This window comes from Silene latifolia, chromosome Y (assembly GCF_048544455.1).
Source record: "Silene latifolia isolate original U9 population chromosome Y, ASM4854445v1, whole genome shotgun sequence".
Taxonomy (NCBI): Eukaryota; Viridiplantae; Streptophyta; class Magnoliopsida; order Caryophyllales; family Caryophyllaceae; genus Silene; species Silene latifolia.
In genome coordinates this window covers 304125743-304197831 of record NC_133538.1, presented here as the reverse complement: position 1 = coordinate 304197831, position 72089 = coordinate 304125743, and the positions used below count along the sequence as shown (strand labels likewise).

Sequence of the window (72089 nt, the reverse complement as noted above, 5' to 3'; positions counted from 1 at the left end):
CATTATAAAAGCTTATAATGGAAATGAACCATACATAACTCATAATGATATAAGCGTGAACGATATTTTTATTCGACTCTATAGGCATTTCAATAATAAACACGGACTCACAGTATGGTTCTCTATAAAATTGAGTCATCACAAGCAAGTTATTCTTTTTCCCACTTTCAACATAAGTGTCATCCAAATCCCAAAAGACACCACCCGAATCACCACCCAAAGTGTCATCATCAAATTGCACGGGTAAGGTAAAATCTAATTCGTGTTCAATATAGTAAAAGGGGAAAATATCAAAGTTATGACTCGCTTCATCATAAATTGGAGCACTCACATCAAGGGTAAGAGAAGTAGAATAATCAAAAGGTTGTCCACATCATGATTTGAACTCGATTCAATGTTTGGTGAGGTATCAAAACAAGAAGCAAGATTTAAAGTTGAATTAGTCATTTCTAATTGTCGGGAGTTCTCAACAAAAAGATCAAGTACATTCCATTTGTTTTCATGTTTTAACTCAAAAAATTCACCCTCACTTTCGACTTGAACATCTATTTGAGTAACTCGGTTGAAACTATGGTAAATTCCATAGATATGCGTGATCTACCAAGTATATCTCTAGCCTTTCAAAATAATGATGAAGTAATTCATGCTCTAGTTCGGGGAAATAAAAACATATTTTCTGATTAAAAGACACAAGACCCTTATTAAAACAATATTTACAAGAATTATTCACAAGCACACAAAAAACCGATTGCTTTCCCCGGCAACGGCGCCAAAATTTGGCTAAACTTGTCGTTAGTGATGTGGCTCATATTTGAGCACATTTAGTCCCCTAACTAGCCTCGTTTTCATGCTTTCTAGTACTTATTAGGGTCGTTTCTATCTTATGTTCCCTATTTTGCACATTCTATAAGGTTTTAGTGCCCTTTGTCGGGGAGGATGCTAAGCCTTGCGCATACGGAAGCAAAAGCGGAGCTAAATTGATTGCACCTAACGACCAAGCAACAAAGAGGATGCTAATACTAAAGGCCTATGTTAACAAACCAAATAAAATGGGCAATGATGAAGACCCCCACGGCTCCTCAATGATCCCCGCGGATCTTGGGGCAGTCAAGAAGAAGAGAAGCTAAGCTGTGCAACAATTCGGACGTCCCGACCTCAAGTCGGGCGACCCAAGGCTAAATTCGGGCGTCCCGAGCCTGGGACGGGCGAATCCTCAAGCAGCACGAGCGTCCAATATAGGCAGGTCGTGGGACTCCTCATGGGACTTGTAAGGCGTTAATCTTCTTCATAGGGACTTAATTGTCATTTAAAGCCTTAGTTACCCTAATAGTTGTACTTAGTATAAATACTACATTATATTAGGAAATGAGAGGAGGTCATTAGATTAGATTAGAAATTAATTAGTTTAATTACATATAAATCCTTTCCTAATTATTTTTCACGAACTCTATATCTAGTTGGGTAATTTGAAGATTATATTGGGAATTATTGAAGAATTGACAACTCTTCATTATCAATCAAGTTTTATTCTATTATCCTTTGCATTCTATTTTGATCATCCAAAGTTGGTATCATTTCTTTACTCTTTGTTTAATCTTTGTTTAATATCTTACTTTTCTATCATATTCATGTTTGTTAATATGGATGACATTATTATTTGCATGCTTTCAATGATCATTAGTGAGTAGTCCCTTAGCTAGGTTAATGGGGGATTAAGGGAACTAAAACATGGGGGTAGATCCTTACTTAATCTAATATGTTTTCATAAAGAATGCTTGCTTGTTGTAGTTTCAACTTATGCACATGCTATGCTTGATGAATTGCTTGATTGACAACCTTGCATGAATCTCTTATCCATTCAACAAGACTTGTAAGTTATAAACTAACTCAAGGCTTATTAGACCATGCATATAGTTGAATAGGAAGAAACTAAGTCGACTTGTAGGTGTTGTACAGTCTTGACCGACTCGGCTCTGGGACCCAAATCTCCCTAGGAATTGTAAGATATAAACTAACTCGATTCCACTACAACAATAACTTGCTTGCATCTACATAAACATGTTTTTATGATCACCAACATGAATCCCTTATGAACCCATGACACCCTAGTGCCTTTCATCAATTGTTTACATTCCTTTTTACTTTAGCTTGCTTGCTTGTTTCCTTTCACTTTAGTAGTTTAGATAACCATCTCAACCCAAACTAAATTGTGACACCCCAAGACTTAGCTACTTGCAAATCGATAACTTAACTCAATACCCGTCCTTTGGGATCCGACCTTTACTTGCCACTCTACTAAGAGTACTTACTTGATTTTATAAATATTGTTTTGATCGGTTAGCTTAGATGACAAAGTTCCAAACCGCATCAAAAATGGCGCCGTTGCCGGGGACGGTGTTCAATTGAGTTGTTATTTGTTTCTTTTAGTTGAGTCTTTCTTTGCCCTGAGGAAGAAAATTTCCTCAAGGTATTTCTCACCTTTTTCTCTTAGTTTACTTTGGAAGATGAATCTTATAGATTGTTGTGTAGAGGACCATACGAGTACTACTCTCATCAAAGACCCTTTGCAAGCATTGGAGGCTTTGGAAGAAGTGAGGCCAAAAATAAACATTGCTCACTCTTGAGCAATCTATGCAGATAAATGAGATTCTCAAAGAAGCATCACAATCCACTAAGGAAGAACAAACAACCAAGGTAGAACATGTAATGAGGGTAGAAGATGTTTCTAATGATCCATCAAAGGTAGAAAGTGAGGGACAAACCCAAACTCTAAAACTCCTTCCCCCTAATTTGAAGTATGCATATTAATGAGTCTACACTACTACAAAAACACGGGATGACAACGGCTAATAACCGTTGTTAAAAAAAACACGGGCGTTGTCAAAGCTTGCGTTGTTAAAGGTTTTCACAACGTATGTCTCTTTTATTAAACCGTTGTAGAATTTTTAACGATGGGTACAAAACCGTTGTCATTAATTGTTATCTGTTGTGAATGTATCTACCTGGCGTGAGTAATTTTTTGGTGCGAAACTTATAACAATGGAAATTTGTCTGTAAATCGTTGTTAAAGATAATTTTAACAACGGTTATAACCGTTGTTATATACTGTTTATCCGTTGTAGAATCTTTAATAACGGGTATAAAACCGTTGTCAATAATTGTTATCCGTTGTTAATGTATCTACCTGGCGCGAGTAATTTTTTGGTGCGAAACTTATAACAACGATTATTTGTCTGAAAACCGTTGTTAAAGATATTTTTAACAACGGTTGTAACCCGTTGTTATATATTGTTTATCCGTTATGATAATGTGTATATGGCGCGATTAATTTTTTGGTGGGAAACTTATGACAACGGGTTATATATAAATAGCCGTTGTTATTGCTCTCAATTTTTTTTTAATAAATACTGCATTACACAATCCTGCAGTACAATATACTGCATTACAAAATCCTGCAACAGCAGAAGCAGCACCAGCAACATACATTCATTTTATATATCATATTGAAACATCCTAAACTAATCAAATGCATATCTTGAACAAACATTCCTATTGCTCCAAGTCTTGATTGCAATGTTCAAGGATGTATTTGCCCCACAAGTCTCTCACCTCGTCGATTTGTTGCTTTGTGTACTCAGGGACACTTGGCTGTTTGATTATATACTACAAGTAAAACCATTAAACTCAACAAAAATAAAACAAGAAGTAAACATCAATCTAATGAAGCACATTATTACTAATCCGTTCTGGAATAAGTATATATCTTCGCGTAATAATCTCCAACATGAAACGGCAGATCTAGTATCCACATTATATGCTATCCGGCTGGCGATGGACCTATATTACATAAAATAGACTACTCAGAAACTTGATGAATGCAGGCTACTCAGAAACTTGATGAATGCAGGTCACCCTTCTTTCAGATATAATTGGGGTACTCAGAAGCTTTGAACAACAGGTAATTTTAAATAATAATATAGAAGTTGCTAACTCTGAAACGTACCCCTGTAATCGTGATAAATGTGGGGCTAGTGTCGATATTGGCTTGCTCTTCATTTGAAGCTTCTTTTTTCTGAAATGCTCTTTTTATGGACAAACCAAGGCAGATATATATATATATATATATATATATATATATATATATATATATATATTAGTCCAAACATTGAAACTTTATTAGGATAAAGCAATATATATTATAACCTTACTTGGTAATCAACTCTTTAAAAGTCATGGTAGGTTCTCTCTTTAATGAGTCCAACCAAAAAACGTTTTTCGTGGACGGCATAATTGCTCCTAGCACCCAATGCCTCCTGGAGACGACATTTTGAACAAAAAATGCTCATGCTATAAGAACACTCAATTAATAAATCAATCGTCATCTGAAATTTAAATATAAATTATAGTTTACGTACCCGTTTTCATTATAAGGGGCAAAAACAAGCTTTTTGTTCTTAGCTAATTCTCGAGCAAGGTAGTCTATACGATCTTCTTACGGAATCAATGTGATATGCATAGATAAGATATAGGGGCACATGAATCCGTATTGGTCATTTGGAGTCTTGTTCTCAGTCATCACTCTCGTCTTCAAGTACCTAATTAAATAATAACAGTTTTTAAAAAAAATAAAACCAAAAAACTAAATGATATGTAGTAGTTAATTAGTTGTTTTATTATTTAAGTAAATAATTTAAGAAATTTACTTCAGCCAAGCATAAAAGTGTTGGATATCAATCTCAAGAAGGCCAACCCATATGGTTAGGATCTCCCATGACACAACTGCTTCACTTTCTTGACCAATGATATCCTCCTCGAGCGGAATAAGAATCAATTGTTCACTCGCTACCCGACGATCAGCCTCCATATACAAGGCCCTCATCGTCAATGTCCTCACTTTTTGCATGTATTCATTCCCTGTATAAGCAGGTTTACTTGATAGACTTCTAACATCTTTTAGTTTGGGGAATATATGGGAGTTCGTTTGAATGCTTGCTCCAACATCCTGTATATATATGTTAAGAACACCAGGGGAGCATATCATTAGCAAATTAAATTCCCCATTTTTTTAAATTATAGAAAACAACCGCGTCAATAAAAAAATTAAGAAATTGCTTAAATACCTCAACATGATTTTTAAAAGAAGTAGTAGATGAGGTAGTAGACATGTCTTTTGAGTCAGGCTTACCCGCCTTTTCTCTACCCTACAAAAAATATTTACGTTTGGTAATTCTTAGTTTTACTAATTATATAAGTGAAAAAAGACCCGCGTCAATAAAAAAAGTAAGAAATTACTTAATTACCTCAACATGGTTTTTCAAAGAAGTAGTAGATGAGGTAGTAGGCATGTCTTTTGAGTCAGGCTTACCGCTTTTTCTCTGCCTTACAAAAAATATTTACGTTTGGAAATTCTTAGCTTTATTACTAATTATATAGGCGAAAAAATGACAAAGGGAAATGTATTTTCCTAACCCGAACGAGCCAAGAAAATGTGTTTAGAAGGCCATTGGACATAACTTTGAACTGCATCTTTCAAAATGTTGAGCTCGTCACCTACTGGGACTGGTAGTTTAACATTTTCATAACCCTTGAAGATTTGGCTTATAACCATTTTTCTATGATTCATCATAAGCGGTACACCATGAACCGTGTTTTTTTCTACTGAATTGTGGTCGTTCATGTATACGAAAGCCCGGGCAACACGCACAATTTTATCGCTTAAAGGGTCAGTTAGAATGACACCCTTCTTTTGAACCTAATCGTCACTAAAATTATTAATAGCTGCTGGCAACCATATATATACACACAAAGACACACACACAAAACACACACATATATATATATGCATAATTAAACGCTCTAGCTAGCTACTACCGTGCTGAAAACCGAGAACTGGTTTGCAGGCGATGTGTAAAACTCGGTATCAGTCGCCTCCTCCATATTTGGAACCTCCTCCATATGTGGCACCTCCTCATTAAGTTCCAAAACAGAACCTGATGCAACAGCAGCAGCTACAACGACCTCTTTCTCACTTACCCCTTTCTCATTGACTACTCCCTCCTCCTCGTGTTCTGCCATGTCCTTCTTTGCCTCTCCATCAGCACGTACCATGATTTTCCCTTGCTCCTTACATTGTTTAATGATATCCTCCATCATCTTTAATTCCTCTTCATTAGGCTGGCCTCCCGCATTCATTTTTAGTATCACTGATATCAATAACTGAACCTGCATGCGTACAATACATAGGTTTAAAACATCGTTGAGCAGGAATGTCAAAATATAATATTGTAAAAATTATACTATATATTTTCACCATCTGATCCGTATATTTGCCACCCTTTTTTTGCTTCTTCTTCTTCTTCTTCTTTTTCTTCTTCTTCTTCTTCTTCTTCTTCTGTGCTGTCTGATCATAATATTTTGTGACTCCAACATGTAATGGGACGCCCCTCAATCGACCTGGATGTTCTTGGCGGCCAATCGCTCTAGCTAGAACGTCATCACATCCATTAGGAACAAATTTGCCTTCTTCAACCTCCTTCAATACATTCTCCTATATAAAATATGTACAACATATATATATGCACACAATAATTATACTTCAATAAATAAAGAATATATATAAACCAATAGACTTATTTTATTGAAACACTTACAATGTTGGCCATGACATTCTGATCAAATTTGCTAATCACACGGGCTCCTTTAGGTGTGTGGCCTGCTTTATAAGTTATGTGCCGATCCAAGTCTGTCACTCCCTGTTTCGCCTATACATTCACCAGAAATTGATAAGCTGTTAAAAAAAAAAGTTGTGTATATATATATATATATATATATATATATATATATATATATATATATATATATATATATATATATATATATATATATATATATATATATATATATATATATAGAGAGAGAGAGAGAGAGAGAGAGAGAGATTGGATTTGGTGATTTTGGTGATTTTGGTTCTTATGGTGAGTTGTGAGTTGGGGGAATCTCAGCCACTAGATTATATTAGAAATGAGTGGCCAAGATCAAATCTTACATATCATATAAAATCATTGTCATTTACTTATTTTCTCTTTTTTCTAATGTAACTTTTTTTTTACTTTAATTTTTTTTTCTCTTTTTTTAACTCGTGTTATTATGCTTTTTTTTACCACTTTGATTTTTGTTTTCTCTTATGTTTTTCTTTAATTTACTCATTATGTTACCTTTTTTTCTTTTTCTTTTTGTACCGGATTTTTTTTTTACTTGAAATTTTTTTACTCTTATTTTTTTACCTCGTGTTATTATGCTATTATTGTGCTTTTTTTTTACGTGGATTTTTTTTACGACTTTGATTTTTTTTTTTACCACATGTTATTGTGTTGTTATTGTTATTCCGCTGTTATTGTGATGTTATTCTGCTGTTACTTTGATTTTTTTTTACGATTTTGATTTTTTTTTCTCTTTTTTTTCTCTTTTTTTTTTACCATATGTTATTGTGCTGTTATTGTTATTCCGCTGTTATTGTGATGTTATTCTGCTGTTACTGTGAATTTTTTTACGACTTTGATTTTTTTTTCTTTTCTTTTTTACCACGTGTTATTGTGCTGTTATTCTACTGTTATTCTGCTGTTATTGTGATGTTATTCCGGTGTCACTTTTTTTTTTACTACTTTGATGTTATTGTGATGTTATTCCGGCGCCGCTTTGATTTTTTTTACGTCTTTGATTTTTTTTTTCTTTTTTTTTTACCACGTATTATTGTGCCGTTATTCTACTATTATTCTGCTGTTATTGTGATGTTAATCCGGTGTCACTTTGATTTTTTTTACTACTTTGATTTTTTTACTTTTTTTTTTAAACTGCATGTTATTGTGCTGTTATTCTGGTGTTATTGTGATGTTATTCCGGTGCCACTTTGAGTATTTTTTACGACTTTGATTTTTTTACTCTTTTTTACCACGTGTTATTGTACTGTTATTCTGGTGGTATTGTGATGTTATTCCGGTGCCGAATAGTTACCGATCCAAACTGGCGACCCGAACTTGAAATCCGGAAACATATCAAGTTTACTCCAACTAGTGAACTTGTACGTACTTATAGTAGCATCCGAATTAATACCCGCTAGCTTCTGCTTGAATGCACGGACAACTTCGGCTCCTTCGTCTCCTTGAAACTTGCTTAAAAACTCTGGATCCTTTGCTTCGGATAAGCTCTTCCGAATTTGGACTATCAATTCCGGTAGCTCAAGTTTGATTTGGTTCTCTCAGCTCTTAGGATTAGACCGTTGGAGTGTGCAATTGCGTGGGTGATTAAATTACCCATGGCGGCGGAAGGTAGTGGCCTGGTGGGTTGGTGCGAGGGCGCATGTTAACTGAATGTATCAATACCGATTCACCTGTCGATCATTCCATATAAAAGCTTATAATTAATTACATTCAAAATTATATGAATAAATGGATGGCATAAATTACATTCTTATTTCTCGACTTCGTGTCCTTTCTAGTTTCTACCATCATAAAACAGTGCAATTCGTTTTCTCTCTGGCTGGCATTTCATATCCGAGATGTTTTCTGAATGAAGAAACTAATGCTTACCGACCACCAGTCCTATAAAATAAGCTATAAATCCCACGTATGACGTCGGTAAATTTTTGCCTCTACACAAAGGTAGAAGAACAAGTATGATAATGCATATGTCACTTACTGGCGGCAAGTAAATTTCTTTTCGAATAGGGCGTGGCTCAGTCGTATCATCGAGTTTCCAAACAGGACTCAAATTTCGAAAATAATTTATCAAATCTCGGGAAAATGGGTTTGCTTCAAGACCCATTGACAATTTCCAGTACTTGGATCCAAACCATTGTAGTAAAACACTAAAACATCAGAAGTTACTGTCATACTGTAATTTCCTTCCGACGGGTTAGTTTCTAAAACTGAGTTTATTAATGAAACTCCAACAGGTAACTTTTGTTTAATTACTAATGTATCAGTAGGATGATCAAAACTATCCCAAATCGAAACATTGTTTCGATCAAGCAACACATACAATATTACCAATCTCATTCAAACTATCCCAAATCAATTCACCAACCATTCTTCAACCTCCATTCATCACCACGGCTGCCCGGAATCGAACTCCCATTTCCATTCACAAAACCAAACCACGCGTCACCGTTAAACTTTTACCACCGAAGCAGCAGCTCCGTTCTGCTCAGCCGTACCACCACTCGACGGCAATCAGTCCCAGCAAACCAAGTTCGCTCCCCTGCACCACAGACACCCAGCTGCAACAAGAAGCAATCATCCAATGCTCAATTCGTAACGAACAAAAATTGATGGAGCAGATCGAAAGCTGATTAAAAAAAAGATAAATCTAATCAAATATTAGCAGAGAGTTAGAGATGGCGCCGACTTCGTTGTTATCGGATGTCGGTGGTGATTATAGCGACTAGGGTAGCGATTATACCGATTATAGCTATGCTAATGAAGATTATGGCACCATTCACGCTGATAAGGTACAATTCGACTATTTCCGTCTCAATTATTTGCTCATCTTTTATTTTAAATTTTTTTATGTTGCAGCCTAAGGTACACGACTTACCCAAGTATGAATTGGAGAGGTGGTCGTCTGTTGACGATGATGACGATGATGATTATGACGACGACGATGACGATGACCACACAATAGAAAAGCTTAGTTTAGAAGATAAATTAGCGGCTTATCTGTTGCATGATGTGTTTTTTTTATTTTATTACTATTAGATATTTAGATGCAATCTCAGCGGTCTATTTGTTCAGATTCAATGGCTGAGATTTTTCAAACTCACAACTCACCGTAAGAACCAAACTCACGAGATCCCGCCTCTCTCTATATATATATATATATATATATATATATATATATATATATATATATATATATATATATATATATATATATATATATATATATATATATATATATATATATATGTATGTGTGATCGATCCGAGTATGATAAAAAATAAATAAAAAGATATATATGTAGACAATGCTTCTTACCAGAAGGTCTTCTATCAATATGTAACTGCCTCGAGAGCCATAATATATCGACTCCCTCTTTGCAATGTTTTCACGGTTTCTAGTGCTAAGAGTCTTCCAATAAATACAGGAGTAGATCGATCAGAGAAATAAAGATAATCAACCAAATAATTAACATAGGTAATTAAGGGTTGTTAATTCCAGCTGGACTGGTGGGTTCATCACATATATAGGAAACAATCTGACTGGTGGTCTTATCACCCTTCTGTTAATTCCAGCTGGACCTGGCGCCAGATCTGTAAAGCAGGAGATGCTCTGTGCTCTTGTGTCAGTCTCAATGGCTGGTTGAATGCTGCTTATTTGACTCATCGTGTGTATATGTGGTTGATTAGGGATTATCTAACAGTTATCTGGATGCCCCTGGTGTGGAACAGAATGTGCTTGCCTAAGGTTAATTTCATATGCTGGTTGTATGTGCTTAACAGGTTCATGACAAAGGATCGCTTAGTGAGATATGGAGTTATCAGTTCTGACCTGTGTGACCTATGTGGCATTACCTAGGAAACACATTCTCATTTCTTCTTTGACTGTGGCTACATTCAGAGATGCTTGATTTTTCTGAAGCAGTGGTTAGATATTGACTGGAATATGGACTTAACAATGTGGATTTTATCTTGATGATAATTATACAACTGCGGATTGCTATCACTGGTTGATGCAGGGAACTGAACATAAGGTTCCTTGGCACAATCTGGTGTAAGCTAATGAAAATGAGAAGTTTCTCCCTACTGAGTAAGCAAGTTATTCAAATGTTTGCAGTTGCTAAATGCTTGGTTGCAGGTGAATGTTCCTGCTAATGACTTTATCAGATGTTGGGGTAGCAGAAGAATGAAGAGCTGACAGACTTATTCAAGGTGTGAAGGAGGAAATCAGACTTAGGCTACAGATGTTTGAAAGCATGGATAGATTAGACTGCTTATGTTTATAGTCTGTTACTTACATTTTACCCCAAAAACAAACATTCAACCAAAAAAAAAGAAATGAAGATTAGTAACCTTAAATCTCTCACTAGATCGAAGCGCCTTGTAATTATCCCATTGTTTCTGAGTGATGTTGGGATGCTTCTCTAAAGGTGGACTCTTTTTCATCTCCCCCGTCTCCTTATTGACATACAAGTGATCAACAGCAAGGTCAGACTTCCACTGCCTCAAGCAACCTGCTGCCTTCTTTAATAGATATTTATCATGGCATTCGGGAATGTCGAAGGCTTCCTGCATATGTATACACAAATAGGGTTAAAAATAACCTACTAAAAAGTCTTAAGAGTATTGTTACTATTAAAAAATTGCCTTAAAATCGGATAAAACAAGTCGTACCCTTATACGATCTAAGAGCAACTTCCTCAAAATAGGGTTCAATTTCCTGAAATCCTCTAAGTTAATAGGCGCATACTGTCTCGTCGTAACTCCAATCCAAGTAGACAATGTACCCACATTAGGACCATTAGGTAAACCCTTGGCAAACCATTTTATTTTAAGTGGTTCTTCGGCCGCTATAGCTGCAAGAGTTGCAGGACACTTCGTAGCACCCCTCTCTCCAGGCTTATCCTTGTCCTCCTTATCATTTCTTTTCCGCTTTTCACCCATCTATGATCACCTACATATAAAAAATTCACACACTGTTAATAATAAAATTTGTATAGCTAAACAAACAAAATTATTTATAAAATTTGTATAGCTGGTCTATGAAAAAAAAAATCCCATATGAAATTCATACAGTTATAAGCTTATTCCATTTCAAAATACAATTGATAATTGTGGATTCCAGGATATGAAATGCACTGGCTCTTTTTTTACATGGAATAATAGATAGCCTAGCTCCACTAGGGTATTTAGAAGGATTGACAGGGTGCTTATAAATGATGAATGGGTAAATCAATGGCCAGATCACTATGCTCACTATGCACGAGAGGGTGATTATGATCATTGTCCTTGTTTTATTAAGTTTGGAGATACTAATTTGAAGAAGAAAAGGTTATTCAAATTTTATAATATGCTTGACTTTAAGAGAATTGTTGAGGATGGTTGGCAACATAATAATCAGGGGACTCAGATGTACAAAGTGGTAAGGAAATTGAAACTTATTAAACTAAAACTTTAAGAGTTGAACAAGGATCTTTTTTCTGATATAGAAAAGAAATCTGAAATTGCTTATAAGTTGCTTCTGAATTCCCAAAAACAACTCCAGGATGATCGTCATATTAGAACTCTCATGGATAATGAGTACAACATCAGGGCTAGGTATTTGATGATCAGAATGCACAGTGACTATAAAGAGGTAGCCTGGATGGGTGCATCATTATTTGATGATCAGGATATACAGTCAAGGGTGCATCATTATTTGATGATCAAGATTAGATCATTGGTGTTGGTTGATATAAAGTGAAGAGTTGCTACAACTGGATTAGAGTTCAGAGGCCTGAGGTAGATTGGAATCAAATGGCATTACCCAAGCATACTTTTGTAGCGTGGATGGTGTCTCATGAAGCTCTGACTGTCTTCAACAGATTGCCAACAGAAGATTAAACGTGGTTGGGATCATCAATAGGACAGCTACATGACTGTCTTCAACAGATTGCCAACAGAAGATGGTCCAGAATTCGAAAGAGAGTTGTGAATGTTGTTATTCGTGCCTTTCTTTGTACCGATTTGGCAAATATAGAATGAGGCCAGACGACATTCTCATGTTCCCAGAACTGTTTTGGTTGCTCATGAGGTGCAGCGTATAATTAAACTTCGAGTCAGGAATTGCTTACCATTAGCTATCTCAAACAAGGATTGGGAATGGTTGCAAAAGATGCAATTAATGTAGGAAAAATATCTTGTGATGTACTTTGCTATTATCAATGAAATTCTTACATTTTAGCGAAAAAATAAAATATTATTTTATGCTATATAAGATTCACATTTCACAAAAAATTAAAAATATTTAAGTAAATATATATATAGTCACTTATGTATGTGCCCTCTCAGGTTCGGGGACGTTTTCTTGGATGGAAAAGTTTCTTCGTTAACCCAAATACCTTCAGCATGGTCTTCATGCAAATAGATGATTAGAGTGTTATCATTGTCAACATCATCAAAATTTGATACAACATGGTGATCCAGCCCCTCAAAAACGACATCTTCATCATCATCACCATTGTCGGGTGCACCCCGTCTACTCCTTATAGATAGTATAACTAACCACTTATTATCCACAGGGTCGGTGACATAAAACACTTGTTTAGCTTGCGATGCCATGATGAATGGATTATCCTTATTGCCAACCTTATCAAGATTGACCAACGTAAATCCCATTTTATCCTTTCGAACACCATTGTTGTTATCAACCCAATTACATCGAAATAGAGGTATTGTAAAATCACTGTAATCTAATGCCAATATTTCTTGAATTACACCATAATAATGCATTTTTTCCCAAATAGGGTTTTTATCTTTTGAACTAGCAAAGTGCATTGCCTCAAATTCAGAACAAACACCGCTATTTTGCATTGTACTCAACTAATCTTGCTCGCGGGTGTAAAAAGTATATCCATTAATGGCAAAACCACTGTAAAATGTGGCTCTAGCATTTGGACCTAACCCAAGACGTAGTAACCTAGGAGATATGTCATCACCATACTGATTTTTATACTCTAAGACAACATTCCTAAACCACTCTTCAAACCTCTTGTTATGATCGTTTGCAATCCACATCTCGCTCTTGTTTTGGGTGAGCGTCTTTGAGCTCAACTTGGTGTTGTTGAATATAAGGTTGGACCTCATCATCGTTGTGCAGCACTTATGTATGTGCTAAATGCAACGTGTCATATGTCACAATTTTTTCAACCCGACCCCTAATACCTTTTCCGGTCATCCAGTCACTATGCTGATTCTTAGGAACGCCAATTAACTCCTCATGGGAGAGATGTGCATAACAATATCAAAGAGCTTCATCAATAATAGTGCGCTCAGCAATACAACCTTCTGGACGATACCGATTAGATGTGTAGTCTTTGTAGACTTTCATCAATCTTTCGAAAGGATACTGGTATCTTAAGTACACGGGCCCAAGATACAAAATCTCCCTAACCAAGTGAACAGTCAAGTGAACCATAATAGTGAAAAAGGAGGGTGGAAAATACATTTCCAACTGACATAGAGAAGTGACAACGAGATTCTGCAAAGACTCAGCGTCATCGAGATCAATGACTTTCTCGCATATGGACTGGAAGAAGACACATAATCTAGTTAAAGCATATCGTACCTTTTCAGGTAAGATGGAACGAATAGCTACGGCTAATAATTGTTACATCAAAGTGTGACAATCATGTGACTTTAACCCGATTAGTTTTAGATCTTGCATCGACACAAGACTTCTAATGTTCGACGAATAACTATGTGGCACCTTAATTCCATTCAAGCATGCACATAACTCTTTTTTCTTTTTCCTTGAAAGGGTATAAGCTGCTGGCGGCAAAAATGTACCATTACCTCTCTTATGTGGTGCCAGCTCAAGCCTAATACCCATAAATTTCATATCTTCCCTAGCTGCTTTGTTATCCTTTGTTCTACCGGGAACATTTTGGAAGGTATTTTTAATATTATCACAGACATGTTTCTCAATGTGCATGAAATCGAGGCAATGCCTCACCTCTAGGTCCGGCCAGTATGGAAGTTTATCAAAGAGTATGAATCTTTTCTTATACCTACGAGTAGGCAATTTAGAGCCGCCCTTCTTCCCATATTTTATCTCAATATCCTTAACTTTCTGATAAACTTCACGCCCACTCAAAATTCTAGGAGGTTGACGAAGTTCTTGACTTCCATTAAATGTTTTATGTTGGTTACGATAATAATGATCATGGGCCAAGAACCTCCGACCTCCCAGATACACATACTTACGAGAAAACTTCAAATATTCAGACACGATATCCTCCCCACACAATGAACAAGCCTCTTTTCCATGCAAAGTATGACCAAAAAGGTCGCCAAAAGCCGGATAGTAGGATATTGTACACAACAACATCGCTCTCAAATTGAAAGTCTCTTTCTTATATGAATCAAAGACTTCTATCCCGATATCCCACAAAGTTCGCAAATCATCTAGAAGAGGTTCCAAATAGACATCGATATCGTTGCCAGGTTTTTTAGGGCCAGAAATTAACAACGACAACATCAAATACTTTCTCTTCATGCACACATATGGAGGTAAGTTATAAATAGCCAACACAACTGGCCAAGTACTATATTGGCTACTCATATTTCCATAAGGGTTCATTCCATCAGTGGACAGAGCTAGACGTAAGTTTCTAGGTTCATTACCGCAGTCGGGATACTTGGCGTCAAAATCTTTCCATTGCATACCATATGTCGGTGTCTTAGCTTTCCATCATTTATTCTTCCAGTTTTATGCCAGGTCATCATTTTTGCATCTTTTTCATTCGAATAAATTCTTATGAATCTTGGTATTATTGGAAACTACCACAACACGTTAGCCGGGATCTCTTTCTTATCCTTATAACGCCACTCATTGTAAACCGGACTGTGCGTTAAGTCTTTAAACACTTTTCGGTACAATATGCAGTCATGTGGATATGCATGTATTTTTTCATACCCATCCCTCTAATCAGTTTATTAGCCTCATATGTCCTAACAGGAAGAACATTACCATCCGGAAGCAAGTCGCTTATCAAGGCTAATAAACTAATGAAACACGTGTCGCTCACCCCATTGGCCCCCTTGATATTATACAACTTCACCACAGCCACCATTTTTGTGTACTTACAACCGGGGTATAAAGGTGCTTCGGAGTCACACAACTTCTCATGTAGTTGGTTTAAGTCATCCAAAGTAGTGTCATCACCTACATCTTCAAAATCATTCGACCCATCATCTTTTTCTTCCTTATCTCTAGACTCAACATTCAGCTCGTCCCCCGTATCAAAACCAGCCTCGGATGCATTACCAATGTCTGCTTCTAAATCAACAAACTCGGCATCACTCACACTATCGTATTCCCCACTTATTTCATCACCATTATCTTTTGGCAAACTATCCTCTTCCTCCAATGACTCCCCATGAAAAATCCAACGGGTATAAGATCGAGTAAAAATAAACTTCTCTAAGTGAATTTTGACGTCCGGAAAAGTCATATACTTAATATTACCACATCTTTCACATGGGCACGGAATACAAGAAGAATTTTTAAATTTTTTCGCTACAATTTCGTAGAATTCAACTATACCAGCCTCATAATTTGGGTCACCCTTATTTCCATAAACCATCCAAGATCGAGCCATATATCAACATTAATTAAATAAACTCTAATTAATTAACTATTAACTATATATATATATATATATATATATATATATATGTATAAATAAGGTTGAGATCAGCAACTATACTGACAGCGAAGATAAATCAACAACTATACTGTCAGCAAAGAATAGCAACTGGATACAGAGCATTACATCCACACGCATGATGGATAGTAATTTAGACTCTGTCTATTTGTTATTTTGATTGGAATGTATATTTGTCGCATATAAAATATGTACTTTGTAACACTTTTGATTTTGATGCAATACAAATACTAACCTTTACCCAAAAAAAAAATATGATAGAGGGGAGCTTTCATGCTACTGATTCAAACTTTCAAAAAGAGATATTTTAGCAAAACCAGAGGTGATTTATCAGTACAGCCATATATGAATGAAATAGCAGATTTAGCCATATAAATGAAATAGCAGATGAGGCAAATAAATAGATTAAGTAAATAAGAACAACCAGCGGTGATTTAGCAGTACTTTCAATAAGAAAGAACAACCGTAAATGATCATAAATCCTAAAACTCTAATCAGGAAGAACAACCCAAAAAAATTGAATTATACCAATCAATTCAACCATCATCAACATCATAAAACCATCTAAAATTTGAATTATAACATTCAAATTGAATTCAGTTGTCGAACAAAGCAAAAAAAAATTGAATTATAATATCAGATATATACCTGCAGATAAATGGATGCGACAACGAGGCAGGGCGGCGAGAGAGAGACGTGGTTGACGGCGAGGAGGACGACTGTCAATGGCGAGGGAGATTTTGGACGGGGAAGAGTTTGACAGTTTGTGTTTAAAGTATAAGGAAATACAAAAGGTTTTGTGTTTCTAGCTATACATGAAAACTATTAACAACGCTTTTCATGACGCTAATGTTAAACAACCGTTGTTTTATCTATAACAACGGGTAAATACACAATAATCGTTGTTATAGTATAAAACATATGACAACGGTTTTCAAAAAAGAGCCGTTGTCATAACTTACGACAACGGCTTTGATTAAATACCCGTTGTTTTATCTATAACAACGGGTAAAAACACAATAACCGTTGTTATACTATAATACATCTGACAACAGTTTTTAAAACACAGCCGTTGTTATACCTTACGACATCGGTTTCGATTAAATACCCATTGTTAAAGCATTTCATATTCATCCCGCCAACTAGAAAATCCAATCAACAATGTTAATTCGTTTAACGCGTCAACATGCGTTGTTAATGGGGCGCTGTTATTGCCTATAATTGTAGTAGTGCTAAAACCAAATCCGTGATTGTCAATGAAAAACTTGATGATAGTCAATTGGAAAGTTTTGTTCGTGTGTTGAAAGAAAATGAGAAGGTGATGCGTGTCATTTATATGATGTTTTACATCTCTTTTTACACGCATTTCAGAGCTCAACTGTGCTATATATGCCCATATTTCTCTATTTTCCTCTACTTTCGTACTTTTGTACTTTATTGCAGAAATGTGGAGAATTTAGCGGGAAATCAAGCCGAATCCGTCCCCGAGTAAGCTGCATTGCAAATGACGTTAAGGAACCGCTTAAGGAACAAGCTTGGTGCGCAATCCAAGGCCCGAAAGACGAATCCACGAGTTTAAAGAAGTCGAGTAGCGACTAATCCGGTCGATCGACCAAGATCATCGGTCGATCGACCACCTATCGGATCCCGAAGCTATCATTGTTCTTTGAGGAGCAATCGATCGACCGGTCTGAATAGTCGATCGACCAGACTTCGATTCCATTTAGATTTAGAACTCAAAGCCCGTGAAGTTTAGGTTTAGGAAAGGGTTGTTGCGCTTATTTTCTATATAACGTAACACAACTTTCTTTTTTTATTATCAAGTCTTTTAGGGATAATTTTACAGAAAGTTTTAGATTCAAGTTTGCATTCAGAGATTGTTCGGATAATTAGGGTTTGGATATCGAATCTTGCTTTGGAATTCTCGCTTTATTCTTAATCGTTTCCTCCGGAATTTTCGGTATTGTTCGCCTAATCTTAAGTTCATTGTTTTGCTTTCATTGTTAGTATAGAATTGATAGTTAGTGATCCCAAGCCAATTATCGCTTCATCATTATTGTTGTTTACATCAAGTATGAATTCCGTAATAGTCATTAGTTTTATTGTTGTTTTTACATTCACCATGAGTAGCTAAATAGCTTGTGCTAGGATGTAGGCGATTTATGGCTAGGCGGCAATAGGGTAGATACGGATCGAACCAGCGTGTCGATCGATCGACTGACATTGTTGGTCGATCGACTGACCTTGTAAGGTTACCTTTCGTTTTGATTGAATTTAATCTTGTATTTAACGACTTCGAATGCATGCGACCGCTAGATACCTCTTTTGTGACTCGACCCATTAGACCGAGAGGTAGGGTAGGTTGCTTGACCGTCAATTAATTCGACTAAACTGTGCTAAGATCGAAAGATAGGTATAGTTTAGACCATTAGTCATTTTTCGGGATGAAAGTCAAGATTAGTGACATTAGGGACCTTTAGCGAGATCGAGAGATGCTAATTGTTAGGAGTGGACCGAGAGGACCTCTTATTTCCCGCCTTACTTGTGTTTAATTCAGACCGACCTAGTTTGCACGCCGCCGGTCGTAATGACCCGACCATCCTAGTACCTTTCTTTTATTTGTTTAATCCATATCTTTAGTTTATTTTCTTCTTATTATTATTAGTTATAGACCAATTCAACCAGTCCCCATAATAGTTACCTTAGACTGATCATAGAACAACTAGAATTTACAACTGCCTCCTTGCGGATCGACCACATTACCACTAGCCTAGGTTAGTCTTAATAGGAATTATAAATTTTATCTTTGGTACTCACAACGACGGGTATCAAATTTTGGCGCCGTTGCCGGGGAGGCAATAGTCCTAATTTTAGTTGTTTTTATTTTTTAGTCTTTCTTAGTTTAAGGAACATTCGTTCCTTAAACTGTTCTTATATTTTGTTGTAGTTTCCTCTTATGCGCAGTCTCGGGTGGTCCATTACTCGCCATTTGATCCAGAGATTGAAAGATCTTTGCACGTTAAGAGGAGATTATTTCAAGAGCAACAGCTGGAAGAACCTAGCTCTCGCTCTAGCTTTTACGAGAACGAGCTGTTCGAGGAGAATCCACCCTCTTCACCCGTTTCTACATCTTCATCTTGAGACATTACTTCTCCGGAAATTTCAGTCATGGCCGAGGAAGCGAGTATAGCTAGTTTTTCCGAGCCGACAGCCGCCGATTTGTACAAAGGGTTCGACCACGGAGAAGCCAGAAATTCGAACCAAAGCCTCGCCTACATTACTATGGTCGAGAGAAACCAGTTTGGGGAGCTGCAAATGAAGATGCAAAGAAAGCACATGGAGACCTTCATTGACTACTCGCAGCGCTATTCCCCCACCACCGGAGTGACCGCGGACCAAATCAAGGAGACCATGTTCATCTTTTCCCTTCGTGATGCCGCAAGGGAATGGTATAGGATTTGGACAAGACCGTTCGAGATCACCGATTGGAATACACCGGCATTGGCGTTCTACAAGAAGTACTTCTACTCGCTTCAAGGACGATCGCTATTAGAGCTCAAATTACGGGCTTTAAACAAGGGCCAGATGAGAACTTCCACGAGGCATGGGTCCGATTCAAGAAGTTGGTGCGGACCATACCGCACCATGGGATTGCGAAGTGGAGTTTGTGCAATCATTTCTACAATGGGTTGTACGACGATCGAGGGCTATTTTGGATCTTCGCCGCCAATGGGAGATTCGCTGAAAATTTGGGAGCAACCAAAGGGTGGAAGATCATTGATGATCTCGCTACCCACAAGGCCGAGTATGGGAATTCGAGAGGAAATCGAGGAGAGCCGCTGAATCTTCCTCTCGTAGTCGCACTTGAGGCTCTTACTGCAAGATTTGACAAGTATGAGCTAGGAGGGGTCTCTAAAGGAGGGATATACCAAGTCAACGCCGTGATGACGGTCCCTTCGTCTGTGAAAGGTGTGGAGTTGAGGGCCATGTCTCGAAAAATTGCCCTAGTCCATTCGAATCTTGCGCTGCCTTCCAACACTATAGGCAGACGAACACATACTTCGAGCCGAGCCACCCGAATTTGAGTTGGAGAAGCCAAAATGTCCAAAATCCAACCCAACATCCACCACAAAGCAGAAATGTATGTTCCGCCTCATCAAAAGCAACAACAATACCAGAAGCCTCCTTATGTGCCGCAGCAGCAACAAACGCAAAATTCTGAGTTTTCGAGCTTAAGAATATGTTGCTAAAGGAGTCCCAAGCAAGAGAGGCCGGAATGAAGTTACTTGAGAGCCAAATTGCTCAACTAGCTAGTAAAAGTAACACTCGAGCTCCCGGACACCTACCCACTCAACCCGAACAAAAGGAGACCTTAAATGCAATCACCTTAAGAAGCGGGTCTACCCTTGACGGCCCCGCCATGGTTGAGGATGTTGTCGAGAAAGATGAGCCAGAAACAAGCCAAGAGAAAGCTTCAATGAACAATTCAAAGAAAAAGACGTCACGCCAGAAAATCGTCGATCGATCGACATACCCGATCGATCGATCAAACACGGGTTCCAGGAGCTTCGAATCGCGTGCACACCATCGATCGATCGGCGAGGGTGGTCGATCGACCACAATCACTGCTGATCTTGAAGAATCTCGTCCTTTAATGCCAAATAATCTGAGATTACTTGTTTCGGGTACCACCGTCCCGAAGATTTTAGGGGCGTAACCCGAATGCGATGGGTCGATCCCCGACTAAGAAGTTCGACCCAATGACGGTCAACGGGTCTCATTTTAGACGGTCCGAGGAGGGGTCCAACTTCAACAAAGAGAAGGTGACGGACTTTCAGCCTAAGTCCAAGGACGTCGGCGCGCGCGAATTAGAAGAGAGGGCTAAGGTACTCCTTACAGCCCCATATCCGGAGAGACTCTTGCCAACCAAGGAACAGGTATCCTTTAGCAAATTTGAGAAAGTGATTCGTAGCTTAAATGTTCAGTACCCTTTCTTGAGTTAGTTAACCAAGTGCCGCGTACACTAAGTTTATGAAACATTCTTGTCAAAAGAAAAATCACTTGAACAAGTTCATACTGTTGCATTAACTAAAGAGTCTTGCTCTTACTTGTCTCACACTCGCGCCCCATAAGTTAGAAGACCCGGCGCTTTTTCCGTCCCTTGTAGCATAGGTACCTTTTCTATCGAAAAGGCTTTATGTGATCTAGGAGCTAGCATAAGTGTCATGCCCTTAAGCCTAGCTAGGAAGCTTAAACCCACCAGGTTTGCGATTACCGAGATGACAGATTCGGATGGTCGACCGATCTGCAGGCCGAGCCCATAGAGTCCTAGAGGACATACCCGTCCAAATAGGGAAGTTTTTCTTCCTGTTGACTTTGTTGTCCTTGACATGCCTGAGGATGACCATATACCCATCATTTTGGGTAGGCCATTTCTGCACACCGCCGGTGCAGTCATCGACGCTCGTAAAGGTACCTTGACTTTCAAAGTGGGAAAGCACTCCACTGTTTTGCCCACCGGCCAAGAAAAAGGATCCCATGTGGCTCCTGTCACACCGTAACACGGTTTACGAAAAGAAATCGTACTTTGTGCTTCCCGAATCGACCGTCCTATTACTATCGTGTATTAACCCCTCCGCCCCAGATTGGGAGCACGAAGGAGGAAGACTTTGTTGTTTTATATAATGCAGGAGCCGGTTTGGGGAAGGAAGAGCCGCTGGATGCTCCAGCTGCGACAGAGCCTATCGTTTCGAGAGGAGTTCTTGGATGCCTAAGTTATGGGACTGACGAGGAAGTGGAAGATGAGCTAACCAAGGTGAGATGGGCAGATTTGGAGTCCGACGATTCCGAGGGAGTCCTTGATCGGGGAGATGACGACGCTGAACAGCTGAATTCTCCGTCTGTCGAAGCTGAGAGGGGTGCAACTGATAAGATGAGCACCATTGAGGCTACCTCTAGTAGCCGTGCCGACGAAGTGGGCCATACCATGGTCCTTTTTGATCAACTATTAGTTGATCAAATTCGTTATAAACTTCATTTTATTGCTTTCGAACTATTTTTTTTTTTAGTGCTTTTGTGTGCGCGAAAACTTCGCTTTTATTTTGTTTGCTTAGTTTTTTTTATGCATTTTAGACTTTTTCTGGGTTTTGCGCAATTTTGGGCGCGTACTATTGTGTTTTTGCAGGTATTTAGAGTTTCTTAGCTCGAATCATTGAGCAATTACGAAGAAATAAGACACTCGCAAAAGAAGTTTTCATCGATCGACTGGTTTCGATGGTCGATCGATCGGGTTGCGGGTTACAGGAGCTACTTCACACGACCATCCGGTCGATCGATCGTCCCTTTAGGTCGATCGATCGCTCGCTTGATACATTCTTTCACGACCTCTCCCCTGCTGTGTTTGGTCGATATGCGGACTTAAGGGAGTTTTCTACTCCACTTTATTTTCCGTCGAATTGTCTATTTCTTCTTTTGTCTCATTTATGCACAATTTTTACGTTCCAAAATTGCTTTCTTCCGTCTTATGCGTGGTTTTGATTATTTTTCAGGCACTCTTGTCGGTAGCACTGCTGGCTACTGAAACCTCCTAGCTCACGCTGGTTTGGGGAGGTTTCCTTTGCTGCGCTTAGAGTCTTGTGAGTTCCCAAGTTATCCCTTTATGTCATTATGTTTTTATTTCCCTTTTTCTAGCAAATTCCCGTTTTCCATTTTTCTTCATTACATGATTTTGCACAATGGGGACATTGTGCGATTTGGTTTGGGGAAGGGTTTTGCGTCGCATATCATTTGCTTGCATTCACGTTTACATTTCTGTTTTGCATTGTTTATTTCATGTCTCATAAATACAAAAGTCCAAAAAAAAAAAATTGAAAAATTTCAAAAATTTCCATAAAACGCACGTTTATTTTAGCATATAGGTCGAGTCGGAACGGTAGTATTTCTATGATGATTTAGCATTTGCATCTGTTTTGCCTGAGCCTTGCTTGACTTACATGTTATTAGTAGAATCGTTAGTGCATATCTACGAGTTTTCGTTAAATTATTTGCTGAGCCTGAGACTTGACTTTAATAATTGGCAAGCTACATCTAATATTCGAGTTTTTAGAGCTTATAACCGGTGTCATTCATGACCAGTTCATCTAGGAATGTGAGTAGTACTCCTTATGAGGCATGTTTCCTTAATTTGCATAATTATGAATTTGATCTACTTAATACCTGTATGCATTCGGTTTGTGGTTAGTTGACACATGTGGTAGAGGTTTCCTTTTCTCATTTTACCCATAAGCTTCACTATGCCAAAAATATCCTTTTTGTCCTATTTTCTACATCCTACATTTAGCCTGTCCTTTGTCAAGCTAGTAGTCTGTGTTCTTGGGATTGTTACTCAATTTTTGGTGGTACATGCTCATGTTTGAGATATCGTTGGGAGAATGAAATAAAGGAGGAAAGAAAAAAGAAAAAAAAAAATGTGAAAAAAAGATTCGAAAAAGAAGAAAAAAAGAGGTTCTCAGATTTTGTGCAATGATCGATCGCCACCTTTAGTCGATCGACTGAGATTCGTGAAAGAAAGAAAAAAGTCAATTCGCATGATTTAATCCTTAGCCTTTGGCGATTTTTGCTCCCATGTTTCATTTATTTCTTATGGGGAGTTTATTGATTTAATAGTTTGAGATTCTCGAGTTTTGTGCTTGCTATAGCACCGTTTCGTTTGATTATGAGAAAGAAGTTGGATGTTGTCCTTTGGTTCCGTTTTGGTACTAGCTTGATCACCAGACACCTCCACTTTACCATAAAATGTTTTGCCTCTTCTTACCCATACCTCACATTTCCATAATTACACCTCGGCATGTGTCAATGGTCATCTGTTTGGTTGGAATGCGTATGTACGGTCATAGAGGTCGTCTTCATAATTTATTGCTGGCATGTTTTCATAGGTCGTAGTTAGGTGAGAGTCACTACAATATTAATTCTTTCTATCTTACAAATATATCACCTGTGCTTAATTGAGCGAATTGAGCGACCCGCGAGAGTCCAATTTGATAAGTCTCAGCGGTTGATGGTTCAGATTTTGACGACCTTATAATTCGTTTGCATGATTCGCATTACTAGTTGATTGTTGGTTGTGCATTAAATTGGTTCAGGCCCTACAGTTTGCGTTTAGCTCGAGTTTGAACTCGTTCCATTGGGTCATTAGATCGAGTCTAGTTCTTGCTTGGGGACAAGCAAGGTTTGGTTTGGGGAGATTTGATGCGTGTCATTTATATGATGTTTTACATCTCTTTTTACACGCATTTCAGAGCTCAACTGTGCTATATATGCCCATATTTCTCTATTTTCCTCTACTTTCGTACTTTTGTACTTTATTGCGAAATGTGGAGAATTTAGCGGAAATCAAGCCGAATCCGTCCCGAGTAAGCCGCATTGCAAATGACGTTAAGGAACCGCTTAAGGAACAAGCTTGGTGCGCAATCCAAGGCCCGAAAGACGAATCCACGAGTTTAAAGAAGTCGAGTAGCAAACTAATCCGGTCGATCGACCAAGATCATCGATCGATCGACCACCTATCGGATCCCGTGGCTATCAAGTTTTGAGGAGCGATCGATCGACCGATCCAATAATAGTCGATCGACCGGACTTCGATTCCGCATTTAGATTTAGAACTCAAAGCCCGTGAAGTTTAGGTTTAGGAAAGGGTTGTTGCGCTTATTTTCTATATAACGTAACACAACTTTCTGTTTTATTATCAAGTCTTTTAGGGATAATTTTACATAAAGTTTTAGATTCAAGTTTGCATTCAGAGATTGTTCGGATAATTAGGGTTTGGATATCGAATCTTGCTTTGGAATTCTGCCTTTATTCTTAATCGTTTCCTCCGAATTTTCGGTATTGTTCTGCCCTAATCTTAAGTTCATTGTTTTGCTTTCATTGTTAGTATAGAATTGATAGTTAGTGATCCCAAGCCAATTATCGCTTCATCATTATTGTTGTTTACATCAAGTATGAATTCCGTAATAGTCATTAGTTTTATTGTTGTTTTTACATTCACCATGAGTAGCTAAATAGCTTGTGCTAGGATGTAGGCGATTTATGGCTAGGCGGCAATAGGGTAGATACGGACTGAACCCGCGTGTCAGTCGATCGACTGACATTGTTGGTCGATCGACTGACCTTGTAAGGTTACCTTTCGTTTTGATTGAATTTAATCTTGTATTTAACGACTCGAATGCATGCGACCAGTTAGATACCTCTTTTGTGACTGACCCATTAGACCGAGAGGTAGGGTAGGTTGCTTGACCGTCAATTAATTCGACTAAACTGTGCTAAGATCGAAAGATAGGTATAGTTTAGACCATTAGTCATTTTTCGGGATGAAAGTCAGTATTAGTGACATTAGGGACCTTTAGCGAGATCGAGAGATGCTAATTGTTAGGAGTGGACCGAGAGGACCTCTTATTTCCCGCCTTACTTGTGTTTAATTCAGACCGACCTAGTTTGCTGCCGCCGAAGCTGTAATGACCCGACCATCCTAGTACCTTTCTTTTATTTGTTTAATCCATATCTTTAGTTTATTTTCTTCTTATTATTATTAGTTATAGACCAATTCAACCAGTCCCCATAATAGTTACCTTAGACTGATCATAGAACAACTAGAATTTACAACTGCCTCCTTGCGGATCGACCCTGTTACCACTAGCCTAGGTTAGTCTTAATAGGAATTATAAATTTTATCTTTGGTACTCACAGCGACGGGTATCAGAAGGCTATAGGTTATAGTCTAGATAACCTTAAGGGAATAAGCCCCGACTTTTGCATGCATAGGATTCATCTCGAGGAAGACCATAGACCTACCATCCATGGACAAAGGAGACTAAACCCCCACATGCAAGAAATTGTAAAAGCGGAGGTTATGAAATTGCTTGATGCGGGAATCATCTACCCTATATCGGATTCCTTGTGGGTTAGACCCGTTCAAGTGGTACCCAAGAAAGGAGGTACCATGGTGGTGAAAAATAACAAGAATGAGCTAATACCCACAAGAAAGATTACCGGTTGGCGAATGTGTATTGATTATCGTAAGTTGAATTCCGCAACAAGAAAGGATCATTTCCCCCTTCCATTCATTGATCAAATGCTTGAGAGGCTTGCCTCTAACAAATTCTTTTGCTACCTTGTCGGGTACTCGGGATTCTTCCAAATCCCGATACACCCGGATGACCAACCTAAGACCCCATTCACATGCCCTTATGGAACATTTGCATATAGGAGAATGCCCTTTGGGCTATGCAATGTTCCCGCTACCTTTGAACACATGATGAGTGTCTTTTCCGATTACTTAGAAACCATAATGGAGGTTTTTATGGATGATTTTAGCGTTTATGGGAAAGACTTTGATTCGTGTTTGCATAATCTATCTCTTGTCTTGCAAAAGTGTGAACATGTTAGTCTTGTGTTAAATTGGGAAAAGTGTCATTTTATGGTAAATGAAGGTATTGTGTTAGGTCATTTGATTACGGAAAAGGGCATCAAAGTTGACAAGGCCAAAGTTAAAGTGATAGAGAAATTAATGCCACCCGTGAATGTCAAAGGGGTGCGGAGTTTTCTCGGTCATGCGGGGTTTTACCGACGATTCATAAAAGAACTTTTCAAAATTGCAAAACCTCTCACTCAACTTTTGCTTAAGGATGCCCCGTTCCAATTTACTCATGAGTGTGTTGAATCTTTAAATAGGATCAAGGAAGCTCTAATTTTGGCACCAATCATTCAACCCTCAAATTGGAAGTTTCCTTTTGAGATAATGTGTGATGCAAGCAACTATGCCGTTGGCGCGGTTCTTGGCCAACGAGTTGGAAAAGCTTTGCATGCTATATACTATATAAGCAAGACCCTTGATGCATCACAAGTCAACTATGATACCACGAAAAAGGAACTTCTTGCTATAATGTATGCTTTGGACAAGTTCTGCTCCTACCTACTTGGATCAAAGTTATTATATTATTGGACCACCGTGCTCTTAGACATCTCTTGGTGAAGAAAGAATCGAAGCCACGCTTGTTAAGGTGGATTTTGTTACTCCAAGAATTTGACCTAGAGATAAGAGACAAGAAAGGAGCGGAAAATATAGTACCGGATCACTTGTCAAGAATTCGATTTGACAACAAAGATGAAGATACACCAATCAATGATTCCTTTCCCGATGATGTTCTCATGTCCGTTCACACATAACTTGAGAGACATACCACACCATGGTTTGCCGATTTTTCAAACTACATTTTAGGAGGAGTCATACCTCCGAAATTGAGCTACAATCAACGAAAGAGGTTCTTGTTTGAAGTGAAGAGATACTTCTAGGACGATCCCAACCTCTACAAAGCATGTAGTGATGGTCTCTACCAAAAGTGTGTCCCACAATGGGAAGTCCAAGGAGTTTTAGAAGGTTGTCACTCATCCCCTTATGGAGGACATCATGGATCAAGGAGAACAATTGCCAAAGTCCTCCAATCGGGCTTCTATTGGCCCACCATGATTGAAGATGTTAAAGAATTTGTCATGCATTGTGAGCCTTGCCAACGAACCGGCAACATATCTTGGAGGAATGATATGCCACAACGAGGCATTTTGGAGGTTGAAATCTTTGATGTTTGGGGAATTGATTACCAAGGTCCCTTTATATCATCTCAAGGCAACAAGTACATTCTAGTTGTCGTTGTTTACGTGTCCAAATGGATAGAAGCAATTGCTACCCCAACCGATGATGCAAAAACGGTGACCAAGCTCTTAAAGAAAGTGATCTTCCCAAGATTTGGAGTTCCTAGAGAAATTATTAGTGATGGTGGATCACATTTCCATGAGAAGAAACTTGCATCTATCTTAACAAAGTATCGTGTTAAACATAAGACCGGCTTGTGATATCATCCTCAAACAAGCGGTCAAGTCAAAGTCTCAAATAGGGAGATCTGACAAATTCTTGAGAAGGTTGTCAATAAAACTCGTAAGGATTGGAGCATGAAGCTTGATGACTCTCTTTGGGCTTATAGGACAGCTTATAAGACACCCATAGGAACTTCACCTTACAAGTTAGTCTATGGAAAGGTTTGTCACTTGCCACTTGAATTAGAATACAAAGCCTTTTGGGCAATCAAAATTCTCAATCTTGATCTCAAGCTGATTGGCGAGAAGAGGATCTTACAAATTGAAGAATTGGAGGAATTCCGGCTTCACTCTTATGAAAATGCAAGGATCTACAAAGAACGGACCAAATTGCTTCATGATAAGAGGATCAAACAAAAGGCCTTGCACAAGGGAGACAAAATCCTTCTATTCAACTCTCGATATGGGCTCTTCTCCGGAAAGTTGAACTCACGATGGAGGGGTCCCTTTGTAATCACAAATGTTGGAAAGTATGGAGACTTTGAGCTAATGTCGGAAGATGGTAATCGGTTCAATGTCAACGTTCAACGTATCAAGCCTTATTATGAAGGAGCTTTTGTAGGAGAGGTTGAGGTCACTCGCCTTGAGCCTCTCCCACCATGATTTAAGCATTGAATCAGAGGAGAGTTTGGTGGAGTCCTCCCTAAACCACCACTTGTAAATATACTGACCCACTTACTTGCATTTTAACTTCATTACATTGCATTTTTAATCTCTTGTTTTCAAGCACAATTTTGACATGGGAGTAGGTGAGGAAGGGTTACTAATCAAGTGTGATGTGTGAAGGATTTGAAAATTCAAGTGTGGGGAAGCTTGTAGCTAGGCTAAGAAAGAGAAGGAAGGAAGAAAAATAGCAAAAAGGAGGATCCCCACGAGCTAGGCTTGGCTCGTTGTAGCTCGAGCAAAGCTAAAAATATTTTTTTTCATTGGACGAAAATCTTGGTGTCCTAAGACCAGGACGAACATCTCATGCCAAAAGACGGGCGGACCATCTTCAGGACGGGCGTCCCTTTATGCTTTTTAAGAAAATATTTCACTGGACAGAAATCTAGGCAGATCAACCTGAGGACCCATGTCCCTGCTAACCTCTAAAAAGACAACTTTTTCACTGTGTCAAAATATGGACATCCCAACCCTGGGACGGACGGCACGTGCATCAGGACGGGCGGGCCGACTCCGAGCCGCGGATCCCAACCCGCTCACACAAAATCTATAAAAAGGAGGAAACGTCCGTCTCCCCCTTCAGCCGCGCGTCTCTCTCCCGTGCTACTCTTCTTTTTGGCTTCAAACCCCTCTTTCCACAACACATATTAAGACACATCACCTCTCTCTCCAAAGGCAAAACATAAACCTCTCTCTCAAGCACTTAAAATCACCTAATTTTATCTCCAAAAAAACAAACCTCTCTAAAACTTTAGCTCACCCAAAACCTAGGTGGGGACGAGTTCATGGATTTCTACGAAAGTGATGAGTCTAGAGAAAATTGGGATGATGATCTTGGAGGAGAGGATGGCGACAAGTGAAGAATTTTATTAGCTTGGTGGAGCGGGCAAGAGGCACTCACTGTGGCTTATGTGAGCTTTTCTTTTCCCTCTCTCATTTTTTATGTCAAAAATTTGAAATTGCATTCTAACTTAATAATCATTGTTGTTTCGATTTCGGCTTTTGTTAGTGTCCTTGTAAAATTTAAGGACTATTTCAACCTTAGTTTTTTTTGGTGAAATGTAAATTGTATTAATTAATGATAACCCATTACACCAAGTCATTACATGGACACCTCATCATACAAAGCATCACAGCTTATACTAACTCTACCTTAATAAGCCATGTCAAAGCTTTCATATGACTCTTACAACTTACTAAAGAGCTAACTTTCATTCGCAATAAAGACTGTACTCTGCTCAGCACAGCAAGAGGATGCTGCACCACCCCATTAACTCTAGCAGTATTTCTGTTGATCCATATTAAGTATATCAGAGTTGAAATGGCCGCCATGATTACCTTCTTCTGCAATAGTGATCGACATCTCCAGGCTATGAGCCATCTAACAATATCACTTTGACATACATAACCCAACCATTGCTGTATCAGATCTAGACACCTCTGACTATACACACAATCAAAAAAGAGATGATGGTGAGTTTCTTGTTAAACACCACACAGGTCACATACCCCATCACTAAGCAACATCAAGGTGATGATAATTTTTGTTCCCACTTGAAAAAAAAAATATGACAATTTGAATTTTACATAACATTGCATGCATGTCCTTATGGCCAAACTTTACCCATTAATTTAACCGGTTTGGGGAAGTTTAGTCACAAGCAACCCGAGTTAATTCAAATTAGCTCTCCGAACAATAGAAAGCATGCATCACTTAGACTAGTTTAGTTTGCATCACTTTGTCATATATTCCATATAGCTTGCATTTAGTGTAGAATCATGCATTACTTCTTTGGATTTGCACAATTCCCTATTGTTTTGTCCATTGGGGACAATGTCTATTATAAGTGTGGGGATGGGGAATTCTAACACTTTCTAGCAGTCTAACATATTTTAAAAAATGATAAAAATTTCAAAAATTTCAAAAATCCAAAAACATGTTCTTCCCTTTTGTAGTGTAGAAATGTATATATTGTATATATTTGTTGTTTGTTGTTCACTCTTATCACATTGGACCAACTTCGCCACATTCAAGGCATGAAGAATATGAAGACCGTATGGTATGATCTTTCCAAACCTCCTTTTTCTTCTTATATGTTAATGACAATGTGGCTTCTTTTTGTTTGATGCGGTACAAACCAATGTGATTTTTGGAGTTGTATTTAGACTATATGGCATACTAGTGACAGTAGCATATGCATTAGGTTGTATATATGCTAGTTTCATCATGGCATGTAGTTGCATTTTAGGAAATTTTTTGTGAAAATGTCTAGTTGGGAATCTTGACAAGTGTATATAGGCCCTTGTAGATAATTTTTCTCCTTGAGACTTTCTTTTCTAGAATACCCTCAAAACACCCTAGGATGTGTTATACTAGTATATATTGACCCATGGATTAAGGGCTAGGAAAGAGTACCTTGTGGTGTGATAACTCCTTGGCTACCGTTTATTCCAAGGTGACCCTTGAAACCATGCAACCGCTTTCCACGTCTACCATTTTCTGTCACACAAAAAGGGACTGGTCAAAAAAATCTCTAATTTGAGTTCAAGTACCAAAATAAAAAATCAAAAAGTTTGCAAAAACTGCATCAATGAAAAGAGGAGCAAAAATCGACTCCTATGCTTCAATAAAAGTGCCCTCGTTACAGAATGAGGTTACTTTGAAAAATGTTCAAAAATGCAAAGATTGAAAAATTTGCCAAAGTATCAAAATGCCAAACATCAAAAATGGCAAAAAAAATGTTCTCAAAAGACAAATGCCACAAGAAATTGGGGGAAAAACAAATCTAATACAAACAACAAATGTGAAGCTCAAAAACATCTTGATCCCTTTTTCCATTGATCTCAATTTTCTTGCATGGTACAAAGGGGACGACCCTTCTTCTTGTCTAGGAAAGAGGGGGAATTCCACGATCATACATTGTTTCTAACACCTTGGGGAGTCTACTCTTGACCAAAGCATTTAGCGATTGTGGATGAAAGTACCCTAGTTTGACACAACTTGGAGGTGATTTGTTGGTATCCTTTTAGACTTAGTAACTTGGAGAAATGATATCTACAATGGAATATGTACCCTTAGATTGCTCCCCTTTAGATGATTTCCGCCACTTAGATGAGGAAAGTGGCTATTCTTTTTTTAGATGCATTCCTTACTTGATCGTGTGTGCTTAAATGATAGGATGCATCACAATTTTGGCAAGCCCCACCTTGCCTTGCAAGAAGGCATCTTATCTCATGGATGTCTTGTTGTGAGTTGAAGGGGCGGAGTGAGACCCGCTAATTGTCTCATATCGGCTAGTTATTAATAAGGGTCATAGTTTTAGTCACCTCTTTACTCGAGACCAGCAAAGGTTCGGTTTGGGGATATTTGATGTGGCTCATATTTGCGCACATTAGTCTCCTAACTAGCCTCGTTTCCATGCTTTCTAGTACTTATTAGGGTCACTTCTATCTTATGTTCCCTATTTTGCACATTTTATGAGGTTTTAGTGCCCTTTGTAGAGGAGGATACTAAGCCTTATGTATACGGAAGCAAAAGCGGAGCTCAATTGATCGCACCTAACGACCAAGCAACAAAGAGGATGCTAATACTAAAGGCCTAATTTAACAAACCCAATAAAATGGGCAATGATGAAGACCCCCACGGCTCCTCAATGATCCCCACGGATCTTGGGGCAGTCAATAAGAAGAGAAGCCAAGCTGTGCAACAATCCGGGTGTCCCGACCTCAAGTCGGGCGACTCAAGGCTAAATCTGGTCATCCCGAGCCTGGGACGGACGAATCCTCAAGCAGCACGAGCGTCCAATATAGGCAGGTCGTGGGACTCCTCATGGGACTTGCAAGGCGTTATTTTCTTCTTAGGGACTTAATCGTCATTTAAACCCTTAGTTACCCTAACACTTGTACTTAGTATAAATACTCCACTGTATTAGGAAATGAGAGAAGGTCATTAGATTAGATTAGAAATCAATTATCTTAATTATATCTTAATCCTTTCCTAATTATTGTTCAAGAACATTAGATCTAGTTGGGTAATTTGAAGATTATATTGGGAATTATTGATGAATTGACAACTCTTCATCATCAATCAAGTTTTCTTCTATTATCCTTTGCATTGTGTTTTGATCATCCAAAGTTGGTATCATTTATTTACTCTTTGTTTAATCTTTGTTTGACATCATTATTAGCATGCTTTCTATGATCATGAGTGAGTAGTACCTTAGCTAGGGTTAATGGGGGATTAGGGGAACTAAAACATGGGGGTAGATCCTTACTTAATCTAATATGTTTTCATAAAGAATGCTTGATTTTTGTATTTCAACTTATGCACATGTTATGCTTGATGAATTAGACCATGCACATAGTTGAATAGGAAGAAACTAAGTTGACTTATAGGTGTTGTACAGTCTTGACCGACTCAGCTCCGTGACCCAAATCTCCCTAGGAATTGTAAGATATAAACCAACTCGATTCCACTACAACAATAACTTTCTTGCATCTATGTATACATGCTTGTATGATCACTGCCATGAATCACCTATGAACCATGACACCCTAGTGCCTTTCATCAATTGTTTAAATTCCTTTTCACTTTAAACTACAAAAAGAATTGGCCTTAGCTACAGAACTTTGTGACAGAATCATAATCCATCGGTAAATATGGGTTTGCGACGGATTTTGCGATGGACATGTTGACTTGCGATGGAATTTGCTACGTCCACTAGTTGGCGGGTGAAAATTCCAATGGCGCCTAATTGTTGCAACGGAATTTGCGATGGCTTACTTTAATTTGCGATGGAAACTGCGATGGAAGATTCTAATAAAATTTCCTCCTAATATAAAACGCGATTAGTAATACTCTTGGAATAAAAAAACGCGATTAGTAATTAAATTCTGTCGCAACATTACCCAAACCCTCGCAAGGAAAAACAAAACCCAATCTCCCTACCCTAACTCGACATAACACAGTCACAAACCCCAAATCAAAAGAAACCCCCATTCTCCTCCATCATCTCCATCATCGTCATCACTGCAGTGTCCTCCATAATTGTCTGTCGTCGTCTTCAGCCGGGTCCTCCACCATCCTTGTCGATCCGTCATTGCTCTCAATCCGTCGCAAGGTTATTTTCCTCTTTTTGTTTGATTCATTTTCTAGGTTTTTAATATAAAGCTTTAATGAAACAATCTAAAGTAATTGTTACGATTTTTTTCTGGGTATAGTTTTCTGGATATTTCCATTATTATAGCTTCATATTCTTGAAATCAGTAAACCCTAATTTTGAAACAACCCATTACATCCCCTTCTAATTTCTCAGTCCCATGATTACAATTTGTTTGTTTTTCATATCAATTGTAAGTTCTTCATGCCATCCCCTTTGATTTCCTTAATTCTGCTGCTATACATATGTTCAATTATGTGTTTTTCTGCGTTTAATTTTTAGTTTCTTGTACCTAGAAAAGTAGATTCATTGAAATTTATGTTGGATTTTTCTAGATTATTCTTTGAGTACCCAATTAGGTTTGCTTCATGATTTTCCTTTTCAATTAATTTTGTTTTACTGTTGCTGCAATGTATTGTAAATTATATGGTAAATTGGTAATTTCTGCAATGTTTTTGGGCTGCTTTTAGTTTTAATGAGGAACTTGACGGCGTTAGACTAGGAGTGCCTTAACCGTAAAATTTTGAAGTATAATCCCTTACCTGTAAAAAATAGCAAGGTTTGGTTAAGGGTAAGATAAGGACCCGAACTATCCATCGTTATTACTCTTTCTCATGGATGTTCCCTTGTGCATTAGATTATTCATCCCGTGTTTCATTTCTCATTTGCATATCTGCGTCCAAACTTGATTCTCTTGCGCGTACTGGACTATAATATGAAAAATATTAGAGTCAACACTTTCTGAGCTAACTTTTTATTTTTTATTTTTTATTTAACAGCGGTTGTCATGTTGGGGAGTTATAGGCATCATCTTACAATTGTGTCACACATGGGACAAGTCTCAGAAGCTTGTCAAATATCAATAATAATCAATCAAAATAATATTTGAAAAACCAGTACAGAATATTGCAAAGTTATATTAAAACCAAACAAGGACTTGAATTACATAAACTTTCTGTGTGGTATGAATTACCGGCTAAGTTTTTGTTAATTTAAGACGGACGGTATCCAGTCTTAACCTTAAGATGGGTGGATGTTATCCGTCTTAACATCAAGACGGCACTACCCATCTTAACCTTAAGACGGGTCAGATGGTATCCGTCTCAACCTTAAGGGAGATTTATTGTTATCTAATGAATTACACAAACTTGAAATGATCATTTTATGTCATATGAATTTCAGTTGTCCAAATTTCTGTTTGTAGTTCGTTATTGAAGTATTTGCTAACGTGCCATCCGCAAATCGCTCACAAGAGTCGTCTTCTGTTATTTCTCCCCTAACTTAAGATCATTGTTGGAAATCAGTTTGGTTGATTTACTGATTTGGTTGATTTTTATTGATGAGCAGGTTTGGGTTTTTCCTGGTACGTAGAGGCTCACAGCTTGGACGCTTGGTATATTTCAGCTAATTACGTAATATATCTTATGCAGGTAAGCTTGATTCTCCTTTTGTTCTTTTTTGACAGGCCAGTTGCATATTGGCAGGTAATTTTGTTTTAAATTGATCATATGAGTGATGTGATATGTTCCCATTTTTTTGTAAACTTGTTAGAATTTTGAACTTAGTACCGTTCAAGAATTACTCATTAGGAGTTATCCTTATACACTTAGTTTTAAACTTGCTGTGATATCTTTCCTCTCATTCACTTAGTTTTTCAATTTCATTTCTCTTATGTTATCCTTATACATATTCTTGTTCATCTTCATTTTCGATTTTTCTAGTTGATTTTACTCATCAAATTTCTTGTTGATTTTGTGCTCGATGTTACTCGTTGAAGTTCTTGTGCATTTTTCAATTTTTCCGCATGATTTTACTCATTAAATTCTAACTATAGATAGCTAGATAATAGATAGCTAGATAAGTGCATAATATGCTCCTGATAGTCGTAAGCAAAAAGGCTGTTAATTCCCAAAGTTAGAAGTTAATAATAATTAGTGTAAATTGATAATCAGTACCAATATAATCACCATTTTTCATAATCAGTACCAACATAAAATTTAATTGGTAAACAGTACCAACTTAATTACTCCGATCAACAAGTAGTACCAAGTGGCCGGAAAGTGCCACTTATTCACTTAGACTCCCCTAAAATGACGAAAGTACCTTTATTTTAACCTTTAACCCGTTATCTTCCTCTTATTTCATTTCGTTCAAGCCAAACTTACACAATACATAATTCATTCACTTCATCCTCTCATCACCATTACTCAGTGCCATCATTCCTCATACGCACATCGTCTTCAACATTCAACCTCTAAAGACCCCACCCATGACTAGAGCCCGATATTCAGTGGGGTCGTCATGGAGATCCCCATCACGAAGAGTGAGCTTGACGGCGGAGTCCATGGGGGTAATAGCACATCGTGAAGAGCATTGGACTTCAATTCGAACCGTGGTGGTTCATGGCATCTGGGTTTCGAGTTTCGCCATTACAATATGATGGAGCAGTAAGGAGAGACATCGAGGTTGAAATTGAATCTCGTTTCTGGGCTCGATTGGATGTCGGATTGGGGGCATTAGGTGGGGCTCGTTTCTGGGTTGCTCGTTTCTGGGTTGCTTTAATGCTTTCAATTGCTGGCTGAAATAGTGTTTGTTGTCGATGTCGGCGCACGTGATGGTGGTATATGGCAATGTTGGTGCCGCTGCTGCTGGTGGTGGATGCATTAAAGGCGAGGCAGAAGACGGAGTGGGAGGAGGAGCGTGGTGGACTGGTTTCACACTCGATTCGGTTCTGAGTTTGAATTGTTGTGGTGAAGCGAGGTGGTCATCCATTGTTGGCGATGAAGATGCGAAAAGTTAATGAATCAATGTTGATGACCGTACTGTTGGTGGCTGCTAATGTAGTCGGTTTTGTGCGGGGATGTTAAAATTATAATAAAATTAATAATTAGTAAATAATTAGTAAAAAGGAGTTATTTATCGATTAAAGTACACAAAATCGAGTCAAATAAATATCAATAATTGTGTAAAGAGTGGAGGAAGTAGCAGAGAAGAAAGCAAGAAAATGAAAAACGCAACAATGGAGAGGGAGGTGATGTTCTACCATAACATAAATGGAAGGGTAGAATGGGAATATAATAAAAAAATTGACGGAAAATTTCAAATTTTAAAATTAAGTGGCACTTTCCGGCCACTTGGTACTACTTGTTGATCGGAGTAATTAAGTTGGTACTGTTTACCAATTAAATTTTATGTTGGTACTGATTATGAAAAATGGTGATTATATTGGTACTGATTATCAATTTACACTAATAATTATAACATGATTTACTTAATGAATGTGTGATCTTAACAATAATATAAACGATAATCACTGTTAACATCCTAAAGCTACATGAATACTTATGTGCACTTACATCCTATTCTTGGGATGTTGGTGGCTGTTGTTGTGACTCGGTTGCTAGTTGTAATTATACGCAGTTATGATCGTCAAAACCAGCAGTAGGAGCTAATTTATCTCGTTCTAGACTAATCAATTTTACTTCTGATAATCTCTCGCCTCTCGGTTGATCTTCTATCTATAATAACCTCCATTGTGGGTATTGGACTATTGGGTACTATATGGGCCTTTCTCTGTAATCCAAAACAAGTTAATGAAGAGATGTTGAAAATGAAGTTTCAAAAACCTCGTGTACCATATTTTCCTGGCTTCTTATGGTGAGTGCATAATATTCTCAAAGTTATTGACCATAGTATATACACACTAATGTTTGAGCAACCAATTTAGGCAGTTTAACCAATTTCAAGGTATACTGAATTTGGGGGGTCCCGTACCTACTAGATTAGCCGAAGACTTGGCATTTGCTGTTGCTAGAATACAAAAATAGGGATCTTTCGTCAATTACTAAATGGTCAGCAGAACTTAAATCACCAATATTAAAAATATTAGTGTGTCTCATGATTGATAATATAATTCATTGAAAATCAATGCAAATATTAAATTGAATTACAAACATCAAACAATTCATCACATATTAAAAATAAAACATATGTACATAAGTTCTCGTAATCAATTCATCTTAATCGAGTAGAAAAAATAATGGTGTTCTATTAGAAAATGAAGGTTGTAATCGCAATTCTATTATACTAATTATTTATTAAAGTATCTTATTTATTTGTTGCTTTGACATTTGTTGATTATATTATTGCTTAGATTTGTAATGAAGAGGCAAGGGCGAGAATGGATGTATGAGAGGCTCGATGTTAATAAAAGACTTAGAATTGAGTATGCTAATGGTGTTAGAGAATTTATTAGTCATGCTAAAGAACAAGATTCTTTTCAAAGGAATAACGGGAAAATGAGGTGTCCATGCGCCATGTGCAACAACACAAAGTTCTTAAATGAGGCTCAAGTTAAATCACACTTGCTTAAGAAAGGGTTCTGTGTTAACTATTATAATTGGGTGTGTCACGGGGAGGATTTTCCAATTGATGAACCCGATATACCTACGAACCCTTATCAAGATATGGTAAATGATGCATTATGTGATAGAGTGGACACTATAAGGGAGGAGGCCCTTAATGCTGTAGAAGTAGACGAGACTCCAAATCCTGAAGTACAAGCTTTCTTTGAAATGTTAAAGAAAGCAGAAGAGCGTGTGTGTGAGGGGAGCGATGTGTCTGTATTACAAGCTGCTTCTAGATTGTTATGTTTGAAATGTGAATTCAACTTGCCTCATAAATGTGTTGATGGTTTCATTAGTTTCGTCAGTGATATCCTTCCAAAGAATAATGCTATGGCCACAAACTTCTATGAAACCAAAAAGTTGCTAAAAGCCCTTGAGCTTCCCCATGAGAAAATTGATGTTTGTTCTTATGGGTGTATGCTTTTTTGGGAGGAAGACAAGCATCTTGTTAAATGTAAAAAATGTGGGCAAGATAGATACAAACCCATGACAAATTCAAAGGGTAAACAAGTTGCTCATAAAGTTTTAACTTATTTCCCAATCACACATAGACTACAAAGGATTTATGCGACAAAGCATATAGCCGAGGAAATGAGTTGCCACGCAGAGAATCCCCCTGCAAGCGGTACACTGGCTCACCCCAGTGACGCCGAGTCTTGGAAGCATTTTGATGCACTACACCCGGATTTTGCAAGCGAACCTAGAAATGTACGACTAGGGCTATGCACAGATGGATTTGCACCCTTTGGCCAATTTGGCAAGGCGTACTCTTGTTGGCCAGTCATGCTTACCCCATATAACCTACCCCCTTGGTTGTGTATGAAAAAACAGTTTATATTTCTGTCTTTGATTGTTTCCCTGACCAAAAATCCTAAGAAAAATTTAGATGTATTTTTGCAACCACTCATTCGTGAGTTGAAAGAATTATGGGAAGTAGGGGTATTCACTTATGATGTATCTAAGAAAGAGAACTTTCAACTCAGAGATGCACTTATGTGGACGATTAATGACTTTCCAGCCTACGGCATGTTATCCGGATGGGGAACAGCGGGTGAAAAAGCATGTCCTTATTGTGGGAATGGAAATAAGTCTTTCTGGCTTAAGAATGGAAGAAAGTGGTGTTGGTTTGATTGCCATCGTCAGTTCTTGTCACCTGACCACTCGTTTAGGAATGACAACAAACATTTTTCAAAGAATACAGAAATTGATGGGACGGATTCTGAGTTTAAAATGTTAAAGAGTAGAAGGGAAGGATGGTGGAAAAGAAGCATATTCTGGGAGCTTCCATATTGGAAAACTTTACTAATTCGACATAACTTGGATGTAATGCACATTGAGAAGAGTTTTTTTGAGCAATTGATTCACACAGTGATGGATAACAAAACCAAAACGGCTTACAATGAATCATCAAAAGCTGACCTGAAAATATATTGTAAAAGACGAAGTGAGCCTAAGTTCATTCTGGACAAGCCAAAAAGGAAGGTTTTGTCCGAATGGATTTCTAAGTTGAAGTTTCCAGATGGTTATGCTTCTGATTTAAGGAGATGTGTAAATGAGAGTGATTTTACACTACACGGTTTGAAAAGTCATGACTGTCATGTGTTCATGGAACGTTTACTACCGGTTGCTCTAAAGAACTTACTCCCGAAAAATGAGTGGAATGCAATTACTGAAATTAGTCAATTCTTTAGAGATCTTTGCGTCTCAACCATTAAAGTTGACGATGTAATTCGTCTGGAGAAAAACATTCCAGAGATTCTTTGCAAACTGGAGATGATATTTCCGCCTTCATTTTTTAACTCAATGGAGCATCTACCTGTTCACTTACCATATGAAGTGAAAGTGGGAGGCCCTGTTCAGTATAGGTGGATGTATCCGTTTGAGAGGTAATTGCTTTTAACTCATTTTCTTAAGGCTTTTAATTTTATGTTTAGTATAAAATAATAACTAGAGTGCACGTATGGTCGTCTATGAATAGGTTCTTAAATCACTTGAAACGGAAAATTGGGAACAAAGCATACGTTGAAGGTTCATCTGCAACGCTTACTTGTTAGAAGAGATATCAAATTTTTGTTCTTTTACTTTGAAGACCACATAGATACAAAAGCAAAAAATCTTGATATTGAAGGGTAATATCCGTATAAAACCCATAATTTGAAGGATTATAACGCAAATTTAATACGTGATTTATAGTCATAAACGAAAACAACAATGAAACGATAAAGATAAGAATTAACGTTCGGTCCTAGTGCAAATTGGCAATGAGAGATCAAAGTAGATCTCCTCCTAAATGATGCACCCAAGATTGTCCGAGAAATGCCCTTGTGCTAGAAAGAATCCTCTAATTGCCTTGCAATATTGAGAGGATTGTTTTTGTGAGTTTTCGTTGGATGAGAGATCCGAATTTTGAGAGGCAATTTTCTCAAAACCCTAAAATTTTGTGTAAAATGAATTAGGTTACAAAAGAGAGGAGAACCTCTCTTTTGTTCTCTCTCAACCGGCCGGCCATGGGCTCTCTTGGGAAGTGGGCTTCCACTTCCTTTTAGTTTTAGCTCATGGTCTGGTTCGCAAATCGCTAAAATGTATATGACGCGGTTTTGTTATAAATCGTCATCGGTTATCGGTTATTAAAGCATCAACTAATAATACGGATTAGTTGAAACATTAATACATGTCCGACAAAGACGATATTGTATAATTATATTCAATATACATTTAATTAAATATAAAATGCTTATATTCAATTTACGAATTAACTGCTTAATTCGCTTTAGCCATTATTATTTAATCCGTATTAAATAAAATATCTCAACATCACATTTTGACTAATTATTAGTCAAATAACTCAGACTAACTGGTTAGTCAAATTTGGCATCTACATGACTGTATTTTCATACCGTCACATCTCTCAAACGTATCCTATAGGTGTGACTTTTAGGGACCAGTTGATCACCGCCATCTGTATGACAATAACGTCAAACTTATCTAGCAAGCCAACCGTTATTGATAAACGTGGACCAACTGATTATGATACAAAAGTATACCCTTTGATCCTTTTAGAGATTTATAAGTCCTTGCACTAACTGTAAAGGACACCAGCCCCAACAGATATTGGCAACAAAACGCATTTGGTTGTCTCAACTTTGCCAGAACTTTTCCAAGATCACATGGGAAGAACAACAGGAAAATGTAGAGTGAGATCATTGGAGGACAAAGAATATGATTCTGCACATAAGTATGTCTTGTCTAATTGTGAGGTTCTTCAGGATTGCGTCCGAAATTTTATCCGTACAGAAAATCTTCAAATATCTGTTGTCGATGTTTGGAATAAATATGACAAAGAGTTTTCAAGGTGGTTCAGACAACAAGTAAGTGTATTGGATGATGATTTACTAAGAGCTTTAGCGATGGGACCGTCTAGGCAAGTGAGAACTTGGAATCGTTACTCCATTAATGGGTATAATTTTCGCACATTCAACCACAAAACTGATGTAGAAAAATCTACCATTAACAATGGAGTGTGTGTTAGTTCAATAGAAGGCGCAGATTATTATGGTATTTTGGATGAAGTAATAGAGTTGTCTTATGCTGGAGCTAATGGTTTGTACAAGACAATCTTATTTAAATGCGATTGGATGGATAATTCTTGCCGTGGTATGAACGTACACAAGGATTATAAACTGGTGGAAGTTCATCGTAATAGGAAATATCCAGTATATGATCCTTTTGTGTTGGCATATCAAGTCGAACAAGTTTACTATGCCTCATACCCAAACACAAAAAAATATAGAGATCAATGGTCTGTTGTGTTCAAAACTAAAGCTAGATCAAAAATTGAAGCTCCCGTTGATGAAGTTGTTTTCTTAGAAGAAATAATCAATCATGTTTCAGAATTGTCATCATTAATCTTCGAAGAAGATGAAACTGACTATGAGGATTACTCGGATGTTGGGAAGATTTCAATAATGAATGAAGTAGTTGAGGGTAATCTTGATGTTGAAGAAGGTGAATATAGTGATGACCATGAGGTTTTGGAACAACAAATAGATGATGGTGCTTCTGAAGAGGATGAAGAACTATTTCTAGAATATGATAATAATGATTTAGAGCATAATGATGAGGAAGAAGATGATCTCTAGCTTAGCGAAGATAATGATATGTGTTGCTTGGATGTGTTTGTGTGATTTGATCTAGTATTTTGAATTTCGGCCCTTTGTTGCAAAATGTAGACATTTGAAGTGAATATTGCATATTTTCTTGGTTCTGTTAAATCTTGTTGGAATATGTGTCCTCCGACAATAATGTGATCACAACTGTTGATCATGATGATCACATGGTTAAGTCTCATTTTAAAGAATACAAATTGGGAAGTATTTTTACTGTCAACTGGTCCACACATATCGGTAATGATTGGCTGACTAGAGTTTGACATTACTGTCGTGCGACGGTGGTGATCAGTTGATCCCCTAGGTCATACCTAAAGGATAATACTCTTAATTGATCATTTAATTAATCGTATAACATTACGAGTTAATTAAATTACTTGAAAATTGACGGGCGATTTTGGAAGTAAAATTTACGTATCTCATTATAATCTGATTAAATAAGATACGGTCTAAGTGATCGAATTGTTTTATTACTTGGATGAAATTATTGTTTAAGGAAACAATTGAAATTGAATGAATAAATTATTATAAATAAAAGATGTTGTGATTTATAATTGGTAAATTATTTTGGTACAAGTAATTGTGAATTACTAAGTCAATTTTGTATATGACGTATTTTTATTAATGCGTTGATTTTTAATATGTTAGAAAAATACATAACAATTTTACATGACATGTAACATGTGACAAATTCACAAATTGACAAAGATAAAATGGAGTCCATTTTATCTCTATTTGGACCGAAATATTGGGTGGTATTAACATATATATTATGTTGATTGAGTTAGTGGTAAGCATAATGATGTTAGCCTAATACTAGTCATGCATACCTACACAATCTTGTGAAGACCACATTGTGCATGCATTGGCCACTCTCTCCCTCCCATACCCGGTTTTTCCACCCTCCATGCAAAGAGTTTTTGTCTTATTTTTGCATATAGACTACTCTTGGAAAATGATTATTCATTCACTCATTTTTGCATCTAAAAACAAGAGTTTTAGAAAAATAAATTTTTCCTCTATTCTTCCTCCTCTTAACCGAAATAAGAGAACATAAATAGAGATTTTTGGGTCAATTTTATTTAAAGATTAATGTTATTCTAGTATTAATAATATTAATTTTATTAAGAGTATATGTTGGGTATTATTCCTTGGGAGGGATACTATACTTGTATCCTTTGTTCATCCATTTAAGGAGAGCTCAAGAACAAGAGAGTAGGAGAACTCTCTTGTGCCCTTGATCCGAAAAACAATGTAAGAATAAAGATTTCTTCCTTATTTTACATATAGTTTGCATGCATAAGATCACTTTTAATTTTATGACTAAATTAAAAGCATAGCATATATCAATATGTTGAGTAATAGAGATCTAGATTTCTAACAAGCGGTATCAAGAGCCTTGGTTGTTTGCATGCAAATCGGTTATAGTTTTTTCGAGTTATACGAATAATGTATAAAACTTGTAAATTTGTGTTATTATGATATATCAGGAAAATAATTTATGCATGTTAAAGTTTCTGGTCCTAAAATGTTTTTAGGATATTTTGGTTATTTTATGGATTTTTATTGTTCATAATATACAATAATGACATTAAAATGTGATTTTATGATTAAAATGTCATTTTCGGACTAAAATTAGCTAAATTTTGAATTTTCCAGTGATCTTTGGATATGTTAACAAATGTATTATTTTGAGATGACTTGTAAATTTTCATAATTTTTGGAGTTCTTATGCTCAAAAAATGGATTTTTCATGTTTAAAATCGGATTTAGATGAAAAATAGGTTAATATGAGATAAATTTCGAATCTGGTCATAGAAATTTAGTATGTTGTCACATGCAATTTTACAAGATGTGTGTAAAATAATGGGCTATATTGAAGTCTTTATGCATGATTTATGGATTTTTGATGAAAAATAGCATAAATAGTGACTTAATTAGTGAATAATTCCTAAAACATACTTAATGACTAAGGAAAAACGTCAGATGTTGAATTTTATTATCTTTTTCATATCTAAAATTGAAAAATTGATGAATATAATTTTTCTCATGTTTTTATGATTTTTATTGATAAATCCGTTAAACCGCAACATAGTTTTTCCGATAATTTTACGAACTTTTAACCTAATTTTTTTAACATTATGAGTGTCATGGTATTTTTCCAGAATGTTCAAAAGTTTTAAATTTCAAATTTTGAATTTATTTGGAATTTTTGTGATTTATTTGAAGATTATAGCTTATTATTGTAATTTTAGGTCCATTAATGAACAATTTTAGAAATATGAGTTAATTATGGTCAAATAGTTAGTGGAGACTAATTTTGATTCCTAAGAAGTTAGGGTAATTAACTTATGCATAAATATGAATTTATGTATTTTATTGTGATTTTAAAATGTTGAATCACGCAAATCCGTAAAAACCGTGTAATATACGATATTGGCTACTTAAAGGCGATTTAGCATAAAATTGGGCATGTTCATACATATTATAATGCTGCATTTTCTTTATGATTGTCATAATTTTATTTTATGTAATTTTTAAATTATGTAATTTTACTTAGTATGGCCTTAGTTTTTAATTGATATTACCCGAAATGTATGGGAATATCGATTTGGTTGTAATTTATTGTGATCTCATATCACCGTTTTCTAATTTAATAGATTTATTTTATTTTAATTACAAATGTATAATAGGAAATTATGTAATTTGTTATGTAATTTATTTATTCCGGAGTTCCTTGAAGACGGTGTCATTCAAGAAGGCGATACATAAAGACGGTGTTACCTCGAAATGCGTGCCTCAACCGAAGTTCAAGGGACTAATGGAGTTGGTTTCTGAATATATAATAGTTAAATAGTTTTTCTATTTTAGGAAGGCCATACTAGGATTTATTTTATGTTTTGCATTTTATTATATGTCGCATGCATCGCTAAATCGCCATAACTAAAACATGCATCATCTTTTATCGAGTTTATCGACCGTGTCAATTACAATTATCGTAGTTCACCGCTTTATTTCACTTAAAACGTGATAGATAATAAATTGACATGACCTCTCGTTAAAATAAACAATTGAGACATAGCCTTACCAAAAAGTAGAAACCATGAAAACCTATTTCGCGAGGGAGTGCACTCGGCCATCCCGGGGTACAAACCTTGTTACGTACGGGAAGTGGGTGATGAATGTCTATCCACCGAATTCGTGTTGATGAGGGTTTCATCGGCCATCCCGTGCCCAAGTTAATGTGAATTTGGATCATGGACACATTTATTCGAAATTTGGATTGACCTCAACGGAAGTATTCGTTACTGTAGTCGCATGTGTTCCGGGCTATAGATAAACATTAGAGTAATTTTATCGATCAAGAGTTCTAAAAGTAGAATCGATTAAACGTTAATCCACCGAGTTATATTAATAAGGGTTTCATCGGCTATTCCGTGCCTAAGTTGATATGAATTTGGGTCTTGGAATCATTTATAATAGTTGGGTAGCGGTCACTATATAAATGCTCATATCTTGTAAATCCTTTTACAAGTATGATTCAATAGACAAATGTTAATATTTCCTTTCCTCCATATTTGTAGTTCATTACAATGAATCCATCAAACGCTACCGCACCGATAACTATTGAGTCTTACCATAATGTTTTTGACGACGTTTGCTCCAACAATGATTTCGACACCACTAGAGAATTTCATTTTGGGATAGGTTCGGATGGAAACCTTAACTTCGTCACTTCTACTAGACCACCTACTACTACTAGATCTCGTGTGAGCCCGTCTCAGGAAGACTACCTCATACAATCTATAGGGTCTTTGTCTCTGGAAGATAAAGATGCCAAAACTAGCGGGAGCTCAAGCAATCAAGTTCTTGCTTCAAAGGGCAAAAAGTTCAAGAAGAAGGAAAAGAAAGTCAAAAATTTCAAGCAAGTTAATGATGAGTGCCATTATTGCTATGGCATGGGTCATTGGCTTAGGAATTGTCCCGTACATTTGCGAAATATAAGGGAAGGAATCATCGTTCCAAAAGGTAAAATTCCTAAAGAAATTTATGTTATTCATATAAATTATACTTCCACTACGACATGGGTACTAGATACCGGTTGTGGTTCTCACCTTTGTAATCATTTACAGGGTTTAAGAGACGTGAAGAGGCTTAGCAAGGGAGATGTGGATCTACGCCTTGGAAATGGAGCTCGAGTAGCGGCCGAATCCAAAGGAACTTATGTTTTAGCTTTGCCTAACGGATTTGAGTTGTATTTACATAATTGTTTTTATGTGCCTACACTCTCTAAAAACATTATTTCAATCGCCATGCTAGACATGGACGGTTTTTGTTTTGTCATTAAGAACAATCGTTGTACTATTTCAAGGAATGATTTGGTTATAGGCCAAGCTTCTTCCATCAATGGCATTTACATTTTAGAGACCTTATATACGACTAATGATATCTATCACATTCAATCAAAGAAACTCAAATCAAGTGACCCAAGTGAAGCGTTCATTTGTCATTGTCGATTAGGTCACATAAACGAGAATCGCATCAAAAAATTAATTTCGACTAATGTGATTACACCATTTGATTTTCAATCATATGGAACATGCGAATATTGCCTTCTTGGCAAAATGACTAGTAATCCTTTTAGTGTTAAAGGGACACGAGCTAGTGAACTATTGGGACTCATACATGCCGATGTATGTGGACCAATGAGTATCACCGCTCGTGGAAATTATGACTACTTCATAACCTTCACCGACGACTTGAGTAGACATGGGTATGTCTATTTAATGAAACATAAGAGTGAAGCGTTTGAGAAATTCAAGGAATTTCAAAACAAAGTAGAGAACCAATTGGACAAAAAGATAAAAGCACTACGTTCCGATCGTGGTGGAGAATATCTTAGGCTTGAATTCGATTCACACTTGAAAGGTTGTGGTATAATATCACAACTTTCTCCACCTGGAACACCACAACTCAATGGTGTTGCCGAAAGGAGAAATCGAACCCTACTTGATATGGTTCGATCCATGATGAGTCAAACCGAGTTACCAAACTCGCTTTGGGGATTTGCAATCCAAACTGCAATTATATCTTTGAATAATAGTCCCACTAAAGCCACCGGAAAGACTCCATTTGAGATGTGGAGAGGACGAGTTCCTAATCTATCCTACATGAAAATTTGGGGATGTGATGCTTACGTCAAGACAAAGAATGACAACAAGCTTGCCCCAAGATCCGAAAAATGCATCTTTGTAGGTTACCCCTCTAATTCTCGAGGATACTACTTCTACAAACCTCAAGATAACAAAGTGTTTGTGTCTTGCGAGGCTGTCTTCTTAGAAAGAGACTTTATTTATAAGAGACAGAGTGGGAGAAATTTTGAACTTGATGAAGTTCAAGAGCCACAAACCGAGAAAGAGACGCAAGAAGATGTTCCTTCATCGTCTAACGCGGTTGACCCTCCCCCACTAAGAAGAACGAGTCGAGTTATTCGCCATCCTGATCGATATGTGGGACTTATCGAAGAAGATGGAACACTCAAAGTGTTGCTTATATAAAGTGACGAACCCGCCACCTACAAGGCCGCAATCTCTAGTCCAAATTCTTTTTTATGGCTTGAAGCCATGAAGTCCGAAATGGATTCTATGCATGAAAACCAAGTTTGGGACTTGGTAGATTTGCCTAAAGGGGCAAGAACTCTTCAATGCAAATGGATATTCAAAGTCAAAAATGGCATAGAAGGACATGATGATGTCTACAAAGCTAGGCTAGTGGCAAAAGGATTTACCCAAGTCAAAGATCTCCATTATGATGAGACCTTCGCGCCCGTAGCCATGCTAAGACCCATACGGATTTTGTTAGCGATCGCCGCATTTCATGATTATGAAATATGGCAAATGGATGTCAAAACCGCTTTTCTAAATGGGCATTTAGAAGAGGAGGTGTACATGATACAACCCGAAGGTTTTGTTGATTCTAAAAATCCTAACAAAGTGTGCAAGCTTAAGAGATCCATTTATGGTATTAAGCAAGCATCTAGAAGTTGGAATCATCGATTCAATCATGTTATAAAGGAAAATGGTTTCACTCGAAGTGTTGAGGAACCATGTTTATACATGAAATTTAGTGGGAGCAATGTTGTGTTCCTAATCTTGTATGTCGATGACATACTACTCATTGGAAATGATATTCCAATATTGTCTTCTATTAAGAAGTGGTTAGGTAACCACTTCCAAATGAAGGATTTAGGAGAAGCACAACGCATATTAGGTATCCGGATCCATAGAGATAGATCCAAGAGGATATTGGCACTAAGTAAAGAGTCTTATGTTGATAAGATTCTTCGACGGTTCAACATGGACAAATCTAAAAGGGGATTGGTACCTATGGTAACTGGGACTATATTGAGCAAGACTCAATCTCCCTCCGAACCCCATGATGTTGAACACATGAAGATGATCCCTTATGCTTCCGCTGTTGGATCAATCATGTAAGCCATGATATGCACACGTACTGATGTCTCGTATGCTTTGAGCATGACGAGTAGATATCAAGGAAATCCAGGTGAGTCACTGGATTGCCGTCAAGAACATCCTTAAGTACTTGAGAAGGACTAAGGATTCTATCTTAGTGTTTGGAGGAGACACCGAACTCCATGTTAATGGATACACGGACTCAAGTTTTCAAACAGATAGAGATGACATGAAATCACAAGCTGGTTTTGTTTTCATGCTCAATGGTGGTGCCATTAGCTGGAGAAGATTCAAGGAAGCTGTGACCGCGGATTCAACAACGGAGGCTGAGTACATTGCAGCATCGATCGGGTCGCCAAGGAAGTTGTGTAGATCAGGCAATTCACGGAAGGTTTAAGAGTAGTACCTACCGCTAATGATCCCATCACTCTCTATTGTGATAATAGTGGGACGATCTTCCAAGCTAAGGAGCCAAAGTCTAGTAATAGATCTAGACATGTACTTAAAAAATATCATGTAATTAGAGATTTCATTGAAAGAAAGGAAATTGCGATTTGTAAGGTTGGGACGGATGACAACATAGCCGATCCGCTCACCAAGCCTTTATCGCAAGCCAAGCATGATGGACATGTTGCATCCATGGGACTTAAACATGTACCAAGTTTTTGTTAGATTTTGAAATGAAATAAAAGTGTTGTTTTTGTTCATGTTCACAATCACATTTGTCTTTTATCTTTAATTTATACATTGTTACATCCAAACGGGTTGTGGTGACAATTGAACCCCGTTAAAGTGAACACGGATTAACATAGTATTTGCCCATAGTCACTTGTATGAGGTGACGTCTCGAAGTGACTAGAGTGTGATGCTATTGATGGCAAGTTCAAGTGCCATAGAGTCATGTGACATGACTAGTCGATCATATTGGCAGACTGTTAGAAACATTTTGACGGGCCTTATGACCGCTTATAGAGTTCTGGCAAATTTATATAGTCTGGTCGTGGCGAGAGCTACTATAGTATTCTAATGAGTCGATTCTTTTGACTAAAGACTATTCGCCTAAGATGGCACAGTTTCAGATTAACTTTGATTTGTGTTACTACGACCTTCGTAAATGGGGTCAAATGGGCATATTTTGGGTTATGATGGTTGTGGCTAGTCGAAGGAATGAGTGCGATAGGAATTGTCCACCCATAGTCGTGGTTATAACAATATCTCAGGGCCACTCGAGGGGTAATGAACTCGAAATGCGTGGCCACGCTCGGAATGAATCCATGGTGGATAAATCCGGTCAATCGATTATTCTCCGGATCGAGGAAACCACTCTCAATATGATCACTTGCAAGTACGACCTGAAAGACACCTTGCATTGAGTGGGAGATAGTAATAGGACAAGAGAATTGGTGACGCACACTTGTCGAGGACAAGTGGGAGATTGTTGGAATATGTGTCCTCCGACAATAATGCGATCACAACTGTTGATCATGATGATCACATGTTTAAGTCTCATTTTAAAGAATACAAATTGGGAAGTATTTTTAATGTCAACTGTTCCACACATATCGGTAATGATTGGCTGACTAGAGTTTGACATTACTGTCGTGCGACGGTGGTGATCAGTTGATCCCCTAGGTCATACCTAAAGAATAATACTCTTAATTGATCATTTAATTAATCGTATAACGTTAAGAGTTAATTAAATTACTTGAAAATTGACGGACGATTTTGGAAGTAAAATTTATGTATCTCATTATAATCTGATTAAATATGATACGGTCTAAGTGATCGAATTGTTTTATTACTTGGATGAAATTATTGTTTAAGGAAACAATTGAAATTGAATGAATAAATTATTATAAATACAAGATGTTGTGATTTATAATTGGTAAATTATTTTGGTACAAGTAATTGTGAATTACTAAGTCAATTTTGTATATTACGTATTTTTATTAATGCGTTGATTTTTAATATATTAAAAAATACATAACAATTTTACATGACATGTAACATGTGACAAATTGACAAATTGACAAAGATAAAATGGAATCCATTTTATCTCTATTTGGACCGAAATATTGGGTGGTATTAACATATATATTATGTTGATTGAGTTAGTGGTAAGCATAATGATGTTAGCCTAATACTAGCCATGCATACCTACACAATCTTGTGAAGACCACATTGTGCATGCATTGACCACTCTCTCCCTCCCATACCCGGTTTTTCCACCCTCCATGCAAAGAGTTTTTGTCTTATTTTTGCATATAGACTACTCTTGGAAAATGATTATTCATTCACTCATTTTTGCATCTAAAAACAAGAGTTTTAGAAAGATAAAATCTTCCTCTATTCTTCCTCCTCTTAACCGAAATAAGAGAACATAAATAGAGATTTTTGGGTCAATTTTATTTAAAGATTAATGTTATTCTAGTATTAATAATATTAATTTTATTAAGAGTATATCTTGGGTATTATTCCTTGGGAGGGATACTATACTTGTATCCTTTGTTCATCCATTTAAGGAGAGCTCAAGAACAAGAGAGTAGGAGAACTCTCTTGTGCCCTTGATCCGAAAAACAATGTAAGAATAAAGATTTCTTCCTTATTTTACATATAGTTTGCATGCATAAGATCGCTTTTAATTTTATGACTAAATTAAAATCATAGCATATATGAATATGTTGAGTAATAGAGATCTAGATTTCTAACAAATCTGAGTGTGATCTTACGCTGTTTGGTGATCAACTTAGATGATTAATAATTGATGTCTATTTATTTACATAATTTTGCCTTATTATGTTGTATTGTATCTAACAATGTTCAAATTTGACGATATTAAAAATGGTAGGTCCAGGTACAAGGTTAATAAATGGCGGGGGCAGCCATCAGATCGCAGAGGAGGAAGAACTTACTCAATGGATAAATGATAGCTTAGATCTACCAGTGTTGGACCCTTTTGGCCTCTGGTGCATCTTTTTATATACTAGTTTTTAACAACTTTGTTTTTTTATTTTGCTAAAATGAGAGAGGTTTATGAACACAACCTCTCCATTTCATCGTTAATTCTTCCTTTATTTGCTTCACAACTCTAGCTGAGGCTCCTAGCCTATCTCCCTGGCACATAATTTACACTACTACAGATACAGGCTATAACAACGGTCAAAAACCGTTGTTATATAAAAAAGCGGACGTTGTTAAAGCGTCCGTTGTAGAAGGTTTTAACAACGGTTGGTTTACTTAAGGAAACCGTTGTTAAAACTATTAACCACGGTTTTATGTATAAAAACCCGTTGTGGAAAGTGTGACTCAATTTTGGGGGGAAAGTTATAACAACGGGTTGTAATATACAAAACCGTTGTTATAACTAAAGACAACGGGTTGTTTTAAAATAACCGTTGTTGTTTGTTCTTAAAAAATAAAAAAAAAAAATTAAATATTACTAGATGCATGCATAATTACGGCTGTTAGAATTCCAATGCATGCATTATTACCGACATTCACCGTGTACATATGAACGGATAATATGGAATGAGAAGGGTTAGTAATAGGATTTGAAGCAGCATTATTGAGAGAGATGATGATGATTATGGCACAACTTCCTAACATATATATTAATTAAAAAGCAATTAACTCAACCCACACATTGCTTAGTATAAATACATTGCATAACTCAACTAACATTTCCATTATCTCATATATTCATCTCCAAACTCTAATCATAAAAACAAACTCTACTTAATCTTTCAAATCAAACTCAAAAACTCTAAGAAAATGAATGATTTCATCCTAAAGACTCTTACCATGATCGAGAACAACAACAACTTCATCCGCCTGGTTCCTCCATATTGAGGAAAGTTTCAGAGCTACCTTGCATGGAAGCTCGATCCGCATCAAGCACGCCAAAGAAGATGGCTTGATCGGAGCAAAGAGAGCGATTGCAGCTATATGACGATATAGCAACTGCTGAACGGAACCTCCAAATAGCCAAGGAGGAGAGGATGGATACGATAGAGCACAATAAGATCCTCCATGAAAATATAAGAATTGCATTTTTACATATGTAATTTTTTTTTTTAATTTATGTATTTATAAATATATATATATATATATTAATTATGTTTATCTTACTTCTTCATCTTGCTTCTTCATTGTTTTAGTAACTAATTATGCGAACAATACTTAAACAAATAACATAATGGTCGATAAAAACACATATATGCAAAAGAAATAAATAGAAAAAGAAAATAATGACGATGACAAAGGATTTAGAGATTTACCTGATAAATACAGAACGTAATAGACGATGAAATCACAATGACGGCGAGAAGATAAAGCGACGATGAGAAAGAGAGAAATAGAGAAAGAGAGAAAGAGAGTGTGTATGTGTTTTGTGTTTGTTTGTCTCATTTGTGTTTGTGTTTGTGTATTAAGGGTTGTGTTTTGTGGTCAGCAGCAGACTTACTTTGTGTGGTTTATAGTATGGAAGGTATTGACAACGGTTATTAAACAACAACCGTTGTGAAATAAGTTTTAACAACGGTTGTAAAAAACACCCGTTGTTAAATATGTTTTAACAACGGGTTTCAAAAGTAACCGTTGTGATTACTTTTCACTAACTTTGCGCCAATTTTGCGCCAAATTATTAACAACGGTTCCGCATGTGTGACCCGTTGTTAAAAATAATAACAACGGTTTTTATAACTATACCCGTTGTAATTGATTTTAGTAAAATTCGCGCCATACATTCTACAACGTCTATTGTGATTTTCGTGAATAATCGTTGTTAAAGGGGCGTTGTAGTTGCCTAAATTTGTAGTAGTGTTAGCATTGTTTCTAGCTTGGAATCTAGTTAAAATATGCCACCAGTCCACCCTCGTATATTTATTTCCTAACCATTCATATCCCTGGGCAGCTGGGCAGCAAAGTATTCTCTTTTGCTATTTAGCCATTTATAACTCTATTATGTTTCTTATTTCTTAATTCATTAACTTTATTATAGGTTTCATGCCGATAAAGTGAAGAAAGCCGCAAGAGAGGCAGTTGTGGGCAAGTTTGATGAATTTACCCCTTCTTATTATGCAGCAACACCCGAGCAGAAAGAAGCTTGGTGGAATAGATTCAAGGTCGTATTTTATTTTCTAGCTTTTAAATTTTTACTAACGTTGTACTTTATTTTACGCAGGAGTAAGGCCCCTCCCTATACTAGCCCACATAATTCCAAGCACGAATAAACCGAATAATAATGCATTCTAATATGTAGCATTTTGGCATAAGTAGCGGTTGGAGTTGTCTCGTACACCAATGATTTTCAGCTTCATTCTTGTATTTAATGCTGACTCATACTTTCAATTTATTATTACAACTAATGTCACTTAATGTTCTTGTAGACTCAATTCAAGTATCAAAAGTTTCGCGAACCTGACGTTAAGGCTGGATTTGCAGATTATTGTAACGAGAGGGTAAGGGATTTAGTCAGCCCAGCAGGGACAACTAAAAATACTTGGATGGAAGCTTCAGTAAAGGCAGAGATGATGGCTTATAGAGCCACAGAGGTATATGTAGTATATATAGAATACATTTATATTTTAATTAACTTAAAATATATAGGTAACGGCATAATAAAATGCAGCCATTTAAGATCCGGTCAGATAAATCGCGCATCAAAAGGCAAGAATGGAAAAGCCCCAGGTACTCATACTATGGGAAGGTTAAACTCTATCCAGTATATGGACAAACTGGTTTGTATATAACTTAATTGCGTGTACCTTTCTTTCAGCAACGCTCTATAGCAACCCTCTATTGTATTGAAAAATATAGAAAAGGAACACATATCCTGCTAAGAGCTTCTATTAATACCCTTGTAATTCCCACTTCCCATATGTGCAAATTTCTTACTGGGATGAACGTTAATTTCATGAACTACTACCCTTCACGGTCATGGCGTGGTCATGTAAAAACAGCTAATATAGGGGTAACGGTGTAAGGCTTCCTAAAACTGATCTCTCCTTATCCCGATCTTGAGGGATTGGCGTAATGTTGCTATAAAATCAGATCCATTAGTGATCATATTTTGAGAATCAAAATTTTGGTAAATGTATACATCATTTGTTGATTTTATATAATTTTACACACTTGTACTCTATATAATTACACTAGCAGTTAGCTGTATTTCTGAAAGCATACATCGCACTTCCCATATCATCTTTTTCTTAACGTTTTAGAACTAAATGCTTCTGCTTCATGCTGCATCTTGAACTGAACTCCTCCTGCCCTGCTGCATCTTTAAAGTAGACGTTGAAGGATTATCCGTTGTCATTGTATTCTTTTAATATTTTAAAATGTGTATTTGCTTCTGTATAAAAGAAATTTATTTACTCTATTTTATAAATGTTGATAACATATGGTCTATTTATTTGTTTTGAAGTGTAATGAAAATGGAGGCCTTTTACTACCACGTCCTGAAGAGCTTATGAAGAAGTCTAAAACAAAAAGAGCAGGGGGTTACGTGTGTGACAAAGTATCCGAACTCCTTGTAGGTTTATTGAACTTTACATTATCACACTTACTTACTGTAAAAGACAGCTTTTGTGTTCCGTAAGTTTTTGTTAATTGTGTAAAACTTCTTCCAGGACACAATCAAGAAAAAAAGGATGCCTTGCTAGAGACTTGTACCGAGGAAGAAATTGATGATGATGAAATATATATTGAGTCGGCAAAAGGCTTTAACAAAAAGGGACAAGTTTGGGGCATGGGGAAGGCGACGAGCTGCTACTATAACAAGCCCCTACCTTCATCAGCTCGTAAAAAATCTCGTGCATCATCAACTTCCTACATTCCAGGATTCGTAAGTAAGCTTTCTGCTCAAAATCAAGCTATAACAAAGGAGTTGAATAGCATGAAACAATGGAATTTGCAATTGGAGCAAACTCTAGCTTCGCAAGGTATTCACATAACAACTGAATCATGTAATCCCAACTCCGAACCTCACTCTTTTAGGCGTGATGATGATAATGAGGGTAATGGAGGAAATAGGGGTGACTTTGCAACACAAATATTAGGTTGTTAGTTGCTTGTGTTGTTTTTAGATAATTAGTAGACTTTGAGTATGTATGTATAAGACTTATTTAGTATCTCATAATGTTTGTTGGAATTGTCAAGAAGACTTTTGGTTCGTAAAACAATGTAGGCTGAAGTTTATGTATAAAAAGCCCCTTTTGGTTATGCAAGTCGTTCTGTGTGCTTGGCGAGTTGTAGGAAATTTGGAGCATTGCAAGTTGCTGGACAAAAACTGATACAGGTATAGGTACAGGGTACCATAAACCGAATTTCGGGACTGTAACAATACAGTTTGCGACGGAATAATTAAAGTTTGCAATGGAATGAGTAAACTTTTGCGATGGAATAATTAGGTTTTGCGAGGAAACTAATAAATTTTGCAACGGACTAATTAGGATGTGCGATGGAATTAATAAATTTTGCGATGGAATAATTAGATTTTGCGAGGAAACTAATAAATTTTGCGACGGACTAATTAGGATGTGCGATGGAACTAATAAATTTTGCGATGGAATTTTAAGGATTTATGATGGAATGAATTAAGTTTGCAACGGAATCTTTCAGATTTGCGATAGAATGAATTAAATTTAGCGACGGCATTTTAAGCATTTGCGACAGAATACAAAAGTTAATTGCACACTTAATCAAAATTAATTAAAGCAAAATCCATCGCAAAATCCGTCGCTAATCTCTTTGCTACAAAATTTCCATCGCAAAGCAACAAGATTTGCTACTAAATTGTGCAATGACTTGATTCAGTCGCATTTTCCGTCGCAAACACCCATTTAGCGACGGATTCTATCGACGGAATTCTGTTGTCGCTATGACCGCTTCTTTTTGTTGTGTTAGCTTGCTTGCTTGTTTCCTTTCATTTTCGTAGTTTTGATAACCATCTCAACCCAAACTAAATTGTGACACCCCAAGACTTAGCTACTTGCAAAGCGGTAACTTAACTCAATACCCATCCTTTGGGATCCGACCTTTACTTGCCACTCTACTTACAGTAGTTAGCTGAGTTTATAAATATTGTTTTGATCGGTTAGCTTAGACGACAAAGTTTAAAACCGCATCAGTGAGTCTCCAAATTAATATTTTTATCCACTACAAACTCAAACTATTAGCAAGTGTAAGTAGGGGTCGATCCCACGAGGAAGGTCTATGTTTAGCGTGTGTTTATGTAAATAATTCTAATGTAACTAATTGGGGGCGTTTGGGGGTTTTGAGTCTAAATCTGGAAAAGTAAAATAATAAAAGAATAGAGTACATCAAATAATAAAAAGGTCTCGGGGCTTACAATTTCCACAAATGATAATATATTTTTGATCAATAATTCTTTTAGACTCTAGTTACTCTTGAATACTTTGTTGTGAAAACATGAATTCCCACTTCTCCTTACTTTTAGTTATTCATTGCGAAAAGCGCATATAAACAACCCTTATGGTAATGACAATATAGTCCAAGCGTATCTAAATTCAATCATGTCATAGATTATAACTAGAGAAGCAAACAACGATAAACAAATGCATACACAAGTGGTTTTACATTTTAATTCATATTATTAATATTCTCCTACAATTCAACAATGATGTAAAGCATACAATTGATAAACAATAGTTGCTAATAATGTATAGGCAAGTGAACAAAAAATTCAAATTCCTAAACCAGCAATAGATTATTGATAACACAAACGAGGTGGCATTTCCTCATGATGCTTCCTTGCTTTTACCTTAGTCTTTGGACTTTAACTTGCTTCAAAATCCACACTCACATGACAGCCTTAACCCAATAATTGGCATGTGTTTGTTCCAAGACATTAGTGTAGAAATACCCAAGTCACTTCCTAAACTCGGAACGCAATTATTGATCACGACACCTACACATTAAATCAAAATCACATTGAAATACATCCAAACAATTCAACTACCAAAATGCAAAAGTGAGCTAAAGTAACTATAAATAACATATATCGGGGCTAAAGTAGCTAAGAATTGGGTTGGTAAATACGGTATAAAACCGTCACATCAAATTCCCCCACACTTAGACGTTACTTTCCCTCGAGTAAGCTCACCTAGACCAAGGAAATCTCACATTTTGAATCACAAGTTAAAAAATTCTAAAAGAGAATTGTAAGTACAAATAAAAGATTTAGGAAATCGTAACAAATGCATGGGACACTCAAGCCGACTCTAACAAGCATCAAGTTCAACAACGACCGCCTCTTCAAGACTAATGGGTTAGCCGACACTAAATCCCGCAACAACCATCACTCAAACTTCAATTGATTAACAAAGGGTATGAATGGGATGATTTTTATTATGTTGTAGGAATTGTTCTTTTGAGCACAAAATACACTTTATTTTGGGTATTGAAACATTTGAATTTACTAAGCTATGTTAGCAACTTCATTGATTTGGTAGATGTGGTACTCTATAATCAATCCACTTATATCACCCTTTGTCCGACCTCCGGACGCGGTCCATTGGATCCAAACTTAGGTGACAAAAACGAATCAAGCTCCACACTAATCATACTTTAGTTTATCAGGGGACTCGGTCCTTAACAAACGTGACAACAAGCATGAGATGTCAACTTGTAATGATTTGAATTTCAACTTAGTAGAGATTTTTATATTTGGCTAGACTTGTCTTGAGTCTCCAAATTAGTATTTTTATCCACAACAAACTTAAACTAGTAGCAAGTGTAAGTAGGGGCGATCCCATGAGGAAGGTCTATGTTTAGCGCGTGTTTGTCTAAATAATACTAATGTAACTAATTGGGGGGGGGGGGTCTGTTTGGGGGTTTTGAGTCTAAATATAACAAAGTAAAATAATAAAATAATAGAGTAAACCAAATAATAAACAGGTCTCCGGTCTTTCAATTTCTAAAACTGATATAGTTTTGATCATTGACCCTTTTAGACTCTAGTTACTCTTGAATACTTTGTTGTGAAAACATGAATTTCCACTTCTCCTTACTTTTAGTTATTCATTGCGAAAAGCGCACATAAACAATCCTTATGGCAATGACAATTTAGTCCAAGCGTATCTAAATTCAATCATACCATAGATTATAACTAGAGAAGCCAAAAAAGATAAACAGATGCATACACAAGCGGTTCTACACTTCAATTCATATGATTAATATTCTCCAATAATTCAACAATGATGAAAAGAATAAAATTGTTGAATAATAGTTGCTACTAATGTCTAGGCAAGTGAACAAAAGATTCAAATTCCTATACTAGCAATCGATTAATGATCATAAATTAGGTGATCAAACATGCAAGAACTATCAATAATCATAATAATAAATCGAAAATATATTCAATATTCAAGAGAGAAAAATATAGAGTAAAGAGCCTTACAAAATACTAATTCATTTGTTTCAATTACTTGACCCAAAATGAGGAACTTAGTCTTCTATAAAAAAACTAATTACTAAATTAGCCTTTAAATTGGAAATTATTTGGTGTTCTAATGATTAAAATGTAGAGAAGTATGTTAAAGTATATGGAAATTGATCAACAACTTCTCCTTGTATAGGTCTTCAAAGAGCATCTTTATAAACTCTCATAAAGTATGAGCATAATTGCCAAAATAAAGGAGAATTAAGGCCTTGTCGGAATCTAATGCGGATTCCAATACTGATCCACTCCAAGTGGAATTTTGCCACTCTAATTGGCAAGAAGTTCAAGAGTAATTGTTTTGCCACTCCAAGTAGCATTTCCTCGTGATGCTTCCTTGGTTTGACCTTAGTTTTTGGGCTTTGACTTGCTTCAAAATCCACACTCACATGACAACTTTAGCCCAATAATTGGCATGTGTTTGGTCTAAGACATTAGTATAGAAATATCCAAGTCACTTCCTAAACTCGGAATGCGATTATCGATCACGACACCTACACCTTAAACAAAAATCGCGTAGAAACACATCCAAACAACGCAACTACTACCAAAATGCATAAGTGAGCTAAAAAACCATAAATTACATATATCGTGGCTAAATTAGCTAAGTATTGGGTTGGTAAAGGAGGTATAAAACCGTCACATCAAGCTCTACCATGAGCCTCCTCCGCCAACAACCCAGCCACAGCCTGAACACCAAAAATAACCACCACCCTCGGCTGCCATATCCATGCCCTGGCAATAACCACACACGACACACGACACCCACAACTAACAACACACGACACAACCTAAATCACAAACACCACACGCCACAGTAGCCACCACCATGGTCTCCTCTGACCCACGTTTGTTCCACCAGTGACGCCAGTTCCCTTGGTCAAGGTCTAGTCAAGCCGTGGTGGTCCTACACCTACCAATTACACGGTTTAGGGTAAAACTGTAACATCCCCATCTGCCAAGGAGATAAAACAAGACCTTCTCTGGCAGATACGGGCATTACCAGTTCGGTTTCCCGAGGAATAGCATATCACAGCGTCAATAAAATAACTATTAAAGTTTATTACAAGCTTTAACTTAACAAAAGAAAGATACAATTGATGAACAAATAACTACGGTGAGACTATCCATGCTAAGACTCGGTAAAAGACTCGTCCCTCCTACGTACCCAGATAAGCTCCACTTATCAACACCTGTTAAGACTGACTGCTCACCATAGTGGATCACCCCAGACGCACAACAAGAAAGAAACACAAACAAAACCACACAAGGTCAGTAACTGAAGAACAACATACAAAACATATTATAACACAAGCACCAATCTCCAACTCCAAAAATCCACCAATCACTTAACTAACCCGAAGGTATAGTCCTGCCATATTACCAATCGCACCCAGTAATCCATACTGCTAGTGGGGACCGCAGCCTTACTACCTAAGCCGCGCTCAAAACCATATAGCTAATAACCCATGTCCATTAATGTGCACATTCTCCTTGTGACGGGAACCACAAGGGGTGAATCCTCCCACAAGTGACAGCACTCAGCCGAGGGCGCACCTCATGAACCATCGACAATTAAAGCCAAACCACAATCAGAAACACCACGCACCATTCACCACACATGACAACTAATCAACAATACTGAGTACCAAAACCTACCTTTAGCAAGTCAGCAGCAATATCGCATACATCCATATGAAGGCAAGGCAACCTTTATCCACACCTATGCTTGGCATTCCAACGACAAGACAGCGACCCGACTCAAGTCTCCATCCCAATGGTGTCTCCAAGTGTGAGGGATCTCAAAAGGTTGAAGGATGCTGAGGGAGAAGATGTATCGTCGATTAGATTTTGGGAGAAAAGAAAAAGAGACTAATTTGGGTTTACGACTCACGATTTATAACTTAACGCTGAACCCGCCATACTCGATCGAGTATGGAACTTACACGATCGAGTGGCCTCTACTCGATCGAGTCACAAGACTACTCGATCGAGTAGCCTACACTAGATCGAGTTCTCAACTCCTAAAGGTCACTAAGTTCCAAGTCCGTTTGTATGAAAGGTTCCAAGAGGTCTAACATACGTCCAAGGTCAGTCATCGGGTCCCTAACAGGGTGGGTATTACAAAAACCCTTAACAACCAACCATGTACGAATCTCTGGCAACCACCACACCAAACACCATCTTCAACCACCTTTGCATCACCACAACAGACAACCCACCACCAGGAGTCAACCCCAACCAACCCAGGTTAAACGAGTCAAGCTAGGGGTTCAAAACCCGTGTTCAAACCCCATGGTACGTACAACCCGACAACAACCACAACAACCCCATTATCCCAAACATTAGGTCAGTCAACAATGGTCAAGACGGAGGTCCAGTCAGTCCCACGGTGTTACATAGCAAGGTCATGATGCTAGTTAGTCATGCGGTGGTCAATTTAGCAACTTGAATTAAATAATAAAAGACGGATTAAATTGTGAGACGATATCTTACCTTGAGGCGATTAATTAAGATAAATCCCTTTTTCCTCACTTTTAGATCTCATTGTCACTAAATTATACTCCCTCCATCTCGATCAATTGATATCTACTTTATTTAGCACAAAGACCAAGGAAATGCAAGTGAATGTCTAACAATGTAATATAATATTATTATTTCATACACTTGCACACTACCGTTTAGATATAAAACTTATCATAAATAGAAATAGATAACAATTCACTGATACACCCCAAAATGAAAATAGATAACAAATGACAGGGATGGAGGGAATAAGTGATTTGTAAATGTCCTAAAGTGAATTGTAAACAGGTTAAGCCTTGCTTTTATACTAGTAGAAGGTAGCTGGAAGGAAACTTCCTTGAAGTTGCCTAATTTATAATATGTTATAATATTATTAACACTATCTTATTATTGTATTATTAGTACTATTAGTCAATACACGACTATTATACACGGCTAACTCACCATCCCCGTAACACCCTCATACACAAAGGTGCCTTACCAAGACCACCTAATGCATGGAAGTGCTACCATCTGGGTTACCCGAGGCAATGTATATCAAATAGACCATAAAGAAACGTACTTAATTAAGTAAAAGAGTTTAAGTGATTACAATTCCTAAACCAAACTGTCAAATGAATATAAATGTTCCAAAACCAAACCAACTGAAAAGAAGTCTAAGTTCATGACACAATGGAAGACTCTAGAGACACATGATGACTACATCCCAGCTATCCCCCACGCAAGCCATCTCATACCTGCTCAATAACAGCTTACCATCCCCGAATGGATCACCATAGTTTTCAAAACATTTAAACGGGGTCAGTTACTAATTACATAAAACAACATACACAAGATACAACACACAAAACTCCCAACGCCATTATATCTCCACACACCTGACTACACACTAAAGTGTGTAATACTGCCAGAATACCAATCGCAACAGATATTCCACGCCGCCAATAAGGGACTGCAGCCGTACCCACCAAATCCCCGCTCATCTATTCCGAGCGAAAACCCAAGTTCCTTAATGTTCACATCCCCTCCTGTGGCGGGTTCCACAAAGGGCGAATAATGGGCGTGAAACCACTCCCGCAAGTGACTCCACTCAACCGAGGACACGCCTCATGAACCACAGACAAACACAACCAATTATACAACAACAACACCAATACAATACCAATACGTTAAAGATCAACAATAATCACAACCATCACCAAACAATTATGTAATCAATTACCGAGTAGGGAAACCCTACATTGAATAAGCAAATCATAAGATCGTCACAACAGCTACTCAAAACTGCTCCTCTACGAAATCACCTCCTATAACCATACAATCATACAATCACTATCGAATACACATCATACTCCCAAAATCCCCCAAAATACCCAATTAGGGTTTTAAACAAAATCAACGAAAAGGCATAAAAACTATACAAGGATCTTACCCACAATATGACGAACTCAACGGTATAAAGAACACGACGATCCGACAACTATAGCCCTTAGGATTTGGTAGCAATTCGAGGAAGAAAGCAATGTACTTTGTTTAGGTTTTGAGAGATTTTAGAAAAGATAAAAAGTGAAAAAGAAACTAACGGAAGAGTTAATATATCCTTCAAGCATTGCTAACAAAACCCGTCAAAAATAACCCGTAGAACCGACTTAGAGTAAGTCACTTACTCGATCGAGTGACCCTTACTAGATCGAGTGCCACACTTACTCGATCGAGTACCCAACAGCAGTACACTGTTTCGAAGTCCAAACTCACTTACTCGACAGAGTAAGCCCTACTCGATAGAGTACCCCAAAGCATAGAAAACCATAGTATTACAATCTCGACTCGTTCATTATTTTATTATTTTTTCCGTCTCACAACGTAAGTCCTAATTAATAAATAATTATAATTTATAAAATACTCATTTTATATTTCCACCGTCTGACTAACCGCTAACCAAGCCTTAAAATACGGAGTATTACACTCGGGTTGTTTCATGTATATCTCTTCTTCTAGATCACCGTCCAAGAAAGACGTCTTGACATCCATCTGATGGATCACCAGATTTTGAATTGCCGCCAAAGCAATCAACCATCTAATAGTGGTGATTCTAGCAACCAGAGCATATGTATCGAAATAATCAATACCCTCCTTTTGTCTAAAACCTTGGATAACCAATGGAGCTTAAAACTCGTCGATAGAACTATCAACTTTCATCTTCTTCTTGAAGATCCATTTACAACCTAGAGGTTTACAACCACGTGGGAGATCCCTTAAAATCCACGTATTGTTACTCATGATTGAATCCATCTCATCATTAACCGCTTCCTTCCAAAATAAAACATCTTGAGACTTCATAGCCTCGTCATATGCCTTAGGATCATCGTCCACATGAAAACAATAAGAGCAATTGATTTCATATTTCATTTCTCGAACCTTCAACTAAGTAGGTTTAAAAATCGGGACCAAAGGACTTTTTTATTCTTTTCCTTTTGCTTCTACGAAGCTCTTGTGATGCTTGTTTAGAAGATTCACTTATCTCAACATTTATCCTAGTATGAGATACTAGTTCTTTCGGTCTAAGCATAGACGTAAAACGGATTTCATCAAAAATTGCATCCCTTTACTCTATTACGGTATTCACCACAACAAAATCATTTGGTTCTATCACATAGAACCTATATGCCAAAGAGTGTTGTGCATATCCAATGAATATGCAATTAACACCTCTTTCACCCAAAGTTTTTCTTTTGGGTTCAGGTAGTTTTACGACCGCCCTACATCCCCAAACCCGAATATGCTTCAAATTTGGTTTACGTTTATGCCAAAGTTCAAATGGTGTTGTGACATTCTTTTTATTTGGAAACCGGTTTTGCAGACAGTAAGATAACTTGGAAATAACCGTCTCCTTTAGTTTCCTATTCTTCTTTTCCGCAACCCCATTAAGTTGAGGCATATGCGGAGGGGTTACCTCATAGATGATACTAGAAGACTCAAAATACGACACATTGTAATACTCACCGCCGCTATCGGTGTGTAATTTCTTTATCATACACGATGTTTGCAATTCGACTTCATTCTTATACACATTGAATTTCTTCAAAGCTTCATCTTTAGTACGCAACAAATATACATAACTCTATCTATTGCAATCATCAATAAAAGTTATCAAATACTTTTTATTACCTGAAGACGGAGTAGAATAAAAATCACAAAGATCGCTATATACAACTTCTAACATGCTAGTTTTACGTTCATTACTTTTAAACGGTTGTCTAGAGACCTTAATTAACATGCAAGTATTACATTTCTCCATGTTAATATCAAAAGTATGAATTAACTCGTGTTTATAAATAAGAAGTATACGTTTTAAGTGCACATGTCCAAGCCTAGCATGCCATAACTTTGCATCATTATAAGATACGAAACTAGGAGAAGCCAAGTAACATTTAAAAACGTTAAACATAGCATAATCATTATTACTAGTATTTAACATAAACATATCATTACATAAATATCCAAATCCAAAAAATACACCATTCTTACTAAGTACATATTTACAAGATTCATAAACTTGTTTATATCTACAACTAGATAATATACTACAAGAATCTAAGTTCTTCCTGATCCCGGGAACATGCAATATATCATGTAAATCAATAGATTTCCTGGAACTATATACTAATACTACTAAACCACGGCCAAGAATTGGTGCAGTTGACTCGTTTCCCATATGGGGAATAGATCCATCTGTTTTCGGTTCATATGTTTTGAACCAACGACGATCTTTGCAAACATGATTTGTTGCATCTTAGTCAATCCACCATGCCTTATCATCATCCTACACATAATTCTTTACCGAATTTAAGTCATACTCAATAATTTGACCTTGATTAGGAGGTGGCGCTTGGTCCTTAGACCCCCGCTCGGAACGTTTAGCATTCGCTCCTATCTTGTTTTTCGCAACCCGACAATCACGGTTGATTTGTCCGGATTTTCCACAAATCCAATATGCACCTTTTGGTTTCTTGATGGGACCGTTCTTAGTACCATTAAATAGGCGCTTCTTGCCCTTGCTCCTTTTAGAACTTTCACCCTCCTCCATCATATTTACGGAGGAAGATCTCTTAGTCTCATTGCCTTTAGGCTTATTGTCTTCTTGATCCCAAAGGGATTCTTCTAAGTGCAAATGCCCTCCGAGTTGTACCAAAGACAACTCTTCCTTCTTGTGCTTCAGCATATGCTTAAAGTCGTTTCATGGGGTTGGAAGTTTATTTATAATACTAGACACCGAAATGGATTCATTCATTTCCATTTTATGTTGTGTGAATTGGCCTAATATACGGAGCAATTAATTGTATTGCTCCATCACCGGCCTAGAGTCCGACATTTTATAGTCATCAATTAATTGCCGACAAGAAATTTCTTACTAGAAGAATCTTCTTCTATGTACTTAGACTCCAACATGTTCCACAACTCCATTGCGGATTCTACATATTGGTAGTCATCAAAGAGAGAATCAGACATACCGTTGAGAATGTGTCCACGACAAATATAATCATCGTTTTCCCACTTGTTCCGGTTCCTCATCTCCTCTAAAGTTTCATCATCTCGCTCCTTGGGCTTGTACGTATGAGATTTGCAATTTCATCAGACCTGTAATGTGCCCACGTAGACCACATTTAAGGCCGTCAACAAAAAATTCATCTTCTTCTGCCAACGACGGAAGTCTACACCATCGGATTTCTAAAACTTTACAAACTTTGATGTCGTATCCTTGATGTTTGACATCGTAACACAATAATAATAATAATAATAAATATTCTCTAAGATTGTTGGTTAAATTATTGTGGATAACGGGGGTCGTTGTACGATGTAAACGAAGGATATAGTCGGATAATACTGTCATGAATACCACTTTCCTTAGAGAATATTCCGACCCTTATATCCTTGGGTTATACGGGATTTCTCGAGGGATAATAATAATAAATATTAATAATTTATACTACCTATATTGCCATTAATCATAATAATATAATAATAAATAAATATATTAAATATAAACAAAATAATTAGAAAAAAATAATAAAAACAATAGTAATATAATAAATATAATAAATATAAATTAATATAATAATAAAAAATATTAAATAGATTAATATAATAATATGATAATAAAGAAGAATATAAAATAAGAATAGTATTATAAATGTTGAAATCAATCAATCAATCAATTGAATGGAGTTGAATCAACTTAACAGAATCGAATCGAATAGTTCGATTCGATTGATCGATTCGATTTAGTTCACTCCATTCGATCGATTCGACTCCATTCGATTTAGTTCGATTCGATTCGATTCGATTCGATTCGGCTCCATTGATTCGATTCGATTCTCGATTCCATTCGATTCGATTCGGCTCCATTAAGTTCAGCTCATTTCAGCTTTACTCATCTTAAATTTAATAGTTATTATTAATTTTGTTATCAATAATACTATTTTTTTAATATTATTATTTATTATTCTTTATTATTATTATTATTATTATTATTATTATTATTATTATTATTATTATTATTATAATTAATAATATTGTTAATAATAATGTTATTAATAATTTATTTATTATAATTACTATTATTATTATTATTATTATTATTATGAATATTATTATTATTATTATTATTATTATTATTATTATGAATATTATTATTATTTTAGTTCATTCAAATTCAATTCAAATTTTATTCGATTCGATTCGATTCGGCTCTATTGATTCGATTCGATCATTCGGCTATTCGATTCGATTCGATTCGACTCCATTAAGTTCGATTCAAAACACTCATTCATTGATTCGATTCGATTCGATTCTCTAAAAGTAAGAAAGAACAGGGCCTAAATTGAGTTTAGCTAAATTGATGAGCTACATGCCTACACATAGACAAGGCAAACTAATAGGGTTGTGTCGAGTTCGTGCTCGTATAACAAGTAAATAGTAAAGGTGGACAAGTGCGTTGGGCCGGACATGAGCGGGCTAACGTTAAATTTCTCGGTTACAGAGAAGCGAGTTTGAGGGCTTAGGACGGGTCAAGAACCCCTTCAACCTAAACCTAATCCAATTAAATAATAACAACGTTAAACTGAATTGAACTATGTTAAACTGAATTATAATTTACATTTTATTATTATTATTATTATTATTATTATTATTATTATTATTATTATTATTATTATTATTATTACCGACATGTTTTTTAGGGTCAAAGACCAGTAAATCTTGACCTGTGACCCGAAAGAACTTGAACCCGAAACAACCCTTTATTTTAGGCTCGAAACTCGACCCGACCTATTCGACCCAACCTTTATTTCGGCGCCAAAGTTAATTATCTGTTGAATCTTATCAGTTGAATCTTATCTGTTGAATGTTATGTTTTTGAGTGAGACTCTATCACTCTTCACGTTTTTTGCGGTAACAAGAAGTATTTGGCGCCAAAATCATGTAACCTAGATGATTTATTAGTCCAGCAATTTTGTACGTAGATGATTTCCCCAACACACGGTACAGCCTTTCGGTTTGATTATTTCATGGGCTTCTTCTTTTTTTTTTGTTGGTCTAAACCATCCGGTAATCCGAACCACATTGGGCCGACTAATCCGGATTTCGGGGCGTGTCCAAGGGTTACGGTATTTAAACCCCTCCCAATCGCAGTTGTGGGGGATCGATCCGCAGACCTCCCTACCAAGCGCAGCCCCATGCTACCACTGCGCCAACCAACGATTGGTTCATTCTGCTTCTTCTTAACCTGGTACCTACATAGCAAAAATGCGAGAGCAGTACAAAAATAATAGCGCATAATAGGAACTAACATTATTTAAAACTAATCGACTAATATAAGATATATGACTAAAATGGGTCAATGAAGCTAACTCGAGTTATTAAATCGACTAAATTAGTGATAAAATATGGGTTAAAAATACGTAAAATACGGTGTTATAAACAGTACAATTTTTTTTTTTTTTGATAATTGATAAACGTATACCTAGCTTAGTTTGACATGAATACAACTATCGATGATCAAGAAGAGATGAAGATATGTGTTTGTTATGATTATTGTTGTCTATTAGATAGGAGATATTAGATTTAGTTTAGTTTTAATTATTATCTTTTATATTTTATGTTATTAATATAATAAATTTGCAAATTACGGTTTTATCCCTAAGAATTTGGCGCAAAACGAAAATCATTTTTCTGTTTTTTTATTTTTTTTCTATTTTTTTTATTAGGGTGTTACCGAACTCAGTAACACCCGGTGTCGCCCTAGCACTCCCCTTATTATATTGATTTTGTTGTACCAAAATGTACAAGATGATTGTTGTATATTTTCTCTAATACCACCATCTCTTATATAGAGAATGAAGGGGTGTGGTGGTTTGACCAAAAGACACATCCTTTCAATGAAAAGACGCAATCTCTCATGGAACAGATACAATGCATCAATTTTATCCTTTTAATGACAAGGTACAATGCATCACTTACATCCTTTCAATTAAAGGATACCGTGGTTCACTTTTGGTAAAAAGTATCTTTCAATGTCAACAACATCATCATTTATGATCAAAGCACACGAATCTTGAAAATACGAAACGGTGCAAACAAATATTTCATTGTTGAAAACATTACATAACGATACAAACATTTCTATATAACTGTGCACTCCGGACTCCTGAAATCAGATTATAATGCCGTATAGTTACTACACTTGACACAAATCCCGACTATACTTAAACGACCAATAATTTACACTAGGGGGTGTTTGGTAGGGGGCTATGGAATGGAATTGAATGGATATCACTCATTCAAGTATTTGATTGGCCACTATTGGAATGGATTGAGAAATCAAGGGATTCTAAATCCACCTCAAACCCCTAAATCCGATACCATACTCCCCCAAGTTTCTAATTTCATTCCTCCCTAGATAAAAAACCTAAAGTTAATAAAGAAGGAAAAAAACCCAAATAGTTGTTCTACTCTAGGTAAGTTTTCATCTTCTACTTTTATCATGATTTTTTGCTTTTATAAGAAAAATTATTTGTGATTGTTCAATGATTATTGCCTTAAAAAATTGTTGCTGTTGCACATGGGGCTGTATAACGACTCGTTGTATGACTATTGATTTAGAAAATTGTTGGTGTTGTATAATTAACATTGATTGTTGCACATGATGAAATATTAATGTAGGATTGAACACTAGAGTTGCCGTAATTGTTGATTGATTTCTTTGGATGCTTGTGAAATTATTGTTAAAAGGTATATACAATTCATTACAAATTCAAACCAAACAAGTGTTAAAAGGTATGTAGTTCTAACTCCATTCATTCCTGATCCATTTGATTCCCAGACTTTGAAGCAAATAGCACCTAAATCACCAACATCTTATCATATAATTTTGATAAATTATTGAATTAGAATATGATTACATAATTTCCATAGTTTGGCTTCTATACCTTGGATGCTAATTTTGCTTATTTCACAAGTGTGCTGTCTTCTATACCATTGATATTGATTTTGATATGTGTGTATTCTGAAATTAAGTAGTTTTGAATCATTTGCAGAATTGTAGTATTATATTTTGGCATTTGATGATTTACTATTATAGTGTGCTGTCTTTTATTTTGCACTAATTTGGGGTTTAATATCAAATGCATATGACATATGAAGCTTGAATCTTGAAGGATAATAATATGGCTTAATCAATGGACATATATACATAATTGCGTATGTTCCTGGCTAATTCTTGAATTACATTTCCTGATAGAAGAAATAAGGTCACATTATTGCGACTTTTTTTTTTTTACTTCACTTAAGGTATGCTTCTTTTTTGTATGGAAATTAGTCAATTTCAGTTTTTCATTGATTGAGGTGTCTGATGTGGTATGCCAGATGTATCTAAGAACGCCCTTTTTTTAGGTATGCTTGAGGTTTTCTGGTTTACTAAAAATAGGCTATTTGTAATTTCATTACCAGGGTAAAGTGGCGTTTGTGTATGTCATTCACTCTCTTGAATTGTGAACGGGATTAATTCCCGAGATAATTGAAGATAAGGAGATAATTAAAACATACTCCGTATATGCATATGTAAGTTATTTTAACTTATTACCATGTTTAAATTACTCAATAACATGCAATGAAAATAAATAGCGGAAGTGATAAATAAAGATCGAGAATTAAACCTCCAGCCATTGTTTATCGGAATTCTTAAACAGCTTTACCCAATAATCTGAATGTTAAACCCGTTTCCGTAAACCCGTCTGCCCTTATGCTTTTCACTGATTTCGGTTCCGAACCCTCCTCACTAAATTTAGATGGTGTATTGTACTTAAGAGAGAGTAGGTTTAGTGACCTTAATCAGAATGTTATCATGTTTCTTTTATACTATTTTCCCATCAAAAAACAGTTTTAAGTGACTAAAGAAGTGGGTGGTGGTTGGCTATAGAATAGGAGAAGATCATGGGTTGTTATCTTGATCATGGGTAACATCCCACATAAAATGGACCATTAAATTATCTAAAAACTGAATTTAATTATTTACTAATTAATTAACTAATAAATATTTCAGATATTCTAACATTCTCCCACTTGTTCCATTTTAAAATAGAAACTTCATGTACGGATCATAGCGACTAATTCTCTTAAAGAAAAAATTAATCTTCCATGTATCGCAATAAACTTAGTCTCTCACCACTCACACTTAACTTAATGAATAAACCATATGTTTACTCTAGGTCAAAACATAATGATATTTCTCAATAAAAATAAATAACCAAAGTATGTACGTACATAATCCGAAATGAGAAAATATCCAACTAAATTAAAAATTTCAATACAATAAATAAATGTATCACATTATT

At 36.6% G+C, this 72089-nt stretch overlaps 1 protein-coding gene across 2 annotated transcripts; it reads left to right on the top strand.

Moving 5' to 3' along the window:
* Positions 1-33969: 33969 nt before the first annotated feature.
* Positions 33970-56435, top strand: LOC141626307 (uncharacterized). 2 transcript variants are annotated; one of them, XR_012535909.1, is made up of 8 exons: positions 33970-34130; positions 35517-35599; positions 52063-52180; positions 54214-54337; positions 54602-54766; positions 54844-54952; positions 55639-55746; positions 55844-56435. XR_012535909.1 is itself a non-coding variant. In XM_074440195.1 (6 exons), exons 1-5 carry the CDS (start codon positions 52056-52058, stop codon positions 55641-55643), a joined length of 528 nt encoding a protein of 175 aa, XP_074296296.1. In that variant the 5' UTR covers positions 52050-52055; the 3' UTR covers positions 55644-55746; positions 55844-56435. The 2 variants fall into 2 exon arrangements, 1 of the variants encoding a protein (XP_074296296.1); XM_074440195.1 differs by lacking the exons at positions 33970-34130; positions 35517-35599 and having other exon boundaries at positions 52050-52180.
* The last annotated feature ends 15654 nt before the right edge of the window (positions 56436-72089 follow it).

Coding starts and splice junctions, on each gene's coding strand:
- LOC141626307 (XM_074440195.1), top strand. CDS start 52,056: ATGGTAGGTCCAGGTACAAGGTTAATAAATGGCGGGGGCAGCCATCAG. Junction 54,338..54,601: donor CTTGGTGGAATAGATTCAAG/GTCGTATTTTAT, acceptor ATGTTCTTGTAG/ACTCAATTCAAGTATCAAAA. Junction 54,767..54,843: donor TGGCTTATAGAGCCACAGAG/GTATATGTAGTA, acceptor AATAAAATGCAG/CCATTTAAGATCCGGTCAGA.